The 72,089-nt window shown below is 41.0% G+C and overlaps 1 protein-coding gene across 2 annotated transcripts; it reads right to left on the bottom strand.

The window, feature by feature from the left end:
* Window positions 1-12,358: 12,358 nt before the first annotated feature.
* On the bottom strand, window positions 12,359-55,414 carry SI (sucrase-isomaltase). 2 transcript variants are annotated; one of them, XM_077785744.1, is made up of 48 exons: window positions 55,294-55,414; window positions 53,942-54,021; window positions 49,296-49,416; window positions 49,109-49,218; window positions 48,294-48,445; window positions 46,721-46,892; window positions 45,271-45,370; window positions 44,502-44,614; window positions 43,435-43,560; window positions 42,684-42,815; window positions 42,410-42,526; window positions 41,674-41,787; window positions 41,352-41,436; window positions 40,643-40,760; window positions 40,114-40,285; window positions 39,407-39,523; window positions 38,834-38,988; window positions 38,480-38,564; window positions 37,699-37,755; window positions 37,204-37,328; window positions 36,761-36,849; window positions 35,492-35,541; window positions 34,059-34,229; window positions 33,438-33,587; window positions 32,588-32,590; window positions 31,904-32,110; window positions 30,937-31,091; window positions 29,375-29,543; window positions 28,421-28,517; window positions 27,911-28,023; window positions 27,699-27,824; window positions 26,831-26,959; window positions 26,619-26,726; window positions 26,459-26,521; window positions 26,066-26,197; window positions 25,382-25,466; window positions 24,342-24,480; window positions 20,559-20,692; window positions 20,006-20,040; window positions 19,798-19,914; window positions 18,462-18,610; window positions 17,869-17,953; window positions 17,716-17,772; window positions 16,997-17,121; window positions 16,699-16,787; window positions 15,432-15,481; window positions 13,592-13,756; window positions 12,359-12,421 (listed from the first exon to the last, which is right to left on the bottom strand). In XM_077785744.1, exons 1-48 carry the CDS (start codon window positions 55,412-55,414, stop codon window positions 12,359-12,361), a joined length of 5,427 nt encoding a protein of 1,808 aa, XP_077641870.1. The 2 variants fall into 2 exon arrangements, with proteins under 2 accessions (XP_077641870.1, XP_021403920.2); XM_021548245.2 differs by lacking the exon at window positions 32,588-32,590.
* Between the last annotated feature and the right edge of the window lie 16,675 nt (window positions 55,415-72,089).

Here is a 72,089-nt window from a genome sequence, read left to right as displayed (position 1 = left end):
GGTAGAAATCTACCAGGATGGTAAAAAATTATTCCCCTTTGATGCTGCAATAAGTCAAACAGGCTTCAAAATTATTTTTAGTAGAATAAATAAAATTTTAGGGAAAAATAATCACTATATAGAGAAAATATTTTGATCTCTCCGTTAAATACTCAGTGTAGGAGTGATTGATTTTTGATTTTTTAAATTTGTTTTGAAGAACAACAAGTATAAATAAGGAACAAATATCTGTTCTGCAGCAGGAATTGCTGCACCCAAGGCTTTTGTGCACCCATTCAGAGGTACTTTGTGATCTGTATTGACACCTCCTCTGTAGTGCCTGGAAATTCCTGTACATCCAGCTCTAATTAAGGCTACACATGCCAGGATAAAAGACTCATTTGTATTTATGTATATGAAAGCAATTCTCTTCTTTCAAAGCAAGAGATTTGCTGGCTTTCTATTTTTCGTTTTATTTATTTTTCTTCTATTTTTAAGACTCTTTTTGGCTTTATGTAATGTGTGTATCTGACAAGAATCCCTGGCTGAGACTAATTTAGTGGGAAAGGCAGACATCTTTATTTTTAGAGACTTGATCTGAGTAAATGTTGAAAAATGTCTGGTAAGGCAAAGTTTTCTCTTGCAGCATTTCTATTCTTGTGCCCTTCCAGAAGGTTTTGCCTTCCCTTGCTCATTGTGAAGCCAACACACCTTGACACCTTGACAGCTGGCAGGGTTTTACTGTTCAGGGGGACACCAAATGACAAAAGTGCACACCTGGATGTACCCCCAGTCACTCCTGATGAGCTCACAATGAGTATTTTTAATCTGCCCTTGATTGCGTCGCGAGGTTTTGATCTGCGTGAATCAAAATTCCATATATTCTCTTCCACATATGCAAAACTCTGTCAGAATTCATCAGAGTAGCCCCAGCCGTGCAGAAGCAGATGTGGAAATGGTGACTTGAAGTGACAAAAGGCGAGGGATGCCAGCTCGGGCAGCTCCACATTTGCACATTGTGCAGCACATCTGTTTCTGCAGCATCACACCTTTCTGGCCTCACAACATCTGTCCTGAGCTGCAGGAGGAGAAGGTGGAGCCACAGCGTTGGGATGATTCCAAGGAACAGAGGTTTTGAACTTGAGACCACATCTTGCAACAGTTTTGAGGAGACACCATTTTTGGAATTGAACTGTATCCAAATGGTAGTTATTTAAAAAAAATAGTGAAAAATATTTTAAAATAGAGTTATTTTTAAAATATTTCCCTTAAAATATTTAATTTTACAGCTTTATTTATGTTTTCAGAGTCCTCAGCAAAGCCCATCCCATTTTTTCTGAATGTAGATATGGAGAGGACAGAGAGGGAGCATATTGTTCATATTATTAATTCTTTACTACGTGCAAGAAATTTATTTGATTTTTAAGGAGTGGACAAACATTTTGCTGCTTTATCCACTTTGGTGATTTTGGCAGTCATAGCCAATGTCTCCTTTTATTTTATTCTTTTACACAATTAATAATAGAAAATGAATTTTAAATTCATTTGGGAAATATCAGTGTGGGCTTCTCACAATTCAGTGCAAAAGTAAAGGGGAAGAGAATATATAGGAATCTTTGAGTTACTCCTTTCCCATGTGGGGTTTTTTATATAAATTTGTTCAGAATATTGTGAAAAGTGTAGAAAATTGCACCTGGGTTGGATCCATTCCATACCAGAGCTGCTGGAATGGGATGGATCGAGGGGATGGGGAGAAGAGCAGCCACCAGCAAGGAGAGGGGGGCTCTGTGTTGGGTTTAGGCACTGATTAGTTCTAGATTTTGAAATTCCAATCCTACATGCACACCCACACGTCTGTAAGATAATCCTCCTCCCTCTTGTTTACTTTCATTTGTACAGTTTTGGGTTACGTGAGTTAAATAACAATGTCACTTATTTAAATGACCTGTCAAATGCCAGTATTCAGCATCTCAAACCTGCTGCTTTAGGTTTTTAATTTCCTTGAAATGTCCTTTTTATTTTTTAGCTTTCTTTCCCTCCTAACAGCAAGAATGTGCTAAAAAGTTTATCAAGCCTTGCTCTTTTCCCTGAGAAACTCCAAGGATAATTACATCTCATAATTATCCACCGCTGCCTGGAAGAGCCGTGTTCACCCTCTGGACCTGTTGTTCTGTTGCTTGTTCTATCTCGTGCAGCAAAATTCTCCTCAGCTCCCTTCAACAACATTAATCCCATCAAAAGTGGCTCAGATAATGTCTTCAACTCTGGCACAGCGCTCTCAGAATGCCCTGCCTCTGCTGAGGTGTAATGTCCTCTTAAGTGTAATTAAATTATGTCAAGAGGATTTTCTTGGTGGGAATAGAAAGGGAACATTTAGGTACCAGATTGTTTCATTTCTGCCTGAGCCTCGGCTGCTGTTGGGTGATTGTTTATCTACACCAGGTTGTTGTGAGAGCTCACCCCTCTCCAGACTGAATCCCAAAATGGTTTGGGTTGGAAGGGATCTCAAGGATCCTCCAGTCCCACGGGCAGGGAAACCTTCCACGAGCCCAGGTTGCTCCAAGCCCCATCCAACCTGGCCTGGGACACTTGGAATAATGAATCTGCAAATTCTGGGCAACCCTTCTGCTTCCCTTCTCCTCCTGAGACACTTTCCTAAATCAGGAGAAATGATTATTGCTCTAATGCTCTAAATGCTCTAATTCTGGCTGAGTTCTTGCAGCTGGAGAAGCTGGGGAGCTTTGTTCAGCTGGAAGATGTGGGAGCAGCTAAAGGGAGGTGAGGGGAGCCCCAGAATGGGTTACTTCAACAGGAACACAGAATGGAATCACTGGATCACTGAGGCTGCTGTGGATCAGGACAGGGAGAAGTGTCTGGAACCTTCTCCTGGGGCTTGGAGCTGTGGAGGGACAAGGAATGCTCCCAAGGTGTCAGCATTCAGGAACACAAATAATCACAGGATAGGATTATCTGCAGGTGCTTTTATTGAGAGCTCTGGGAATCAGGGGTGCAGACCCAAATCTGACTCCGACACGGCTTTCTAGTTGAACGTATTTTATATTCTATCCTTATATAACTTATATATTAATCATTAAACTTATATTGTTCTATTGTATACATTGATATGAGTTTCTCGTGATCTTTCTTAGGGCCCTGACCACAGTTTCTTATGATTATTCTTACTATTAAACCATAATTATGTTTAATTACTAAACAATCATCACATCTAGCAATTACATAATTTATCAAGTAGCTACACAGGTGCAGTTCTAGCAAGGTACAATGTCTTTGTGTTCTTAGGGTATTTATTTTTCTTTTCAGGGCCTACTAAGCTTAATTTTCCTTTTAACCCTAAATCCCCATGATTTTAAAACCCTCTTACTATCCTTTAACCATCAAAGGCACCTGCTGTGGGAACAAGTGATGCACAATTCCTGAAGATGACCTCTCCCAATCCACAAAACGTAATTTTAACTGATATTTGGCTCCGCTATTTCAAAATTTGCTGCTGCCTTCCTCCTGGGAGTGACTCCCCTCAACTTCCCGGAGGAACATCACCAGCGGGGTGAGTAAAAGCGCCGGAATTCGGCCGTCTGTTAACTTTATTAGCACAGTAAATCCTGCTGCTCTGAGCTGTTATTTATGGAGCCCAGAGCGCAGTAACTGCTGGATCTATTGCCTCTGGTTGCTTCATTATCTATTTAAGATGCAAAGCAAACCATTATGTTTGTTGCATTATGTTCGTCAGACTTTATTGCTCTCGTCGCTGGCGAGAGCTGTAACTCTGCTCCGCCACGTCTGTCTGAGCAATAATTCTCCACAGGATTTTTCCAGCCATCTACTTCTTTTTTTGGAAGTGCTGTGGAAGCCTGATAGCAGCAATACTTGTACTCACTAAATCATTTATTTGATCTAAAATGTTATGGAAGGAATGGCTTCATTTTTAACGGAGCCGTTGTCTTTTTTTCTCCTGCAGTCAGCTCTTGTTTAAAAGCCTCCCAGGAAGGAAATGCACATTTCTGAGGAATTTGAGCTGTTTGAGCTTTGTTCTGGTTGCCTTTAGATGCATCCAAACAAGGAAAGAGCTGATGAGATCCAGAGGTGACCCAAGTTCCAGGTGGATCTGGAGGCTGAGTTCCTTCCTGCCCATATTATGCATGAGAAATCAGTCTGTGCCTGATGTGTTCACCTTCTCAAAGTCAATAATTTCTGCTAAAAGAGCAAAATTTTGAATTTGAAACAAAGACAAACAAGTTCCTGGTGAATGACAGGCTCTGCCCATCTCCTTTTTGAAAGACAGGATTTTATTCACCTCATTTATTGGAGATCTACGTGAACTTCTGTGGGTGGTGTTTCAAAACCATGTGCTCAGTCCTCAAGGCAGCTTTCATTCCTGTTCACTGCCTCCCACAGAACTTCAGAAATGGGTGAAAAAATGTCTGAAGTGCTCTGGTATTGAGAGAAATACAAAGATTGACAAGGTGCATTTGTACCTGGGGAGCCCCAGCATTCTTCCATCAGTCCTCTGTTGTGATTTTCAGAATTGGGACTCATTTTTTTACTGCCAGTGCAAAGTTTTCACCACCTCAGACACTCCATAATTCTTTCTTTTCAGAACAGTTTATTACAATGATGGAAAACAGTCAAACACTTCCCATCTTCTGATTCTGCATAAGGAAAAACTATTAATATTTGATGCTAATCTTTCTGCAGGAGACCAAACACAATTCTCTGCAAAGTGGAATAAAATACAGCACGGCTGGGCCTACAGAGGAAATGCCCAGAATTTGGTGTGCAATTGTCTTTATTTTTAATAATTTGCTAAATTGCATGATCACTATTCCAAATAACAAACCAGAATGCACCATACATTATTTTTTTGATGAAAAATATGATGTCTGCTGGCCTTTGACATAAAATTTCTCAAAATTCCCATGGTAAAATCATCCAAACTCCTCAGCCCAGCCTTCAGAGATTTAAAGATAAAAAGAAAGTGTCAACTTCCCCCTAAACAAGGCAGATTTTATTGTCCCTCTAACCAGGCCATGAGAGTGGGTTTTAGCATGCAACTCGGCACTAAAATCTCCATTTTCTTTTCTATTATTGGCCTCACTGGTGGTAAGTTCATGGAGGATTGGTTTTTATGTGAAACAGAAATAAAAATGTGGGGGGAAAAAAGCCACTGGAGCAGTGTTCTTGCATGTAAAGGTAGAATTTTAAGAGCCCTCTTGGTACAGATAGACATAGGATTATTGCTAAGTTAAAGGGAAAAAAAAGCAGCAGAGCATCTAATCTGGATGCTGTAGGATCTCTGATTATAATAAAATTATCTGATAAGAGACTGTTAAATCCTGAATTTATTTCCATGTGATTTCTAATCATTTCAGCTGAAATTTCCAGTGTAAGACCCAAGGATGGTTCCTGATTGCATAGAGAATGAATTTAAAAAGGGTTAATAAAATGCTCAATATTTTTCAGATTTTTTGCAAGAGAACTACTGATTGCTATAATAGTGGGATTTATGTATATAAATATATATAATACATAAAGAGGTCTACAGGAAGGATATCAAATAATTACTGATCTCAAAATACTGAAAAAATAAAAGAAAATCCCCATTTTTTAGGAGAAAATGTAACATTTATTACTAAAACCATTTAGGATTTATTTAAAACCATTGAGTCGGCAGAATCACAGAATCATGGGTTGGTTTGGGCTGGAAAGGGACCTTGAAGCTCCTCTGGTTCCACCCCTGCCATGGACAGGGACACTTTCCATAGCCCAGGTTGCTCAGAGCTCCATCCAACCTCGCCTTGAACACTTTGTCAGCCAAAAATTCTGGATTTTGCTCCAAACAGAACTCCTGGGTGTGTTTCACTGTCCTGAATTCAGACAGGCTGAGTGCTGCCTCCACCACCTCACCCACCCAAATTCCCACCTTGAAAATATTCCCCGCTTGATTGTAATAATACAACCCCACTAAGCTGTTAAAAAACAAACCTCAGAGCACTAAAAATACTGAAAATTCTGCCTCTTCAGCCTCCCTGGCTGCTCCTTGTGGGCCTTCAAACACACCTGGGCTGCCTCTTGCATCTCTTTGTGTCTCCAGCCCTGGCAGGCAGATCCTTCTGCTCCCGTCTCGGCTCAGATCAAACCCGAGCTGATTCCAGCTCCTGACAGGCTCCAGGCACCAGAGGAGCAGCAGAACATCTCTCTTTTTGTGGCTTTGTTTCCCCAAGTTGTCAATTAGCAGGAGGGAAAGTGTCACTCTCGCCAGCACCTTCAGTTCTGTGCCCAGATTTTTTTTTATTTTTTTTTAATTTTTTTTTTTTTTGGAGCGTCGTTTGTCAAAGTGTCGCTCGTGGAAGCTTGCTGGGGGTTTTTATGTCTCTGGAAATATGCTTAAAAGATGTTCTTTCATTATCTGGTGTTCGTTCAGACCAAGTGCTTTTGAAGTGATGTTGTTAGGCTTTGGAAATTTCTGAAGTTGACAACAATAAAGAAGGCTGGGAAGTTGAAATTCTTTGGTTTCAACAACAGTGTTCTCCTTTTTTTCCCCCCTCCTTGTTGTTAAAATCTGTGACTTAGCATTTAAAAAAGAAGAAAAGAAAAGACAGGAGAAGTTTTCCCAGTTTTTATGTTTTTCACATACTACAAGCAAACTTTTTCTTCCCTCGTTTGCAGCTCTTGGTGCTGCTGCCCTGCTCCCATCCTGCTGAGGAGCTGCAGGGATTTAGGGATGTTGGGATCCCTTGGCATTCAGGGATAGAGTCGAGAGCAGAGTTTGGGATTTTGGGAGGCTCCACCTGAGCTGTCCCTCCTTATGTCTCCTCTCATGCTGGAGCACATCCAGGGAAAAACTGGAGCTGGGAAGGGTTTGGAGCCCCAGGAGGGGCTGAGGGAGCTGGGAAGGGTTTGGGGAATCCTGAGGAGCTGGGAAGGGTTTGGAGAATCCTGAGGGAGCTGGGAAGGGTTTGGAGAATCCTGAGGGAGCTGGGAAGGGTTTGGAGCCCCAGGAGAATCCTGAGGGAGCTTGGAAGGGCTCAGCCTGGAGAAAAGGAGGATCAGGGGGGACCTTGTGGCTCTGCACAGCTCCTGCCAGGAGGGGACAACCGGGGGGATTTGGGATCTTATCCCAGGGAACAGGGACAGGAGGAGAGGGAACGGCCTCAGGCTGGGCCAGTGGAGGTCTGGGTGGATATTTGGAAAAATTCCTTCATGAAGGGCTGTAAAGCATTGGAAGAGCTGCTCAGGGAAGTGGTGCTGTCCCCATCCCTGGAATTGCCCAGTCCCCATCCCTGCTCTTTCTACACCAGAACAACAAAAAAATAAATTCTGATTTATTCCTCAGTGTGGAACTTTGAATGTTGGAAATATATAACCTGAAACTGGACATTTTCATTGTGCTGTCATTATTTTAAAAGCTTCTTTTAGTTTTGCTCCCCCTTTATTTAAGGGAAAAGAAAAATTCATTTTGTCCCATATATGCATTTGTATTCTCATAAATCTACCTTATGGCATGGTGGGGAGTGAATTCCCTGTCTGACATGTAGCAGAAATAAATGCAAAAATCTCACAGGAGTTATCACACAGGATGTGGAGAATTCCAGCTTTTGTTATTCCATTGTGAGGAAATACTGAATAAAAGGAAAATCTGAATTTCTTCTGCAGAGCTCTAATGGAAGACTCAAGAAGAAGTGCATTAAAATGCATTGTACGGGGCAAAAAACCTGACCCAAAATTATTCTTATAAGATATTAATGAGTGGCTTTATTTTCTAGGTCCTGAGTTATTAAATTCCATTTAAATAATGGAATTTCTGAAGTTGGAAGGGACTCAGAAAGGCTCTGGTGCATGGGACAGTGCCAGTGACAACCTGGTGGCAACACTCACTTCTTGAATGGCAGGAAAGCAGAAAAAAGGGGGAAGAAATAGCCAAAATTTCAGTTTGGGGAAAGTCATCACAAGAAAGGCTGAAGTGATGTCCAGGAATGGGAATGTTGGGCTGAATGAAGTTTTTGGGGTACAGAGGAGAAACAGCAAACTCTGAGGAACAATCAGGATAATCTCTTGCTGGAAAAGAAATGGAAATAATTCTCTCCTGGTAGATTAATCTGTGTAATTCCAGAGATTTCAGGGATGACCTGCCTGACAGAAATTCTGGGAAAATCCAGCTCCAAGGAATGCTGAGGAAACTCAGAGGTGCTGCCACTGCTCACTGGAGGATTTGCTTTTTGCTGGTCTTGCTAAAACCAGTTTTATTTCTCTGTGTCCCTAGGTAAGAAGATGATTACTTCCCATCTGGGATATGACAGTGAAAGAAGTGGGGTGGATTGAAAGGGTATTCCCAAAGAAAAAGAAAAAAAAAAAAGGGAAAACCATTTTTGGAGGTGCCCCAACCTGAGGGTGACACAGGATTGATAAATCACTTAGGTCTGGGTAGTTTGAAATTGCTTGGGGACAAGGGGATTGGTGAGAGTTTGTTTATCTGTGCAGAAATTCACTTCTCTCTTCAGAATTCATTTAGGAACAAATATCACTAAGGAAGATTTTTTTACCTGCATCACTCTGAAGCAACAAATCATTTAATGCAAGCACTTGAAACAAGTTAATTACATGATTTAGAACATTCTAAGTCATACGAAAAAAGGAAAATTCAGACCGTGACAAGATTTTTAATGGCAGTCTTTAAATTTATCCTGATTTTCAGTTTTTGTTTAATTTCTATTGTTTGTGCAACCACACATTCCCCAAGTGATAAATTAAATTTAAAACTGTACAAACATCTTCATTATTGTATTCCAGATCTCTGTGGTGCTTACATTAAAAAACAAAAGAACAAAGTGAAGCCATCCCTGTGAACAAAAATAAAAAGTTATTTCAGCAAAGAGAGAATTTTATTTTGATTTCTGAGGTTATGCAAGAGCTCCAGGAGAAGTGGGACAAGGATAACAAGGAGGGGATCGATATCCAGAGTTCAAAAGTAGGCAGCTGATCAAAGGTTAAATACAAGAAAAGAAATTATTCCATTCAAGTTAAATATAGGACATCGTAACCCAAATAGGTGCTTGGCTTCAATTAAAACTCTTGGAAAAGGCTTTTGTGCTGAGGGGAAGTTCTCAAAGTCAGGCAAACTTTGTTTTTCTCGCTTGGAAAGATGTGTGGGATTCAATTCCAGCTGCTGTGGCTGTGTCCTGATGAGGTGGTTTGGATTTTGGGATATTTTCTCTTTTACACAGACGATTCTTCCAGTTGTTCCCATGCAGGCAAAGAAACTCACAGGTCTGGAGGGATCCTCTTGATCAGATTCTTTGCTCCCTTCCAAGCCTGTGGTACTTTCAAGACTCAGTTAATAATGGTTTTAAGATGTACTTTTTGGACATTCTGCCTAAATGTAATTTTATTTGCCTTTCCTGTACTGGGAGCTCAGTGCAGATTTTATCCATTTTTAAAAAGAGCTGGGATATTTCAGTATATCAGCTGCTTTCTGGGCTGACCCCGAGTGTGGGGTTTATATCAAGGGGAGGAACTGGGGCTCTGCATCCACCTGAAAGGTCTCCTGAAGTGAGGAAAAGGGACCCACTGGTCAGAGAGCATTTCTGAATCTCTTATTCCATAATTATTATAATGTGCATAAAGCCTCATATGCATAAAACATTCAACTGAAATGACTCTGAATGTGAGAGCAACCATATAATAAAGGAAAAAAAAACCCTTTATTGTACATAATAGAATGTGAAATATTAATAATGTAAGTAATATACGTAGTGTATGTTTAAGTGTGTACACTTAACCATGCAATTATGAATTATATATGTAAATATTGCACACACCAAATGTGTATTTAAATACCTCAACTTTCCACATTTGAAGTGCGCTGTTAATTTTTAACATTTGACTTGGAAATAATCGTAATTCAAAAATTCGTATTACAATAAATTTGTATTGGTAACTGAAAACACCACCAAGCTTGACTGAATCCTTGGAACCACAGGAGATTGGTATTTCCAGGAAGTGTAAAAAGGAAATTCCAAATCTGCATCATTTGTCAAAATCTTCCTGGTTTAGCTGGGAGAAATCCAGAAGTTCCTCAGCTGAGAGGAAAAAAATGATTTTTTTGTGGGGAAGGGGAAAGGGAAAGGAAAAGGGAAAGGAAAAGGGAAAGGGAAAGAAGAGAAAGGAAAAAAAAGGGAAAAAGAAAAAAAAGGGAAAGGGAAAAAAAGGGAAAAAAGGGAAAGGGAAAAAAAAAGGGAAAGGAAAAAAAAAAAAGGAAAGGAAAAGGAATGGAAAAAGGAAAGGAAAAAGGAAAGTGGAAATCCCCAGAAGTGCCCAACCCTCTCTTTTCCCACAGCCCACCACGCTCCAGCTGTGCTGCCAGATGTTGCCATCCAGCTGCTCCTTCCAGCTCCAAGGAAAAATCCAATTACCTGTGCATTTCTGACAGCTTCATTAGAACAAGCACAGCCAAGTGTGACGTGGTTTTATCTTTTCCATGAGTGGAATTGTAATTCCAGGGCCATCCGTGGCTCTTTAGTGCAGCAATATCTCCTCCTGTTCTACCCCATCCAGTCTTTCCCAAAATTTGGATGCAGGAGGAGCCTTTTCCGTGCAGAGATCATTTGGGAACCCTTTGGAATGACACTGATGTGATTTTCCATCATTTCCTGCCCACATCAGTTAGTGGTGGTTTCCCTCTAAGCTGCCACAAGTGGGCATTTCTCTTCAGCTGCTCCCAAACCTCAAAAATTCCAACAAAATTCCAAGTTGAAGAAAACGAAGCTCAGAAAAAAGATTTGGAATGCAGAACTTTGTGGCTCTGAGGGAAGATTTTTTGCCTAGAGTGAGAGGATTTTCTGGTGGGATGTACAGCAGGACTGTGACAAACCTCTGGGGCTCCAAGTGCTGGAAAGTCGAACTCTGAGGAGAGGGAGAGTTAAAAAATCCCAGCCCAGCCCAAGCAGGATGTGGAATTCTGTTGGAAACTCCCCCACTGCTCCGGATGAGGAATTTTCACGGGATTTCCTGTGGTGGGACACATTGGGCTGGATCCAGGGTCTCTGTTGGGTCGGATTCAGTCGATGTGCTGGGACTCTGAGCACGATAAAACAGAAAATAATGAGGTTCCCCAAATAAATAAGGAAAAATCTTTCGATTTGGAAGGGTCTCAAAGCTCGAAAAACATCTAGTAACAAGGTTCTGAAGAAAAAATAAGGAAACATTGTGGTTTTGGAAGGGTCTCAAAGCTGAAAAAAAGCCAATAACAAGGTTTCCAAAATAAATAAAGAATTTTTTTTTTTTTAAGGGTTTAAAGCTGGAAAAAAGCGCCAATTCCCCAAATAAGTTAGAAAAAACTATTTTTTTGGGGAGCCTTTGGCTGTTCCTGATGTCTCCAATGTCAGATGAGAGGGTGCAATGGTGGGACAAAGTGGGAGGGAGAGGAATGAAGGTTCTGTACCCCCTCACCCCTCTCTGCACCAGCTCTGTGAGAAACAGGGAAGTTTTATTTGTCAAAATATAAAGGATAAAATGACTCCTAACTGAGCATTTTCTTTGCCAACTTCATTATCCTTTCACAGTGAAATTTCAATAATTTCACCCCTATAATTGCATTAATCCACCTATAAAATGTTAGTTATTGAGTTTTGTACCCCAGAATTTTAAAGCAAAGAGCAATCCTTGAAATGAATGCAAAGCACTGGAGATTGCCACTACCTCCCGCAGCATTTATTCCCATCAAATTTAATTGTAGATATGTTTTCCCAGTCTCTTTAGTTCATATGCTGCACTCCTGGGATAAAAAGAGGCTTCAATGTGAATTATTATTATGGTAAACACACAACAACAACATTTCCTTTAGTGAAATAAGCAGAGACCAACATTAATTAATTAACCTTATTTATTTTTACAACTTCAGGTTAAAACACAGGCAAACACAAATCTGGCTGAAGTCATACAACCCCCCCCAACTTTAAATTATTTTTTCATCCTACATCAGTCACCTGAAAGCCTTTCCTTCTACTTTATCTGGCCTTAAATTCTCCATAATAATGACCTGAATAGGTGTAATTAAAATTAGGATGGAAGTTAAATACAGGCAAAACTACAGCTTCAAATCCACTTTGGTAGCATCATCTGCATCTTCTTACAAAACTGGTCAGAGATGAAGTCAGAGAGGAATTCTACTCTGAAAAAACAGAGTTTTCCCCTTCAGTTCTCGCTTTGAAAGGTGAATTTATCCTGAAGTGGCACTGTTGGCTCCTGACTGCTGTGCTGGTGAGGGAAAAAGCATTCCAAGGCGACAAAAAAGCACTTGGAAAATTGAAAAATGGTTTTAAAAACAGGAGAAAATGCAGAGGTGTGGCCGATTTTCTTTTCCCTCCTAGCTCCACTGCAGGGTGTAGTTCTGGCCCAGTTTCAGCTGGAGACCGGTGATTTCCAGGAGCTGGCAATAAAAAACACAAAAAATGCACATTTAGTGACTGAGCCCCAAAGATCCACGGTGTTTTCTGTGTTCCAGGCTTCTCATTTTGAAGTGCAAGAGTTTATTCCTCTTTTTTCACTTTTATTATTCTACGTTTGAGTCTGTGTCACCACAAACACAGTTTAACCAGCGCAGATTTGGGGTTCTGACCATGACTCTCATCCCTCCCTTCACCCACGGGCTCTTCTAGAGCTGAGGTTCCTTTTGTTTTAAAAATAAAGGAATTTTTTTAAAGTAGAAAAACTTGGAATACATTGCAATTTAAAGGTGCATATGAGTTTTTTTCCATCAAAAATTCATCAGCAGAATCTCAGAAAATTTTTTTGTCCTGTCACATCTCCCAGGTTGCAAGGGAACAAAATTCACTGCCAGAAGTGGCATTAAATGGTATTAAAGAACCATTACCTGATGGCAGCTTGTGCTTCATTCTGAAATATGGTTTATTTTAAATATGGTAAATATATGTATATTTTAATATGGCAAATGTATGCATATATAAATATGCTAAATATTTTAAATGTACTGATATAAAAAATTCAAATATGCTAAATATATAGATATTTTAAATATGGTAAGCATACAATTATTTAAATATGGTCAGTATTTTAGATATAGTAAATATACAAGTATTTTAAATATGCCAAATATATAAATATTTTAAAATATGGTAAGTAAAATATTTGAAAAGTAGTAAATATATAAATATTTTAAATAGGCTTATATAAAAAATTTAAATATGCTAAATATATAATTATTTGAAATATGGTAAGTAAAATATTTAAAATATGGTAAATATATAAATAATTGAAAGAGGCAAATATAAAAAATTTAAATATGGTAAATATATATATTTAATATGATAAGTAAAATAGTTAAAATATGCTACATAAAGAAAATTTCAAAATATGTTAAATATATAGTTATTTAAAATATGGTAAATATAGAAATATTTTAAATATAATAAGTATAAAAACTATATACACTAAATATACAATTATTTTAAATGTGGTAAATATAGAAATATTTTAAATATACTAAATATAAAATAATTTTAAATATGGTATCACAGCTGAATCTCCACAGGTTTAAGAGCAGAAATGCAGGTTTTTAACCCTTGGAGCAGCACCTCACCTTGCTTGTATAGTTCATTTTGTGGTTTGATGGGATTGCCACCCCGTTCTGTGCCACTGTCACCCGAGCGACAGCGCTGGGCACCCCCAGGACTTTGATGTCAGTGAACATCAGGTTGTTGGGGTCCATGTAGTTCTGGTGTGCCACTGTGATCTCCAGAACGTTCTGGAAGGAAGAGGGAAAGGTCAGAGGCTGGAGTTGGCTGGAGCAGCTCGGAGCAGCCCTGGGTCCCTGCAGCAGCCTGGCACCTCCACCTGCGCTGCCTCGGCTGTGCAGCTTGATGTGATCCACAGGAGATGAAAAATTTGGGATTTTTTTCCTTAAGCCAGTATCTGAGTTCTATGTACAAAAAAGAATTTTTACAGGGCTTTCCTTCAGAACTAAATGATAATATTTCTCTAGACAGGTTAATTAGGTGTTGTTGCAGGAGTAACTATTGAGAGAAACCCTGAAATTGTGGCTCTGTAGAAGCCTGGCCTGAGCATGGGTGATGGCAGCTGAACCAGAGGGGCCAAGGAGTGAAACACAAACCTGTGATCAATGGAGGGAGTTTGAGCCTGGCACAGTGGAAGGTGTCCCTGCCATGGAACGAGGGGAATTCTGTGTCCCTCCCAACCCAAACCATTCTCTAATTCTGTCAAGTTCAATTTTCAATTGCTGTCCTCACTCCAAGTTTGTTTGATTGATTTATTCCTAATTTTTCTTTCCTAATACCAATATGTTCTTATTTATTTTTCAAATACTGAAAGCTTTTCTCCACTTTAACCTGGGCTCTGCTGTGCTTTAATTGCCACTCAGCCAAGTGATGTGAGGAGTGAAATAAAACACACAAAATGCACATTTAGTGACTGAGTCCTAAAGATCCACAGTGTTTTCTGTGTTTAGCATTTTTCATTTACTGTCCTCACTCCAGGTTTGTTTTATTGTGGATTTTTTCTTAATTTTTCTTTCCTAATACCAATATGTTCTTATTTATTTTTCAGATACTGAAAGCTTTTCTCCACTTTGTTAACCTGGGCTCTGCTGTGCTTAAATTGCCACTCAGCTGAGTGATGTGAGGAGTGAAGAACAAGAAATTCTCAACCCCTGGATGGGCCATGAGAACTGCTCCAGTGTCTTCTCCTGCTTTTTTTGCCCTCCCAGAACAGCTCCTGCCTCCCATCCCCTCTCTCAGCACTCACCCCTCATTCTGTTACTGTGATTTTAAGTAGGTTTTGGATTTCTTTAGGATATACCAAAAATGCTGTGACATAATTCCACATATTCAGTGCTCAGAGGGTGTTTCTCACTGTTGGTGGATTCAAAACCTCTTTAATTAGGCTTTTCCTTAGTAAGTTTTTGTAAGAGCAGGGAAAGGTGCTTTTATTTTATAATCTCCTTACAACTGCAAATATTGAGTGTTAGCAAAACAAACTCCCTTCCTTAGCAATTAACACCCTTTTATTTGACAAAGACAGAATTAGATGAGAAGAAAGAACAGCGTGGATAAAATTAGAAGACATTGTGGCACACTGGAAAATAATGAAATAAGAAAGTGTATTTTCTCCTACAATGGAACGAGCTTTTCTTTTAAGCCAAAAGTCCCTGTAATTAGAGCCTAATTTATTTTCAGATATTCCACTGGTTATAGAAATGAAATCTGACAATTGTACTTAACAATACCACTCCTAAATTCCTTCTTAACACAATTTAATCACATTTCTTGTAGCCTAATCATCTGTGAGCACAATTTAATGTAAGGTTGGGACACGTAGACATTAGGAAGACCCAAATCAAAATTTAAAAATATAAAACAGTCATTTGAAGTGACTATTAAATAAATATGAGCTACTGTGATTACCTGATTAGCAGTAAATGATGTCAGCAGGTAAACACCATCTTCATATGCATCTGTTAAAAAGAAAGAATGAAAGAAATTGAATTAAGTGTCTTTGCTAGCAACCTTATTTAACACGTTATCAAAATTTCTGCTCGAGGATTGTGTCCACAGACAGCTTACAAATCCAAGGGATGTATATATAAATAAATAAAGAGAAGCTGTGCATTTCCAGAAGATGAATGCTATTATACATAAAATACTTTCAGTGTATATAAAGCTGAAATAAGGCTGTAAGGAGAACATTTTAGGGGTAAGATATAAAAGCAGACAAAGGAACAGCACTAGGGAGAGCAGGCGACTTTAGATGAGGAGCAAAATATTTCTGATTCTCACTGAAGAGTCATTTCCCACATCTCCCTCCATTCCCAGGGGACACCTGATGGTGGTGGGGCTGCTGCTTCTCTGAAGTCCCTGCTGGTGTTTCCCCAGCTGTGGTCCAGCTGTCACTGCCCTCAGAGCAGTGCTGATCTCTGGGCATTGGGGTTCCTGTCCTGCCTTCCCACTTTCCTGGGGGTGTCACCCCAGGAGATGCTCCTTGTGATCCAACCAAATCCCCTTTATCATCAGCTTTCCCTAACTGTGGCCATCCCTTCTGGAGTCCAGGGCTGGCAGTGGGTGTGAAGCACCTCCAGATCCACCTCCAGCCTCCTGCAAACTCCCCCCAGGTAGGTCACAGTGCAAAGCACATTTCCTGCACTCTGGGTGGGGAGGAGAAATGACAGCTCAGGGTCTCTTACCTGCAGACAATTTAAATTGAGCCAATTTAAGTTGAGGAAATCAGTGCGAGCTCTCACATGATCTGTGTGTGGTTATGGTTCCCACAGGTTTGAGGAGGAATCTTTGTTACCTGCCTTTCCTCAGGCCCAGGGAACAATTTCATTTATAAAACATATTAGTTCTGTAAATCACAGCGTTGTGTGGCTTCAGTCAGGAGGAATCATGTTTCTGCAGGTCTGCAGGTTTCATTTCAGTTTTGCCTCTGAAGGTGAGTTCAGATCTGTCCCCCAGAAATGGCCTTGGCCAAGTCCATCCCTTCCCTCTGCTCCTCCTCAGACATCCCCAGAGTTTGTTCCATCTCTCCCCAGTTCACACCCTTGGGTTTGGTTTTGTCTGCTTGGATTTGGGCTTTGAATGTCCCCAGGGATGGAGCCTCACTTGGCAGTACCCAACCATTCTCACAGCAAAAAAAACAAAAGGATTTTAGGAAGGGAAGAAGCCCTGGACGTACCGATGCGAACCCCATCATCCCAATAAAGTTGTCCTTCTGCACTCAGACCATCATCCAGGGCCACCGTCAGTCCCATCGGGTTCTTCCGGCTGTGCAAAACACAATTTTCTCTCAATTTCCTCCCCTAATCACATTCCATATTCCCCAAATGGTGATTTCTTTCCAGAAAAGTCACGTACCACCCAACTGACCTCCCCCAGCCATCTTCCCATCCCATGCTGCTAAAGACCATTAGGAGAAAGAAACCAAAAAAACACCAAAAAGCCAAATTAAATTTAAAATTTTCACCTCTTCCCACCTGTAAGCTGTTGTATTAGCAGGTCTTTGCCAAGGAAGGATGTGTCCACCTCGGATGTGCAGGTTGATGTGGTCCAAAGGAGCTGATAAATTTTGGAATTTTTTCCTAAAGCCAGTATCTGAGTTCTATGTACAAAAAAAAATTAAAATAATTTTTACAGGGTTTTTCTTCAGAACTAAATGATAATATTTCTCTAGACAGGTTAATTAGGAGTTGTTACTGCAGGAGTAACTATTAAGAGAAACCCTGAAATTTTGGCTCTATAGAAGCCTGGCCTGAGCATGGGTGATGGCAGCTGAACCAAAGGGGCCAAGGAGTGAAACACAAACCTGTGATTAATGGAGGGAGTTTGATCCTGCTCTTCCTCTTTCCAAATCCTGTATTATTTTCTGGGAAAAATTATACAGCTAAACCTGTTTTTTTCTTTCTTTATTAGAGAATTCCATTACAAAACCTTCTGTGTATCATTTGAGGGTTACAAAAAGTGAAAAGAATTCTAAATTAAAGGTATTGCTTCACCTTTTCATTTATCATAATTCTGGTCATGTTATTATACATTATTATAAAGTAATTGAGGATTTTTATTATTTCTATGTTTCTAAGAACTTATATTAAATGCAAATTAGGCAGGAGAGTGTTCCCACCTCCCTGCCACACTCAGCACTGTGAAAAGACAGCAAATACAAGTTTTAAAATACAATTTTTTTAGGATGACTTACTGTGTGGTAATCATACCAGCGGGCATCGGGGAAATAAGCGACCACACTCCGATCATTCTGCAATGTAACACACAAATTTTAGGCACCTGAAAAATCAAAAAGCGAAGCTCGGTTACGCTGACTTTCAGTAATAAATAAGCTTTAAAAGCTCACCTCTTTCATCACAGGGCTGATGAGCAGGGCAGGACCCCAGAGGAACTGCTTGTCGATGTCCCACGTGGTCTTGTCGCCCACAAACCTGCCAGGGGGAGACAGCCAGAGCTGAGCTCTCCCCAAGAGCTCCTCCTGGAATCCCCTTCTACCACTCATTTCACCTACTCTTTCTACCAGCTGTTTGCTTGTTATAGCTGTCAGTAATTCAGAGATCAATTAGTGGTTGCACAAAGATCCTGATGTGACACGCGTTGGAGAAATGCAAGTTAGTGCTTTGCTTTAGGGGTTTGGGTCCAATTCTTTGCTTTTGCTTTTCAGTACATTGGGACAACAAAACTCTGAAGGCCTAATGCTTATTATTTACAATAATAAAGTCTTGGACAGGCTGGGACAGAGTTTTTGTTTTCTGAGCTTCTTTGTAAAAAGCAAATCACTACATGAAAAAAACTCTGTTTTTCCCAGCCAAGACTTGTTTTTTTTTTTAATTGAAGGGGGAAATGCTGCAACAAAGAGAGAGCTCTGTTGTTAGGGGGTCACAACTAGAGGAGTTTTCTGGGAATTCTTGGTGAGGAGAGCTGGGGAATTGCACTTACTCGTGAAGAATGGGGCGGACCACGGTGCTGCCGTGGGCGTGGGCTTCGTACAGCAAGGTGTAGAGATAAGGTAACAGGGTGTATCTTGTGTTCAGCACCTTCTTGGACATCTCTTTAAATTTGTCATCCCAGGAAGCCGGATCTTGCCTCTGAAAGAGAAGAGAGTGTTGTTAGAGAAGCTGGGTTGGACTGCATGAGAGAGCTAAAAAAACCAAATCCACGCAGAAAAACAAATCAAGAAAATTTCTCCTTTGAGGCAGAGCATCTTCATTTATTTATTCTTCACCCCAGGAGCAAGTGAAAACTGTGGCTGTCACTGTCAGCCCCAGGAGGGGAACTAGAAAGAGGAAAGCTGATAAAAGCCCAGGGGAAGCAGTAAAAATGTTTAATGCAAAGTGTCCCCAAGGCGTGACACCTCCCAGGGTACATCATCCATCAGCCCTCTGCTCACAGCGAGAGTCCGAGGCACCAAGGACTGGTGTCAGGAGAGCCTCAAGTCTTTATTAAATGTATGGAACAATACCTTGGCAAATTGGGAAGGACTGGAAGCCCCACGATAACCCTGAATCTGCATTTTGAAGGCTTTCAGGGCCCGTGAAGGTGTGTGCTGTGAGATAAAGCAGCCGGCTTTGAAAAGGAGACTTTAATCCATTAGATATTTGCCTTCTAAATAGCTCCACTCTGCTAGACCTGGAGCTTTCCCTGGAACACAAGGGCTGTTTCCCTTTTTTGCATTTTCCCACTTATCTTGTTTTACAGCTTTCTCCACTCCAGTCCTTAGCTTACATTTAGGCAATTATTTCCCTTTCCTTTCAGCAGAAATACAATATCTGATGGTGGCAAACATGCAGAGCACAGAAATTCCCGAGTCTCACTCCAGCATCTTATTACACTGCCCCATTTTCTCATTTGTTGTATAATTATGGGCAATTAGGGCTGAGAGCACCGAGGTCAGTTCTGTTTCTTGAGGTGTGCTTGCCACAAAATCTCCATTTTAGCCCTGCTGTAACTCATTGAAATCCAAATGGCACAGAGGGGAAAATATGTAGAGTTTGATTCAGTGAAAGCAAAGCTAGAAGGGGCTTCCTTCAAGTGTCCAAATGCCAGAGCAGCCCCTCTGGGGGCACAAAATCTCCCAGGTGATGGGGAGGCTCACAGCAGACCCAGCATAGAAATAATGACAGTTTTCATTTGATAAAGAGCCAAAAATGTTCTGTTCTTCTCCATTTTACTTGGAATTTTTTTTTTTTTTTTTTAGATAGGGCAATTGTGCATTGTTTTGCCTGTGTGTTGCAAAGGCGCAGCTGCTAAGAACTATTATAAAATTGCAACTCACCCGTGTTCCTTTCTCGTTGTGATTCCTCGAATATGGGTAAAATGAACCCAGCTGCATCCAGCGGATACACATCTCATACTGCGCGTCTTTGAAGAAGCCACAGATATCAGCTCCTGTCTGAAATTTTCAGAATAACCCAAATGGAAAACTGTATTATCATGTACAGCATCATGGTAATTAAATAGAAGTTAATAACTCATTAGCTTACATAAGATATTCCAAAGAGACTGAACTCCATCATGCCTGAAAAGAGAAATAAATTGGAGTTACTCGCTGGGTTTTTTATTTTATGGTTACATAGGCAGTGTTTATTACACTACTGAATCAGAAGAGAAAAAAGCAAATACAAGACCCACAGTTTCTCTAACATGCTGTAGAAGGAGATGGAATGTGGGTGGACAGGAGCAAAGAAAAAAAGAATGAGTAGCAGGACACAAGGCATGGAAGGGCCTGGTCCCAAGGGAATTAACAGAGTTCTCAGCACCTGCTGCAGAAGGAAGTAAGAAGAAAAAGTGAAAAGGGAATTGAATTCTGGTTGCTGACCCATTTTTTTTCAGCTGAAAACCACAGGAACACAAAAAGCAAGGAGGTGAAGGAGAAGCAAAGCCAGGTTGGATAATGCTCGGAGGAGCCTGGCGCGTGGACGGGGTCCCTGCCGTGGCAGAGGCAGAACTGGATTTCGGGTTTTAAGGTTCCTCCCAACCCAAACCATTCCATGACTGGATGATGCCAGGCGTGCAGCCCCTTTCCCTGGCACGTACCAATGATGGATTTGTGCAGCTGGTCCCAGGCTGCCGTGTTGTCCCCCAGCCAGTGGCCCACCCATCTCCCGCTGCTGGGGTAGGTGGAGCGGCTGATGATGACCCCGCGCTCCTTGGTGGCTCCTTGCAAAGCCCTGCGTTGGGAACAGGCACAGAAACGAGTTACAGGAGAAATATTGCATGAGAATTTACTGCAGCAGAGCCTCTGGAAAGAAATATTTGGGTTTGTGTTATCCTAGGGAAGGGCTACATCGTGCACATCCAGTCCGTTCTTGCTTTTGTGGCAATTCAGTATAATCCAGACACAATCCCAGCAAAGCTGGCCGACCTGCAGCTGCAAAGACAACTGGAAAATATGAGGGATTAAAAAGGAGATTTCCAGCTCAGGTTAACTCCTCTGTGGGAAAATAGGAATGTGGCAAAACTTTTCAAAGCCCATTTTATAAGGGCTCCACAATGTGTGCAAGGGCACGTCATTCCTTTCTTAAAGTGCCCAAAAAGTTGAAGGAATGGTTGGAAATAATTTAGCAAAAATCAAACCAAAAAGCTCACAAGAGTGAAAGCAAAGGTAGCAGGAATATTGGACCTCTCAGGATAAGTTTAGCTGACTAAAAGGTGCTGAAATAAAATTAAAAAAAAAAAGAGTCAGGGATTTTTAGTCACTTCTGAGAGATCAAGGTGACAGGATATCAATATGAATATTAGACAGAAAATAACCCTGATTAAATCCCACTGCTTTCCAATGTAAGATCCCCATAATTGCCTAAAATGCTGCTTCAGTAAGGCACTATTTGCTAATTTTTCTATAGGATTTTCAGCTTTAGTGACACCATAATTACAGCAAAGATACACAAGTCACTTAAATTACCACAGCAATTAAACCAGAATAACGTGCCACATTTATTTCCTCCAAGACAAACAGTAACTTTCTTAGGATCCTTTATTCCTTTGAAATATATTGTCCAACACTTTAATTCTCTGCTTGCTTTCCCTGTGTCAATAATGCTTTGGAAGTGGCAGCTAAAATTCCATAATGTCACGTGTAGAATTGCTCAGGGATGAGCAGGACCTGAGTGTTCTGTGCCTGGAGCCTCGGGCCTGCAGCTCTGTAGCTCCATCCGTGAGAAACAATTATTCAGGTCAGAAAGGCTGCATTTACCTCCAGACAGTTCCTGCATTCACTAATAAGGACTCTGGCTATGCAAAAACCTCATTAGAAAAGAACAGAATCAAGGCAATATCCCCAAGATCCTGTGTCTAATGGATGGAGGACTGAAATGGCACCAGGTTACATAAAATACTGATGCTCACTTTTCAGTTACAGTCTTTTGTGAGTTTTGTGTGCAAATAATCATTCTGTTTGGATGGTTTAGTATCAAAATAAATTATTGCATTTCTTCAGTTTCACAAGTACCCCTTCAGTTACTGCCAAAAAATGAATTTGGGACACAAATATATGTATATATTTTTTTTTTTGTAGATAAGATTTGCTATAAATTTCCAGAGTGAGAGTATCTGTGTGATCTGTTGAGATTTATTGTGGTGATTTCTGTTGCAGTTCCTTGCAAAAGAGAGGAGAATATTTCAGTTCATATTTAAAACACAGAAATGATGGTGATATTCCCTTTTCCTGTCAAATTCTTGTCTGTTCCACTGGGTGTGCACAGCAAGGTTTTGGCAGGAGTGGCTCCAAGTGAGAAACTTCTGGAGCTTCCTCGTTTCTGATGGAGCCAGGAGGGAGCTGCCCCTGGCTGAGCCCATCAACAGCGCTGAGTGACTTTGGGATAACAGGAATTAGAAAGGGAAAATGCAGCTCCCAACAGCAACTGGAGCTGGAGAGAGGGGTGGGAGCCCTGCAGACCCTCAGGGCACTGCAGAAGGGTCAGGAGATGCTCCAGGCTCTGGAGCTGGGGCTTCCCTGCAGCAGAGGGAGCTCCATGGGGGAGCACAGATCCTCCTGCAGCCCCTGGAGGAGCCCACACCTGAGCAGGGGGATGCCCAAAGGAAGTTGTGATCCCTTGGGATGCCTGTGCTGGAGCTGGATCCTGGCAGGAAGCTGTGGAGCCCTGGAGAGAGGAGGAGGGGAAGAGAGGGGGGAGGAAAGAGCAGCAGAGACAGCGTGTGATGGACCAACTGCTACCCCTGCTCTGTGTCCTCTGCCTCTGCTGGGGAGCAGGTAGAAAATAGGGAGTGAATTAGGAAAAAAGTGAAGAATTGGGGGAATTAAGATTTGGTTTTAATTGTCATTATCTTCTCTGATTTGATTGTGAGTTAAACTGATTTCCACAACTGAGCTGTTTTGCCTGTGACAGTAATGGGTGAGTGGCCTCTCCCTGTCCTTATCTCAATCCATGAATCTTTATACTTTCACTCCTCTTCCCAGCTGAGGAGGGGAGAGAGTTGGAGGGGCTTTGGTGGGCACCTGGAGCTCAGCCAGGGCCCAACCCACCACATTTTGTGATGCCCAAATGCCATCAGTTTGGGCTGACAGCACAGGGATCAGACATCCCCTCCTGTCCTGGCAGCAATTTCACCCCTGCCCTGATTTGTGAGCATCCCCTCACAAATCCAAACTGCCCTGATAGTTCCTCTCTTGATGGGAATATCAAAGTTCCCAAGGGCTTTAAGGTCATTAAGAGCTGTGCAGAAAATCAGTGCTGAGCTGTAAATGAAAGATCCAGCTCCGTTATCAGATCGGGCGTTATCTAAATCAGGCTGGGGACAATTCAGAGGGACAGATAAAGATCTTGGCCTTGGAGCTGGGAAAAGAAATACTTCAAAGTAAAGCTTTGCCCTCACACTTTGTATTTTGAAACAACTCCCCCTTTTCACTTCATTTTAGAGAACAGAATCAAGCCCTTCTGAAATTAATATGATTGAAAAACTCTTCATTTTGCCTCACTGGATGGGAAGTGTGAGGAAAAGCAGAATAAACCAGACAAGCCCAGCAACAATAAGTACGTGATGCTTTAATTACAGTAATTATGTGCAGAAGGGATTTATTGCGTGGAAGCATGGGAGCACAGCCTCAGCTCATCCCTGCACAGACCCCCCCTCACCTTCTTCTGCAGCTCTGCTCCCACCACCCCTCCTGCACCACAGGGAACATCCCTGACTGGAATAACTCCAGCAGCTGCCCAGCCCTTGGAGCATCCAACTCCTCTTGGAGCTGGATTGAAAAACCAGATTGGTCAGAGTGAAGAGAAAGATCGCTCAGGCATCTTAAATTAACCAGTGGAAGTTTTGGCCATAGGAATGTAGAGATGGAATCTCCATTTGGAATGATACCTTCGGTTTTAAGTTTTTCTGTTCTGCTTTGGTGGGCAGCTTTTGAAGCAGCTTTAGCTTTGTATTAAGTGTCACTAGGATCTTTTCACAGGGTGCTGAAAACAAAACAATCCTATTCTAGCTGGAGGCTCAAGGGCAATCTCTTCAAACTTCAGGCCCAAAGAATGAACAATGTAAGAAGAAGAGGGTGGGCAAGCAAGCAAGATGGATGAAGCTTCATCATCTGAAGCTATTAATTGGACAGTTAAATCCCATATGCAAATGGACTAAAACTTATAAAAATGTCAGATCTCGTGACCAAACTCTTTTTGCTCCCACCTTGGAGCCATCTGGGCAGAGCCAGGGCTGTGGATCTGCTCCTGCCAGGGTACAACCTTTGAAGGCACTTCAATAAATACCCACTTTATTCCTCTTAACTCTATCGAGCCTCTGCTCCAGCTCCTTAAGGCATCAGAACATATCCTGGAAGCAACATGGAACACACAAAGCACTTACTCCAGGCTGGGTCTGGCTTGGGACCATCCGTAAAGGCTGTGGACATCGTAGTGCCTGGCTGGGGTCCCATCTGGGAGGTAGTGCAGACCTTCCATGCACGGAGTTTTGTGGATTAATCCTGTTGACCTATATCCCAAATCTTGTGGAAAGGGAAGAAATATTGTTATTCATAATCGTGTATCAATCATTTGAGTTACTTTTTCTTAATTTTCATCATCTGTTAGGCATTTGGTCTCTTTACAATGTCACTTATTTATTTATAATTATAAAAATACACTTTCCAAAATGGAATATTTTCAATATTCCTGTGCAGGTATCTGAGCCTGTGAATGTTTTAATTAAGTTACAGATGCTCTTACTACAGAGGCTCGAAGAATAAACAGAGTATATCAGAAAATATTTCAAATCTTTTTGAACATGGTCACACTAATCACATAAACAGAAAAACAGATGTGGTGGGGGTATGATCTGTGTATCTGAATATTCAGTTCCTGGAAATTCCTGAGAAACCACTCATGAAACATGAATACAACAGTAAGCAGTGAGAGTATGCTAATAAACCATTAATAAATAATTCCTAATTAGTACTACTTTACACCAGTACTTCAGGAAAGCCGAGCTAAGAAAGCGAAGCATTCCAAGCATTTGACAACTCACATAAATGGTAATGAGAGAAGACACATGGATATTTTCTAAATATTTAATTGATTGCATTATTCATCTGAGAAAAGTGCAAAACAGAGAGCTCAATTCTCTGCCATGCCTCAAGCAAAGCACTTCAACACAAAATAGGGACCAAAACCCATATGCAGTGAGGAGCTGGAAAGAATTTTATTTTTACAAAGTGCTGCACTGCTCCTGCTGAAATATCTGGGTTTTCCAGTGTGCCCATAATCTCAGGAATAAAGGGCCACATTCAGGGAGGATCTGTGGGTTTATAAACCCATCTTCATTTCAGCTTTTATGTCTCATATACCAGACAAGAATTTGTGTAGGAAGCAGAAAAACCTAGAACTTTTTTAAGGAGGAATCAGACTTACGAGGCATGTAGGGGGGATAATTTAGGAGGTTGTTCTTACAGCCACCCATGGCGCCATTCATAAAAGCTGCTGGTTCATTCATGTCCTAAAAACACAGAGTAAAACCTCTTAGTTTGCTACAGAACACCATAAATTCGGAATTACACACAAGCAGTGCTGCAGGGTTCCTCAGGAGCCTCAGCTGGACATCCCATGTTCTGTGAAGGGGCTGACAAAAAGGCAGGAAAAGGACTTTCCATGAAGGCATGGAGTGACAGAAAAAGGGGGATGGCTTTGAGCTGAAGGAAGGCAAGATTAGATGAGGCATTGGGAAGGAATTGTTCCCTGTGAGGGTGGGCAGGCCCCGAGGAGTCTGTGGCTGTCCCTGGATCCCTGGAAGTGCCCAAGGCCAGGCTGGACATTGGGGCTTGGAGCAAGCTGGGACAGTGAAAGATGTCCCTGCCATGGCAGGGAATGGGAATGGAAGATCTTTAAGATCTCTTCCAACCCAGACTATTCTGTGATTCTGCAATTCTTTGTTTCAAGGGAACAACCTCCAAGATCATCAAGTCCAGCATTTCCTTAATGGGAATTTAACACGGGATACTTCTGACAGAGCAGTGAAGATACTGGGAACTGGGGCCCTCTCCACCAGTGTCTGGCAGAGAAAAACAACCCTGATATCAGATACATTTCCACACTTACAGTCCACAGGCCATCAAACTTGAGGCTTAATGAGGTGTTGGGATTGTTGTAGACCTCCAGGATTTCCCTCTTATACCATTCCACTGTGGAATTGCGGAAGAAGTCTGGGAAAGCACAATGTGATACATATTTCTATAAAAACAGAAGGAAAACACAACAGATGAGGAGACTGAAGGTATTCCATAGTTAAAATTCTGGAATTAAAAGAATTAAAAAAAAAAAAAAGACAACAGAAAATAATTGCTTGTTCACTAAATTGGCTTGCTTTTAGGAAGGCTTAACCAGTTTCTGCAACTTATTATTCCTACCATGAGATTTATCAATGATTTTGCCGCTATTTTAATTAATTAATCTCTATATTTGAGTCTAGAACCAAACCATGTCAGTATTTACCTCTACTAGTTCTTCATGAGGCAGTGACTCGTTGATTTGGACATTGGGAAGAAACGACCAGACCTAATGGGACAAAGAATATTTAAAACAATCAAATCACACTAAATACAAACTGAGCATCAATAACACACAGGTTTAAATACTCATCCCTGGACAGTACCTTGGAATATAAAATTTCTTTGGTATCAGGCCACTGTACGAAGATGTTATCAGCCACACCTCTGGTGAAGGCAGGATAATTGGTTTCATTCCCAGAAATTGCTGGATCCTACAATTAGAAACACATTTACCCTTATGCTCTAAACTCATGGAGAATATATTCTCCATTTTGTGATGCTGTATTGGAATTTAAAAGCAATATTCCAAACTGACCAGGATAATGATAAATCTCATTCCTTCTGATTTGATTTTGTTGATTAGAGCTGGTAATCCAGCAAAACGTGGGGAAAGGGTGAAGTCCAGGTTCCTATCCATGTAGTCAATATCTACATATTGGACATCCTGCAGTTAAAAAAAAAAAAAAACACATTAATTTTAAATAATTTTCTCCCCTTTTTCTGCCAAATATTGAAAATTGGCCAAAATAAGTAAAATACGGAACTTTCAATTTGTAAAATTTGAAGCAGTGGTAACATCAGGCTGAAGATGTTAAATGAATATTACACAATCTATGAGCAGGTCAAAACAAAAATAAACATTTCACTGCTGCATCTAAAGTGAGGGGAGGAATTGATACAAAATAAAGAAAAAAATGGATTTGTCTGTATATATATACACAAAAACTGCACTTATATTTCCGTAACTGTAAGGAAACAATGGGAATAGCTGTTCTCTATTGAAAAGTTGATATTATTATATTTTAAATGAATCCACATTGAATTGATAGCATAATTTTGTTAGGTCTAGATGCTATTCCTACTATGCCAACAACAACCTGGCTATTGTTGGGATAGCAGGAATCCCACAGCTGACTTGACACAGAGCATTATGGCAATGAAATTATGCTGCTTCATTTTTCTCCCTGCTGGTTTTTCTTAAAACATTACTCCTTCCTGTCATTCTTCAGTGTGAATAATTAAAAAAATTAAGCATCTCTTAACACAGCCCTGAATCTGTGACACAAAACCTGCTCTTCTCTACCGCAGTGGGGTTTTTTTGGTTGGTTACTGCTTTAGTGTTTAAATGGATTTAGCCAATGCTACGAAGCCAAAAGCTCAAATGTTATTTGCTCCCAACGTACGTGGGGAATCTGAGCCGCCTTCATATCCTCCACGACCTCGGCGACATCCGAGTCGTTGCCGTAGCCGTAGCGGCACAGCTGGAATCCCAAGGACCAGTAGGGGGGCATGAATGGGCGCCCAATCAGCTGAAAAGAGGAAAGGATGCTCGTGGTGAGGAGGGGAAGAGAAACCAAACCAACCCACCAAAGCCCAGCAGCAGCCAGGCTCCTACTTGGGTGTATTCCTGAACCACGAGTTCGGGAGTCGGGCCCAAAACCATGTAGAAGTCGAGGATTCCTCCGATGGTGCGGTAGGTCAGGGCAGGGGTGGGCTGGAAAGTCACATCTGGAAGTGGAGGGAAGGAATTGAGAAAAGGATGCCTGGATTTGCCACCACTGCAAAAGACTGACTGTAAAAACAGAACAGGCGGAGGAGGATGGAGAGAGACAACTTGTAAAAGTCTAAGAGGGACCAAGCAAGGGGGAATGGCTTCAAACTGCCTGAGATGGGATATTGGGAAGAAATGGTTCCCTGGGAGGGGGGTGAGGCCCTGAGGTTGCCCAGAGCAGCTGTGGCTGCCTCTTGATCCCTGGAAGTGTCCAAGGCCAGGCTGGACGTGGTTTGGAACAGCCTGGGATAGTGGGAGGTGTCACTGCAATGGGGTAGAACAGGATGAGCTTTAATGGCCCTTCCAACCCAGACCATTCCATGATTTTATGAGATAAAGTGGAAGTTTTCTTACCCATTGCATTGCTGTTAAGCAAGAGAACTCCGTGGGCATTGCCATCTTCTTCAAGAGCCATATAAAACGGATGAACACCATAGGAATTCAACTTGTACTGCAAATAAAACAAAATACATTTTACTGGGGAAACATTGCAAACATTTTCTTATTAACATTTAGTAATAAATTTAATAAAATATGATAAAATTGCCAAACATGGCAAATAAACTTTAAATTTATGCACCTAAACCCTACCTAACCACAAAACAGGCCTGAAGAAGGTAACATGGAGCTTCGCAGTTTGTCAGGCTTGTCAAGACTGCTCAGGCAGGAAGGAAAGCAACGGTATTGCTGCACTTAAATTTCACTAATGAGAAGGCATTTCCTCAGGACAAAACTTTCCCTTCTTTGCAAACAGAATCGGCTGTCTGTGTGCTCAGGAGGTGCTGGTGACATTATATTTCATTTTCTCAAAATGTGTTCCAGCCTGAACTGGAAGTTAGAGCTATAATTAGCTGCTGCTATTTCATTGGCCATTCCCTGATAATTGTAAATTTGCTATCTTGTAAGAAATAAGACAAATAAACAGAGATAAGATTTCTGCTTTACCTGTGTAAGTACTAAATTAAATCCCCAAGCAACAGGAATTGTTCTGACTCATGTCTAATTTTCAAGACAATGAGCAGAGAAGAATTAAAAAAAAGGAGGAACGTGCTGTTACTCCTAAGCCATCTGTCACCTTCCAACATCTGACTGAGAGCCTGAGCTCTTCACATTGTTCTTGCAGGTCACAAATAATGGGTTTATAGAAGACCTTTGCCATGGAGACACCATCTAAATTGTAAACTATGATAAACATGGTCAGAGCCAATGCCCAGTACCAGTAGAAATCCACTAAATTTTAAAGTCATGCTGAACAGTTTTGCCCTCATTGGTTCAGAAATCACATTTTCTTCTTCTTTGCCTACTTACAGTGGGAGGCTGGTCCCTGGTGAACATTCCCCAGGTGTGCCAGCTCATGTTGTGTCGGAACGTGGGGTGCTCCGCTTCTCCGAACCCGTAGATGTACTGGGACGCCAAGCGGGTGGAAATCTGAATGAACATGTCACTGAAGGTGAAGGTGGGCAGGCCTGAATTCCAGCTGAAGTGGGAAGAGGAAAGGGAAAATTAGAATAGAGCATCCTCGGGGACGTGTTTCTGGCAGACACTTCTTTCTGAGCCACTCTTCTTCTCTGGAAATCTCACTTTTCAGTAAAAATGGACTAAAACTGTTGTGGTTATCAAGGAAACTTAAAGGACATGAAATGAGGATGTCTAAGGATTGAAGAGTTTAGGGACACCAAGTTCCCTGTGTCTCTCAAAGAGGAATAGCAGGCATCATGCCCTGCAAGTTGTGTCTTATTTTGGCAATTTAGTGAGAAAATGCATTTCAGGACACTGCAATCCTATTTTCCTCCCAGACTGAGCACTGGAGCCACATGGAATAATAGTAAACAAAGTGCTTTTTACAGTCCACTGAGCTTTCCGTGCAGATTACACTGAAATTGCATTCACAGGTCACATTTATTATAAGTCATCTTTCCAGTTAGAAATCAAACTGCAGCCTGGTGGGCTCTGCCAGCAAATTTCATTGTTCCAGGAGCTTCAGTTGCAGGTTGAATTATTATTCTGGTTGGCAAAGGGAACTCAACTTGCAATTAAGTTTTGAGTACTTAAAAACTTAAATAGAATTGTTTCTTTGAATAAAAAAAAAATTATACACTCAATTGTTCTCTCTAACTGTGACTTAATCAAGGAAAAATGAAACTCCTGCCAGACTCATCTGTCATGTTACCAAAACCCATCTCCAGTTAATTGGGACACCACTTCCTCACATTTTTTCCCCTAACCATTCCCCAAAACTAACCCAAATGGCCAACCCTTAATGACCAGTGCTGTGGTCACCTAAGGAATGTTTTAGGAACTGTAGAAAATCCTTTTGCCTTCCAGAAACTTGGAGAATGCACAAGGAGCAACCTTCAGAGCCGCCAGCGCTCTTCACTCCAGAACGTGCACAGAGAGGGGGTTTGGAGTGGAAAAAAACCACCAAAAATGTCTGACATAAAATAACAAAGGGTGGCAATGGCTTACTTCACTTAATGAGCAGTGCTGTCTCCAAAGGAATGTTTTAGGAACTGTGGAAAATCCTTTTGCCTCCCAAAAACTTGGGGAGCACACAAGGAACAGCCTTCAGAGCTGCCAGTGCTCTTCACTCCAGCATAGAGAGAGAGATTGGCAAGGAAAAAAGCCACCAAAAACTGACATAAAATAAAGGGTGGCAGTGGCTTACTTGATTTAATGAGCAGTGTTGTCACCTAAGAAATGTTTTAGGAACTGCAGAAAATCCTTTTGCCTCTCAGAAGCTTGGGGAGCACACAAGGAACAGCCTTCAGAGCCGCCAGTGCTCTTCACTCCAGCACAGAGAGAGGGTTTGGAGTGGAAAAAAGCCACCAAAAGCATGTGACATAAAATAAGAAAGGGTGGCAGTGGCTTACATGACCGTCCCCGTGCTTCTGCGGCGCACTTGGATGCCGAAGGGTTTGATCTGGACCGAGACGTCGTAGAGCCGCTCATTGCTCGAGCTCATGGGGGAGCTGGGGAGGTTCAGGGGCACGGGGACCTCGTATCGTGGGTTTTGATAATCATAGATCTGGGGAGAAAAAGTCAGTTTATTGCAGCGAGTCAAGTTGTTCGAGATCTCGATCTGATACAAATTGTAAAACACCTGCTGTGGTGAGTATTTTCTTTCAAATACATATTCTTGATCTTTCACAGGATTTTGTTGTGGTGGGGGGAAGAATGCCAACCAACAAAATTTAAAGATTTGTTTTGGATCAGGAATGGCTTATATAATTATCTACATATATCTAAAGAATATACTTATATTTTGAATATAAGTGTATATACTTTGCATATAAGACCATATACTTTGCAAGTGTGATAAATAACTTTCTAGTTCATCTTTTACTCAACTTTTAGAATTCTTCTTCAGGTTTTCTGTATTTTGAAAGCTGATAGAAGTTAGTTTTTGATGTCTGACCACTTAGCTCAATATTGTTAAACACATTGCAATAAGAAGAAATAAAATTACAGTTAAACAACAGTGCACAGACAATTTTGGAATTGAAGTGCAATGGATGGGATGTAAAAATAAACTGTAGAGTCATGAGAGCACTTAGAGATAAATTTAACTGCATATTAACAAAATACTTTCAAAGTTCCTGGCTGACATTACGCACATACACTGGCATTATACCTTTGATTCATGTAATTTCTTTGTAAAATTGACTGCTAGGATTCTAGGACAAGAAAAAAGATGCAGGCTAAGAGAAATAATAATTGGTTAGAAGGAGAAACACATTTACACAAGGCTGCTTCTGTCTGTGAAATATAAATGTGGCCGTAAAGAGCCCTTTGAGTTCCTGTAAATGAAACACTTGAGGAATTCTGGGCTGGCGTTACCTTAAACTGCAGCATGTTGTTGAGGTGATATTTCACCTCCAGGCGCAGGGTGCTGATTGGGGCAGTGTAAGCCTCGTTAGCTCTGACCCTGGAGTTGTCCAAGCTGAGGGTGGCCACGACTCCAGTGGAGGAATAATCAATGTTCTTTACGAGGTAAGGATTGCTGGAGCTGTAGTAGCAGGAAGGAACGTCTGGATTTGGTGTCTCCTGGTGCAAACAGAGAGGAGTTTCAGGTTAGCGAGTCAGTTGGATTGTTTATTGGTTATCAGCATGGAATCCTGTTTTAATCAGATCTGTATCAAATGTAGAACTGGCGGGTGGAATTAATAGAATCCTTTAATCAATGGAATATAAAGAAATAATAAATAATAATAAAACAATAAATACATGGAATATAAAGAAACAACACAGAATAATCTCTACGCTGACTCAGGTGCAATAAAGCCATCCAGGGAAGGCTGTACAAACAGTTCAGAGTCAGGAAACTGAATCCTCATGCAATTAAGAAGGATTTGATTTCTGCATCTCTGTGATCTTCAAATCAATCCCTCAACATGGTTTAATCTTGGCTTGTGGAAATTCCTAAACTTCGTCCCTTTTAATCCCATTTCTCTCCGGCTTACTTCAAGGAGATGTGCCCGAAACCCATTTCATACTCAGGGAGCATCAGAGCAGATCTTTCACTGGCTTTATTCACACAAATTATCGTTAATAAAACCAGTGAAAATTATGTCCTACTCATCTGAGATCTCTCCTGACATTTCCAAATGTCCAAAATTACAAAAAATCCTTTTAGTAGAGCAACAAACCCAGAGCAGCTCATCAACGGCTTCAGCAGGTGCTGGTGCAGGAGCAGCCAGCACTGAATTTTGGATTTCATTCCTATAGGAAAGGCCCAAAATGGGTATTCTAGATTTATAAGAACAGACAATAATTTAATTGGAGGCACCCTCTGAAGTTCAACCTTGCCAGGCCATATTACTCTCCCCCATGTTTATTAATAATTAATAATATTGATACATAAAACCATGAGTTTAAGAACTTCACATTGGATATGAAGCTTTGGAAGTAGCTCCTTGATTCAGACATAAAAAAGTTTACAAATGAATCAAGATTTTTGTGGAATTCAAAGATTTCCTCTCAAACTGAGATCCAGAGGAATTAATTTGACTTAGAATGTGCCTGTGTGACCATGGAGTGACACAAAGGGGCTGAGCCCTGCAGGCCTCGGTGCCGCTGAGGCAGAAGGGGCAGCTGAAGATGCTCTTCTACATTTTCATAACTCTAATATTATTTCAGTTCGTCTTTCAAAAAAATACCTCATTTTTCCTCAACTGCTGATACAATGTGGTCAAAGTTAAATGGGTGTCAGCTACTGAGGCGAATAAAATCCATCAGTACAGGCCAGTTGAGGCCCATTTTATTTAAACCTGACAGATTTCCCAGACCACTTTTATTCTGTAACAACCACAAAGAAAAACCTTTTATTCTAGATTTTTTTGAGTCTATTTAGTTTAGAAAAATAATTACTTACTTCCCAAGTACAGCCAAGTTGTTCACATTTTACTTTTGTTGCATCAGGGCCAGGATGACAATTAAATCTTTCATTGATATTTGTATTTTGAGTCCATTTGATTGTGTAAGATTTTCCCAGGTCAAGCTGAAGTCCTTTTATAACAGCAACCTTAAAATATGAAACAATAAACAGCTATTAAATATCACATCCCATCAAGCTTTCCTTTAGTCAGAAAAGGTGCTGGTCCTTAAAAATAATATACTTAAAAATTGAAAATTCACAAAATCCCACCCTTTAATATTTGATAGAGTCTCACTTTTACAAAGGCACACAACTGATACTTTTACAGATAAAATCTGGGGAATTAAGACTCTAAAAATATGGAGTTAATCCCACAGCTTCCTTGGAAGCAAACAGGAATAAATACAAGAAATAAGCTGTCTGCTGCACCAGGAGCATAGCTTAGATGCACTTTCATGCAGCAGAGTTGAACGCAATTGTACTTTTATTCTGTAATAAAATTCATGTGGTATTTCATTGAAACAACATTGGCACTGGGTACTGTCCTTTGCAATATATAAAATAAAGCTGATGCAATTTTAAATATGTTTACTTTCCATTTTTCTGTTATTGCTTTACCTTTGTTGAAGGATCATAGGTGGTATCAGAGATATAATTTTGCTGAACATTGTTCTGAAACACAGAAACTGATCCTATTGCCTTGGACAATCCCAATATCTTGATTTCCTCAAATTTCAGTTTGTTTGGATCAGCGTAATTGCTGTGCGTAGCAGTCATTTGTAGAGCATTCTGAAAAATAATACAGTGGTCATTTTCTCCTTTTAAAAATTTGCCAAAAGTCCTCCAGATTTAACATTTCTTTTCCTATGAAGATTTTCACACTGTAGCATAAATATACCAATATCCTTTTCCACAAATATTAATTATTGCTCTGCGTGTTGTTATCACTATAAAGCTTTTCTACCATGTCTAAAATACTCTTCAGAGTTGTGTTTCAGCTTTTTATCCTTGCTTGGGAAATAAAGAAAGGCTGGGGTGGGTCTGTGACAGGGCAGATAAATTCCAGACTCGCTGGGTTCCAACAACCAATGGTTCTCACTTCTCTTGATATAAAACCACCACTTCCTACTCTGTGTCATTAATTATTTTTAGATTAAGAGTCCAAGCAGAGGAAATGCACCGTGGCTGTCACACGTGTCTAGAACTTCCTTATTGTCCTCCATGGGAACATTGAGGTTAATTGTTAATTCAAATGTCATGGCAGTCGAGTCATGATTTGGCTACTGGGGTTTCAAACTCCAACAGCAACGGGGCGTCTTATCTACAAATGATTTTTTGATTAATTGTGACTTAAAATATTAACAATTCATGTGCTTCATTCATGTTCCTCTGCATTCTCTCACTCAGTTTATGCTCTTTCATTGTGGCAAAGGAATGAATACCTGATATTAATATTATTGTACAGATAATGCTTTTTGCAATCCTTTTTTTATGATAGTTACTGTCAATATTAGATAGAAACATTATCAGGACTCCATCCAGATGTCAATGAACCCTGCAAAAGCACTTGCAGCTTGAAATAACACAATAAAACTTAATCCTGATGTAATTTCTGAGGGTTCAGGCAAGCTGTGGGTATTCCTCACTCTTTGGAGACATTCAGCTGTATTTTCACAGTATAAAAATATATATTTTTTACAGTGCCACTATTTTGAGAATCACAAACACCCTATGCTTCTCCTTTTTGACTCTGTTTTAAATGCCTCTTATGCTTTAGAGTTCTCTTGTTCAGTGAATATTGCTGCTGAGCAATATTCAATTCAATATTTATTATGTGGAAGAAAATAGGAATTATTGAGATATTTGTATTAACTAGGAGAAAAAAACCACAACAGATTTCATCCCAGTTAAATGGGAGTATTTTGAATATGATTCCTCTTGGCTTTGGCAAATATTTTGTTTTCCAGCAAATCTTAAAGGAAAATAAAGAGAGAAAAGAATGCTCTTAAAAGATACTGAATAAAAATCAGAACATAAAATCAAATACTTACATTGGAAACTTTAAATTCATAGTAAATGTAGGTTTTCTTGTCAATTGTACCTAAAAGGTAAAGAGAGAAGTTACACTTGGAGCGCAGCAAAGGATAAATTAAAGTAGGGCTCTGCCACTGCTAGAGATCAATAAACTGTTAATTATCAGGACAGCACTCAAAGCTGCACTAAGCAACTCAAATATTTACTAATCTTTGAGGAACTGAAATGTCCCTTTTTCTTTTTTCTTTGGCCATTCTCCCAGACTCAGAAGATCTATTTTTTTCCACAAAAATTCATCTAAATCAGCTCTTCTAAAATATAGTGATTTTTTTATTGCACTGTTATTTCTTCTTAGTTTGTCTTAAAATAAAAGTTTTGATGAAAGCTGATCCTTTAACATAACCTAAATAAATATTCTTCATACAAAAATAACAGTGATGATAATAATAATAATAATAATAATAAATGCCATTAAACCATAAGAGAGGAAATAACACATGACCAGGAAAAAGAAATACAAAACGTGGTCAATCTGACTTTTCCTTTTTTTTTTTTTTTCCACATACGAAAAGACAAATCATGCCATCACAAGCAAATTGTAAATGGTTCCCCTGTAAAACTGCAACCTGTAAGATTTGGGCAGGCCATAAAAGGATGAAATGTTTTATTGCTTTGTTTGGCAGCAGCAGTGGGGGCAGTAATGGCTTTGTTATTTTAGGCCAGAGGAGCACATGGAGCTGTCCCCACCACGCACAGCAGCCACCCAAGGCCTGCTGGATTGATGGCAGCAATAATCAGCTGAACCACTGCTCTATTTCTGAAAAGAAGCTCCATTTTTCAGTAAATTCCAAAAAGCAGAGGCTTGAGAGTTTTCCTGGGAGATACGATTGGTATAAGTCGCAAGAAAAAGGAGTTGTGCAAGTGGAATGTATAAAATTTTCCAATATTGATATTCAGACACCTCCCTGGATGGGCAGTGGTTTGCCTAAATCCCATGGGAAAATCCCATCCTATCACCTCCTGACAATCTAAAGATTCCTCCTGAAAACCAGAGGTTTGACCTTAGAGTAGAACCTTGTGTCTTTTTTCTTTACTTGTGTGGAATTAAATCGTGACTTCAATCTTACATAAATAACAGTTTTCTACTTAAAAGTGATAAAAACCATTTGATTTACAAGCAAGTATCAGCAGTGTGTTACAATGTCTTCTTTTCAGCAGGAACATTGAAATTTGAGCGCATTAGATCTTTGTTAATCATATTTATTTCACTGTTGGTGGCTGCTCACCTGTAGATTCTCCATCATCCCAGAACAAATCCCCAGAAGCTTCATTGTTGATATCCAGGGCAATTATGAGTCCCATTGGATTCTTGCGGCTGCGGAAAGAGATTTATGTGTATAACAAACATCTAAACATTCTTGGTGCATCCTCCACGTTCATGCAAGAGTGAAACACTCAACAGGGTCACACTCCTTGGAGAATTGCCTTAATTAAATCTAATCCTTTAATTTTCATGCAAATGTATTAAAATACCTGGCGAGTTTACAAATTTCTATGCAAATAATTCATCACTAAAGGTGTGGAAGTGACGCTTGGATCACAGCTGTTCCCACACTTCAAGGTGAAAATCCTAAATACAATGGGCTGCTATAATTTGTAGCCTAGAAGTCCTCAGCCCCATTATGGGGGAAAAAAATAAATGTTAGAAGTGTTCTGTTTGGGATCCTACCTTGCCACTGTGGTGGTGCTTGGTTTCTGAGTAGGGAAGATGTATCCACCTCTCAGGTGCAGCCCCATTTTGTCTCCAGGGGTTGGTATATTTTGCCACACTTTCTTCAGTTGCATTGATAAACCCTTATGGACATGGATTGAAAAGAGAACAGGAATTTTTGTATTATCCACTGCTGGCAGCGTTTTCTTAAGTCCTGAGTTTCATCAAATTGTGCCTTATAAAAAAGCTTAAGTTATGTAAATATCTATGGGCTAACGGGCACATAAAATAAAATAATTGCATATCACTCTGATTTAATGCCATAATCTGAGCCCTTTCTTGAGACCACAGTTCTTGTGCTTATCCCACCACCCCTCATCCCTTGTCTCCCAAGTAACCCCAAAGTCTTTCCTTCAGGTCTCTGTCCCCAAAGCAGGGCTGACAATCCTATTTCATCACATTCCCATTTAGAAAACGATGTAATATCCCATAATATCCCCTGCATGTCCTTACCGTGTCATACTCGTACCACTCTGCATCAGGAAAGTACACACGAGTGGACTCCACACCCTAAAAGTGAATAAAGAAACAACTTTCATATTTCAACTCAATCAGATAAACTCAATTTTCCAATGAAGCTGAAGTTCACTGTGAGAAAATCCATGAATTTCCTACGCTTTGCTGTTTCCTGGTGTTTAGGATGGTGTCCAGAAGGGGGGAAGAGCAATCCCAGCAGATTTCTGCAAAGCTGCTGGGGTGTAACTGAATTGCTGCTCTGCAAAGTGGCAGCTCATTGAAAGCCACCCAAAGCCACAACGCTTCAAGCCCAGTGAACCAGATCCTAGCCACGAGTATCTCTCTATCTTTATTTCCATTTATTTTGAGGCTAGCACCTTTCAGATTCTTGCTTTCCCTTTCTGCCTTTAACAAATATTTTATGTTTCTCCATGGCAAATTTGTTGCTGGCAGGTGAAATCATTATTTACAGAATAAACCACAACTTTTTTTTTCTTGTTGTACCACAGAGAAGCTGAAATTCAGCAAGAAAAGCTGACTCCAAAGGAAATTCAGAGATGATGTGCAGATGAGGTAAAGCAGAATATCAGACCAGATATCCTCGACTCCATAGAAGACTGGAAAACAGGAGTAGGATTGAACTGCAAGATTTTCTGTTTCAGCAGGGGTAGAAATGTGCTGTGGGCTCTCTCACTGGAAACAATAAATGAAGGAGAGGGAGGTGGTGACTCAACGTGGCCCATGGGCACCAGAGAGATCCCAAACCAGCCAAACCTACCGGCTCAAGAACAGGGGAAATCAGCAGCCCAGGGCCCCACAGGAACTGCCTGTCGATGTCCCATGTTATTTCATCAGAGTAGAACCTGAATAAACGTGAAGGATAGATCAGAAATTGGTTTTTTTTTTTTAATGTATATCAGCAGCAACCCCAAGGTTTCAGGGTACTGATTGTCCACAACCATGGCTAAAGGATGCCAAATAAAAACCACGTCCTGATTAGGCCAAAATGAGGTTTCACCAATTGGGAAGTCACCTACAGATATCCCAATGTGCATTTTCACAGGACAGAGGTTTAGAAAGTCCCCTGGCAGTATGAAATGTGCCACATTTCCCTACTGGTGTGCAAACTCACTCGTGGAGCAGTGGCCTCACGACCGTGTCTCCTTGGGTGTGAGCTTTGTAGTGCAGCGTGTACAGGTAGGGCAGCAAAGTGTAGCGAATGTTCAGGTAATGCTTGGAGCTGTTCACCAGCAAGGAGTTGGGTCCAAACACAGCTGGATCTTGATGCTGGAAACAAATACCCACTGTTATTATTGCCAGGTTCTCAGAAGCACTTTGCCAAACGTGCGAAAAGCTGTTTCAGAGGGCTGTTCCAGCACTGCCCATCCCTCCTCGTCCATCAGGGTGATTCCAGAATTCATCCTGGCACTCAGGTTCATGCCAAGGAGCTCCAGGGCTTGGCCTGGTGGCTCTCACAGATTTTGGTGTTCCTTGGTTATAGCAGCAACTAATATTCATAATATTCATTGCCAAAAAACTATATTCTCAAACTTTATAAAACCAAAACTCTCCCATCTATAATTTCATAAAGACAGCTTAAGGTTCTGTTTTCAAGGTGCTCAGTGATAGTGGGGATTAGAAGTGATATTAAAGAAAAGGTGGTCGTGTAACACAAAGCAGTTTTTTTACAGAAAACACAACTTACTATGACATATTCAGCATTGTGGTTCCTGGAAAATGGGTAAAATGCTCCCACTTGCATCCATCGTCTGCAAAGTTCTTCTGTGGTGTTCTCAGTGAAACCACAAATATCTGCTCCAACCTTTAAAAATATAAAATTTTAAAAAATCAGAATGCATTGGATCTATATTGCACCTCAAAATGTACAACATATTTGTAACTTTCCTCTCCCAAATCCAGCTATGCTGTCCAAAAAATTAAACTGACCCCTCATTAACACTGCCCATCATTCTGCTTCTTCCAAATTTTACCTTCCTGTTTGGTGATCATATGCAGAGAATGAGAAAAAAGCTTCAAAGCCATTCAAATTTAAACTATAAAAAGGATTCTGGCTACTTCCCTTCTATGTGGATTTCTCTAATTTGAAATAATAAGAAAACCAGGAATTGTTTCACATCCCTCACTGGTGTTTAAAAATTACTAAAATAAGAGGTTGATTGGGATATATGAGATAATAACTTTGTTACCCACTTCTATGTCAGCACAGCCACAAAAGTCAAACAGCCTGTATCAAAAATCTATAATTGAAATGTTTAAAGGAGATTCTTAAAAAGGGTTAATTTTGCCATGCCAATTTAAGTGGTTATTTGAGAGTGCTTGCTTAGATAACGTGTTCTCTGTTTTGGAAGGGTGTTCTCTGTTTTGGAAGGGTGGCATGAACTGATGTCCTACATAAGGAATTCCAAAGAGGTTAAACTCCAGCATTCCAGGGATTGCCCATCTCAGCTGGTCCCACGTGGCTGCATTGTCCCCCAGCCAGTGTCCCCCGTGCTTTCCTGATCCTGCAAAAGTGGACCTCGAGATCAGGAAGCTTCTGTTTCCTGGAAACACCGTCTCGATGGCTCTGGAAAGGAATGAGGTTGGAATTACACAGAGGAAAAGACAACTCGGGCATTGATAATCCTGAACAAAGAAGATTTACACCAATTATTCATCCCAAGGATGGGGGCTCCTTTGCAGATGTGTTTTAACAAAGCTCAAGATTTTCATTTGAAATAATCTCTTTGCACAGCTCAGGCAATTTGTGGCTTTTCCTGCCAGCTCCAGGCTGTGGATTTTGCCTTGGCTAAATTGTCTCAAACATAACAGCATTTTCCAGGAATCTCCCTCCTTTAGCAGTCATGTCTCATGGTGCTTTGGAAAACCCAGGTCATGGACTGTTCTGAAACCTTTCTGCAGGATTTTAGGATGCATTCCTTACTTCCTAGTGGATAGGGTCATGGAATATCCATAAAGGTTGTGGACATCATATTGCTTGCCCCAGCTCTGCACTGCATCCAGGCAAAGTGTCTTGGAGTACATGACTTTGTCGAGAATCCCTTGAAGGAAGGATACAAATAGCACTGGTAAGATACATTATTATTATTATTAACATTTCCAATCTTTAATGCTCATTTATGATATCTAAGCCCTTTTTCCTCTTTATTCTTCCACTCAGGCAGTTTAATTGCTCCAAAACCAAAACGCTGCTCTTGGCTGTTGGTTTGCTCTGTGGTATTTCCACTCCTGAGCTTTGCACCCATCCAAGGAACTGGGAACTCTGCTCTAAATTCCTGAATCACCATCTAACAGCACACTGGCAAAGGTTACTTAAATCTACTATTAATACAAACTATGAACTTCATTTTAGTTCTGCAAATATCTGAAAAACTCCTGATAGTGCAAGAGGATCATTGCATTATCCAACATAATTAAGGCAATGACAATATCCAGTATTTATTTGACAAGATAAAAGAGGCAGTTCTAGAAACCACAACTGAAGTATACAAATACAAGCACATAAATATTTTCTGTCAATAGGATGTGCAAACCCCACCCGTAGGAACTACACTAAAATCACACTGTATCCTTAAAGGCAATTAACATTTTATTTGGTATTTTATTATTCTGATTAAAGTAACTGAACTTACTGGGAGTGTAAGGAGGGTAGTTTAACTTATTCTCTGCACAACCTTTTTTTGAGCCTTGAACAAAGTTGCACACTTCATTCATATCCTGGAAAGGAAAGATGCAGGATGTAATAAAATTGTCTTAAGTACATTTCCCTAAAAAAAGTCTTCCACTCTATTCTGTCATTAATATCTATTTAAGGAATAATTAAGGAATCATTAGTAGCTATTCTTGAACATCTCCTTCCTGATCATAAAAATACCTTTCAATCCAATAAAAATTCAATGTAATAAACATCAGTTATCACCTTTATTTTAAAAATAAAAATCCTGAATTACTCACAATCCATATTCCATCATAAGGCACTGTGTCATAGAACATTTTGCACTCGTTCACCCACCAGTTCGTGGCCTCGAGGCTGGTGTAGTCTGGGAACACAGTTTCCCCTGGCCACACCTGGAATAGTCAAAGGAAAATAATTAATGAAACTTTAAAGGAGATGAAAAAACTGTCATAGGATCACAGACCTGCTCAGGTTGGATGGGAGGTTGAATAACACAAAGAGTATGAATTTCTTAACTTTGAATTTTTCAATTGCGTTTCTTGTGAGTCCTACAAGGAGCAATACACAGGTGAGAAAATTCTCAATAGAAGTTAAGATTATAAATCAAAAGGATAATGTGGGATGTGGCTCTTCAGTTGCTACTGGAAATAAATAGGGGCTGGTTGATGAAATGTCCCTTGAGCCTTCAAACTACCCTTTAATGTAAAAAATGTTAGTATTAATGTAAAAAAAAAAAAAAAAAGGTTAATGTGAGCAAATATAATTTTAATTGCTATTTTAGTTCTATTTTTACTTTAAAATTAAATTTTTTAAAAATATCCATTTTGATGTAGAATGAAGGAAAAATACCTTTTTAATGGAAACAATTGAAAAAAAGCTAAGAAAGGTTGAAAGTAATCACAGTCTACAAGAGACCTTACAAACTTGGCTCTTCCTGATAGATAAATCCCCTGAGCTGAAGTAAATCCCAGCAGTGGGAGCAGATCAAATTCAAATGTGTAAAACCACAATTACCTCCCCAACCAGCGCTGTTCCATCTGACTCGTTAACCCAGACATTTCTCTCCGACCCCCTGACGTAGCTTCCATAGGGACTTTGATCAGCCATCTTTTGGGTACTAATAGCAGGATCCTAAAGAAATTACAAAACAACAAAGAAAAGAAGAAATCAGGCTATTCCATCCATTATTACAGGCTGTAAATGAAGTAATTACAGAGAATAATAATGACAATAAATAACTGTAATGAAAGTGTACACAAGGGGAAAAAAGGAGTAATTAAGCGCTTACCAATATGATAATATATTTTTGTCCATGTTCATGCAAATAAGCTGCAAATTGAGGGAGGTCTTTGAATTTCACTTTGTCATAAGTGAAATCTTTCCTGTTCTCCATATAATCAATATCAATGACTTGGATATCCTGAAAGAGAAGGGAGTTCAGCTTTTCCATAAGAAGTGATAGGTAATGATTTTTATTAGTCGGCTTTCTTCCCAAATATTAGCTGAATATTAGGGTATTTTTATTTTATTGAAGACACCAGGTTTATGGCCCTTGAAGTCTAATTTTAGAAGTTAATTGTACTTTGCCTTTGACTGTCAATTAAGAATAATATATGGTCCCATAAAAAAATGTTTCAAGAGAAGAAAAATGGACAGAGTTGGAAAGAATAAATGAAAAAATTTTACAAGGTAGTGTTTGAATAAATCTAACTGCAGTTAACCCATCCCCCATCCAACATTCTGATAATGGGTCTAGCACCAAAATGCACCAAAACCTCTGACACCACACGTTTGCTAATCCCAGCTCATGGAAAATGAGCCAGTTGTAGGATCTCAGGGTGCTTCCCAAAGCCCATACTCATGTGGGGCAGCCCAACATCAGTTGTAGGATCTCGGGGTGCTTCCCAAAGCCCATACTCATGTGGGGCAGCCCAACATCAGTTGTAGAATCTCGGGGTGCTTCCCAAAGCCCATACTCACGTGGGGCAGCCCAACATCAGTTGTAGAATCTCGGGGTGCTTCCCAAAGCCCATACTCACGTGGGGCAACCCAACAGCTCTGTTCCTCTCCACGACTGCCTTCACCTCCTCCAGGGAGGTGTATCCGTAGCGGCAGAGCTGGAATCCCAGGTTCCAGTAGGCGGGCAGTGCTGGAAGTCCCACAAGCTGCGAGGGGAAAACAAACACCCCACGTGCTGCTGGACACCCTGTGCCACCTCATCCCCTTTCCCTGCATCCACTGATGCCTCAGGATCTGAGCTTTTCTATTTTCCATCTCTCTAACCCTGCAGTTCTTTGGTGTGGAACTCTGAACTCCACACCCAGTGCCAGCTGCTGCTGTCCCAATTTTGGGCAAACACAGCAATTCCTCTCCAGGCCTGGCAATCAAGGACCCCTCAGTGCCTCAGGGCAGAGATGGAAACAAAAGTGAGCTGGGGGAGCAAACTGGGGGTCAATGACTTCATCACCTGAAGCTGGAATTGGAGGATTAACCCCCAATATGCAAATGGACCAAACTTAAAGTGTGCAAACTCATCACTCATGGTCCAGTTTTGGGCTTGGTCTGCCCTGAATGTACCTGAAGGCCCTTCAATAAACATTTATTCTCTTAATTTTGTCTGGCCTCTGTTTTAGGTAGCCCTGACACGGCATCACCACATGTCTCAAATCTACTCCAATAGCCCACTCCTAAATACAGTATTTTTCCCTACTATTTATTTATTTTAAAAAAACACTGATATTCTGGGACAATGCCCAGTTTTTAAGGTGTCACTGGAGCTGAGGCAGATCTCGAGAAGTGCAAAGGACACTCAGTGATATTTTGTGATCATAAAATCCAGACATCCTGTAAACACATTCTCTATCCCCTAATATTGCATATGAACAGGAATTTGTCCTCAGGATAAGAGCAAGGAAATATAAATTATTCTAGAGACCATCTCCAGCTCTAATGGCCATGGTGTAAATTACAGATTTATGAATTCTGGAGCTCTTGGGCCTCGAGCATGCATCCTCTCCAGCACCCAGAGAAAAAGAATATTACAAAATAAATTCCAAGCACTTTGAAAAAAATCTGTCCAATGCATAATCCCTGTAGGTAAAGGTACCTGCAGGTACTCCTGGACTACTTGCTCTGGAGTGTTCCCCAGGAAGATGTAGAAATCCAGGATGCCTCCAATGGTTCTGTAGGTCACTGCTGGAGCAGGCTGCACCACAAACTCTGCCAGACAAGAGTGCACAAAAACAGTTCTGAAGGAAACTCTAAAATAACTTTTCCAATTGATGATTAGAGAATTTACTGAAGTAAAAAAACCAAAATGCTTAAAGAACCCTAAATCATTAATTGAACCTGCAAATAAGGGGAAATCAGACAACTCTTTATGTGTCTCTGTTTCCATTCCTTGCACCCTATTTGCTATCCCAAATGCAAATCCTTGCATTTCAATTCCTTGCAGAAAAGAGAATCGGAGGAAATCCAATGGTTCAACCTTTTATCTCTGAATTTTTAGTAAAACTTTCCAGCCCAAAGATGTGCAGAGCTCAGTAAATGTAAATACACTTATCTGAAGGGATTAAAGGACATTTATTTCCAATGTTGTTCACTTCAAATTTTGTCTTTTATTCCACTGCAGACCTCTACAGCCTTTGGAGAAGTTCCTGACACTCAGATTTCCATCGAAATCCTCCGCTTAACTGGGAGCTACTCACTATTTGTATTTGAATTATTATTAGACGTGGGGTAATGACTGTCCTCAGATGTTGGGGGTGTTTTTAAGAAGGGACACTTACATCAGCTCAGCTTTTACTGCAATCCCAAAGATCATTTCAAAGGAAATTCAACTGCACTGCTCAGAGCCCCAGGGAAAGGTTTCTTACCCATGGCATTGCTGTTCATCAGGAAGACACCAAAGGAGGCTCCAGTGTTGTCTTCCAGACACAAGAAGAAAGTGTGGGCTCCATATAAGTTATCCATTGCCTAAAATAATACAGGAAACAGGCAAGCTGATTAACATCTAATAACAGGATCTGTTCTGGAATATTTCAAAATATATCGTGGGTAGAACTCAAAATGTCTCAAATAGGAGAAAACAGCAGAAATTTAAATCCTGACAATTCCCTGTTTTATATGTTCTGCTTTTCCTGGTGTTATTGTCCTTTATTTTCCATTAAAACAAGAATTTATCCAATAAATAGATAACAGATCTGATGGATCTCCAGGAAAGCTGGCAGATATTGCAGCTCTATTTCTGGGGAATAAATGTGCTCATCAAGAACTTGAGAGGTACTTCCACCCCCTTTCATCACTGATCATGTTTTACATCTAATCTATATTTCTATTCATTCTACCAGGCAATAATTTTGATGCCTAATCTATGGAAATAGGAGAGTGCCTTGCTGGTTTTTCATTTCCTATCTAATTATTTTTTTTATTTCTGCTGGTATTATTAGCAACATAACCCCTGAGAGACATTAACAATTGTTGCAATAGTTGTGCTTTTTCTCCTAAAAAAGCAAATTCAGTTAAAATGAACAAGAAACAGAACCTGAGCAATTCAAAATCAGCCCAACTTGGTGCTGTTCAATGTTATTTTAGATTAATGAGTCTACACTCAGTGGAGTCATTCAGTTAAGAATATCTTCAATCCAGAGCAAAGAGTGAGGAGGAATCTCAAGGCAATGGGTACAAATTCCAGATTATTAATTAACTACATACAGCCATCTCACCCTCAGATTTCAATCCATTTATCTCCTATTGCAAGAGAACAAAAGTTCTCTCTAAAAGCAGGGAGTTGCTTTATGAAGCTGAGAGAATGGTGAAAATAGTCTTACAATTATCAAAAACTGGGTGTCACAGAAATTGTTTCATAAAGGCACAGCTAGAGAACTCTAGAAACAAATAACAGCTGACAGACATATTTCATCTTGGAAAGAAACGGCTGTTAAGGATAATTTTTCCATAATTTGAGCTCCAAGGATGTTGCTGAAGCAGCCTGGGCCATCTGAACTGAATGCTGCCCTCAGCAATGCCTAGTGTTATTTATTAGTATGTTATTTATTCTGATTATCAGTAGAAGCTGAAGACTCATCTATTAAGGTTTATCCACTGGTTTTCCACTGCACACCAACATAAAAATCAGGGAACACCCATCAGTACCACAGAGCTTTTAGTAACAACATAAAAATCAGGGAACACCCACCAGTACCATGGAGCGCCCGAAAAATCTTCAGGGGAAACTCAGTGGATTCATGAATTTTTTATCTCACAGCCCAAGAGGTTTGGGTGACAGAACTGCCAAAATTGAGGGGAAAAAAAACCCAAACTCACTGCAGAGGGGGCAGTGTCCCTGGCGAAAATAGGCCAGGTTTTCCAGTTGACGTCGTGCCTGTACTGCTTGTGCACGTGCTCCCCCACACCGTAGATGTTGCTGCTGGGCAGTTTGATGGAGAGCTGCAGGAACTGGTCAGCGTACTGCAGGGGCCCAATGGTCGTGTCAAACCTGGTGGAAAAGTGCAAAAAAAGAGAGGAAAAAAGGAAGATTTTTACCAAGAGCTGTTGCAGGAACTGTTTCTGCTCGTTGCAGCTGGAGCTGGGTGGCACGGTCAGGTCTCCACCCAGATCTTTCAGGTTTTCTTCTGACTGTTGATGGAATCAGAACTCTCTCTTTGGGTCTCAAGTGGAACAAAAGTTGGTGGGAGGTTTCAGACTTTATCAGAATAATCAGGATTTTGGTAATGAACTGTTGTGACATATTGTCCTTCTATAAAAAGGCCTCTCTTTTGTTGGGCTGTTTAAGAGTGGGGGAAAATCCATGCAAATCTTGTGCAAAGAAATTTATTGAGGATTTATTCTCTGCCCTTATCCCACAGTACTCTTATCCCAACAGCTTCCTTTCAGATCCTCAACCTCAGAGTCCAACATCACTGTCATTTTTTCTTTAGAGACCCAAATGCAAACACTTTCATGAAATTAAAGAAGGCCTAAGGAAATTTAGACAATATTCCAGAATTTTGTTTCAGTGTGGTCCCTCAGGTGCCTCATCCCCCTCCCTGTACCTGTTTAATCAGTCAGGCACGGCTGACTGCCAGGTCCATCTTCTGTGTCCTCTCTAATTGCAAATCAATCATTGCAGAGGATTCCAAGCAAGAAAACAATACTAATAAGAGCAAAAAGCAACCCTTAATTAATTCAACTCGAAGCCTTGCTAATCCAAGTGGCCCGGCCCTGTGACAGGTAATCATTCCTGGCTGATTTAATGAACACCTTCATCCTGGCACTTCCCTGCTCTCAGGGCACTTGGACACCTGTGGGTTGGTGGGTTTGGTTTCATTCACTCATTTTTAGAACATAAATGGGATGAGACAATTAAATGCTGAAGTTCATTAAATATTTTACACACAGCGTTACATAACCAGCTATGCTTGGATATCACAGGTGTAAAGGGCAACCTGATTTTGGTGGTTCAGGGCCTCAGCACAAGTGTAGTAAAGAAGATAAAAGGTAAAGGAAGGTAAAAAAAAGGTTAAAAGGTAAAGAAGATAAAAGGCAATCAGGAGATTTCCCACATGATTTGAATTTATATCAGCAAAGAGTCTGGCAAAGAGGACTGGCAAAGAGTCCCTCAGGTAATAAAAATTGCCCATATTGAGATTTCCCCAGCACTGGGAGAACGTGATCAGAGAGCCACACCTGAAACCCTTCAGCCAGAGCTTCCCACCTCAGACTTTGTTCCCAAAGTCATCCCAAGAGTCCTTGAGGGACATCCACCAGTCAAGAAGAGGGAAGATGTAGAGTCTGTGTCTATGAGGACACCTCATAGGTGGCATCTGGTGTGGCATCACCATCTCTCGGGGAGCCCCAGTGACACCTGGGTCACCGAGGGAGGCCCACCAGGACTTACAGCACTCTGCCATTGCTGGCTCTGGTCACCACGAGGCCGAAGGGGTTCTGCTTCAGCTCCACCCTGTAGCTGGGGCTGGAGGCCGCGGATCCCTTGAACGGCTTCACGTGCTCGTGAGGGACCTCGAACCTTTGAGCGTTTGGGTCAGTGATCTGCACACATGGACACAACACAGCACTGGGCTTTAATTAATCCCCAATACAGACATTTGCCAGCATTTTCCACAGTTCTGACTCAGCGTATTTCCAGCCTTATCCCAGTCTTCTCTGTTTTCATTGTTATTCACATACAAGTTTAATTACTCATTTTCAGCCTTTTTCTTCAGAATATTTGACTCTGTGTTTCCCTGACTCAGCAGGAACCCATCACAGGACAAATTCTCCCACAGAAGATTCACGATCCCACAAGCCACTGGTATCCCCACATCCATGGCACAGCCTCTTGAGCTCTCCACAGAAAACACAAACCATTGGAAAAGCTAATATTGTCTGTCAAAATGATTGAGGGATGTGATTGCGCCATAAACAAAAAGTAAGTAAATACATTTATCCCCCCAGATCTTCCTGTGATGAGGACAAATGGCGGATAGGAGAAAATCTGAGCTTTCCAAAGGTCTCAGTGATTTTTCATGCAGAATTCCCACCGTGCCAAGTCCCCGTTAACCTGAGGCATTGCAACAGCAGGGAGGACAATGAAAGAACTTCAGTGGGAATCACCAGAGTGCTCCAGAGCCATCAATCCCACACCCCCTGCACGGGCAACCCCACACCTTGCAGAGAAACCAGGACTTGGAGCAGGAGAGGACAAATCCTGACCTTGAATCGGAAGCGGTTGTTTGTCTGATACTCCGCCGTGAGCAGCACGGTCTGGATGTCGTTCCCGAAGAGGGAAGGGGCTGGCAGCCTCTCCAGCGTGGCCTCAAACCCTGGGGGGGACAAACACGAGGTGTTGTAGGGAATGGGACAGCAGGGGCTGGCAGCCGGGGGCCAGCCCAGAGCTTACCTGCCTGGGTGGACCTCTGGGAGCCCTGCACTTGGTAGCCATGGTTGGGTGAGAAGAAGCACCAGGGCACGCTGGCGTCGCTCTGGGGGCTCCAGCAGCAGCCACGGAGGGAGCAGGTGCTCTGAGCAAGGACAAGAGGGGCACAAATCAGCTGGGGTTACACAAATAAACCCATACCAAAACAGTTAAAGTGCACATTTCACCCCAAATGGAACATTTGAAGGAGATGGGGTTGTTCAGCCTGGAGAAGAGGAGGTTCAGAGATGTGGCAAGCACATTTCTCTCCCTCTCAGGATTTTTCATAGAGGTGCACAGAGAGAAATGAAAGAGAAAACAATTTCTCTTTCTGCTCCTTGTTTTTCCCATGTGGAATGTGTTTAGAAAATTGTTTACCTGGTGTGAGTGCTTGGTTGGATTCTGGTGAGGATTGTTTGAGCTTGGTGGCCAATCCAACCCACCTGGGGCTGGGCTCTCAGAGAGGGTCACGAGTTGTGTGAGAGTCAGAGAAAGTAGTATGTAGTTTTAGTATCCTCCTTTTATATAGTATATTAATGTATTTTAGCATAGTTGCAATAAAGAAGTAACTCAGCCTTCTGAATTGAGTCAGACATTGTCATTTCTCCCCATTGGGTTCACCTGCCTTTACAATACTGGAGGTGACAATGTTTTTCTCTACAGCTTCCTGAAGGGAGGTTGTAGACAGGTGGGGTCAGTCTCTTCCACCGGGCAGCAACTTGGACACAGTCTCAAGCTACATCAGGGAAGGTTTAGGTTGGATATTAGGAAAAAAAATCACCGAAAGAATAATAAAGTACTGGAATTTTCTTCCCAGGGAGGTGATGGAATCACCATCTCTGGATGTGTTTAAAAAAAGACTGGACATGGTGCTATAGTTTAGTTGAGGTGTTAGGGCATGGGTTGGACTTGATCTCAGAGGTCTCTTCCAACCTCATTATTTTGTGATTCTGTGAAACACCAGAAACCTTAATTATTTCTGCACTCGGGTCAAGCCCTCCCTTGAAAAACTCTATGTAGTGAACTCAGTGGTGGCACAGAAAGCACCAAAGAAGGCTTTTAATGGATTCAGAGTAAATTGCTTATTGGAGATGCATTCTTTCTTAAGATCACAAGATCCACAGGTAAAATAAATATTTAAAAAGAATTATTGAAACATTTGAGCTGTGACAGATACAGCAGGGTGTGACCAAAAGTCAAACTCTGGAGAGGGGGTGAAAATTATCGTGGGATTAACACCTAATAAACATCTATATATGCATAATATCTACATCTTAATGTAATTTTCCAGTATCAGAAATATTCAGACTGCTTCTGCATAACCTCAAATTGAGAAAAATATTTTTAATAAACCAATTTTTTCAAGCCTCTGTCTCAGTGTAGTGGCTTTACACGCACATTCACTAAAAAGCTGAAATTCCTTTGCTTTGCTGTTAGAAATGAACTTGTCCATGTGCTCTGTGTGTGAGGTTTATGTTTGGAGATAAGATTGGGGCAATTAATCATTAAGTCTCCACTCATTTTCTCTCCTTAAACCCCCATTCATTACTTAGGGCAAAGGACAGTGGCAGAACAGCTCTCACTGAGGGTGAAGGGCGATTCCATCAGTGATCTCGGAACACAAATCCAAAAGGGACACCTTCCAAACCTCACTTGCACCTCTCCACTACCAGCAGCTCTTTCTGCCTTCATCTGATTGTGCCCTAATGCTTTTGGTGTTTGTAACATATATTTAAAACTTTCTGCAGCTTGAAATAGGTGGACAAGACCCCAAACCTTCATTGCTGCTCTCCTTGTTTTGGGGTTGGAGAGCCCAAACTGGGCAGTGCAGGTCAGATTATTTTCAGAAGCTCTGGACAGATAAAAGATAAGGCAGCTCCAGCCCAGCAACCAGGCAGGTGCTGAAGGAAGCACTGAGGGAGCTCACAAAGCCACTGGTTTGGGAAGCCTCTGGGCATTTATTTCATAGTGGTTTTACAGAGCACAAAAACAACTCAAAAACACCCAAAATAAACCCCAGATTCACAAAACAGGTGAATGTTTTTCCTCTCTGTCTTAGGTTCATCCCATCACAAAACATTTACTGTCATTTCCATCAGGTTCCAAGCCAAAAATAAGGGCTGGAGAAGGGCTGGAGTAGGGGCTCCTTTTCCCTGCTTTGACACACAAAGCCCTTTGTGAGGCTGTGAAAAACCCAGGCTCACTTCCCACCCCTCCAGATGCCACCTGAGAATTCCCCATTTCCCATTCATAAAATATTGCAGGGCAAAGGAGAGGAAGCACCCAGCCCTCCCAGACTGCAGAGATCTCAGCTTGATCCCCTTACATCATTTCCTTCATATACAGGGGAATATCCTAAATATGAGAACAGATTTGCTACTTCCATCCTCTTCTCCCTTCCCAGACCACTAACCATCCCATAAAAAACAGAATAAACTGATTTTCCTAAAACCTGCTGTTCAAGCATCCACATTCCCAGCTTCCTAAGCAACATTTTTCTCTTCCCCAGCTATTTCTCCTAAATACTCCTCAACTATTTTCAGCAGTTCCTTCACAGTCCAGTGATTTTTTTTTTTTTTTTTTTTTTTTTTTTTTTTTGGTGGCATATCGAGCTTTCTGCACAAGGAAGTAAACACAGGAGCTGAGGACTGGCTGTGCCTGGCACAGGGGAAGGAGCAGAGTTCACCAGAGACATTGGGGAGCCTGTTGTAAAAGCAATCATCTGCTATAAATAAAGATGTGATCCCAGGCTGGGGGCTGTAAAAGCAGCACAATAGATACCAGCACCCAAAGCTTAATTAGGAATTACCCTGGATACGAGGAAGCTGTTTGCACTGGGGGACAGCATGAACTGAGCACCAAGAGCCTGGCCACGTGCTGAACCAAGGTGTGCTGCTCTGTGCATCCACACAGGCCTCACCAGCAGGGGATTTTGGGAAGAAAAGCCCAGAAACCAAGCCCCAAAGCAACAATTCCTCCTTCCCTGAGCTTTCAGAGGTGCCAGCCTGGCCTACACGAGCTCTGCTCAGTGGAATTCTTGTTTTACTGCTGTGTTCTGCTTGTCTGATCAGACCTCCTGGCAATCTTCCACTGCAGATCCTAAATATCTTCCTTCTTCAAGCAACTCTATCTTCACCAACCACATGGTCAAATAAAAGATATCTATTTATTTTCTTTTGTTATTTTCTTCATTTCCTTCTTATTCTTTTATGCATTTCTTCCTTCCTTCTCTCATTTTTCTTTTCTTCCATTCTTCCCTCATTTTTCTTTCCTTCTTTTCTTCCTTCCTCTTCTCTTTTCTTAATTTCTTCCTGCCTTCCTCTTCTTTTCCCCTTCTTTCCTCCTTCCATTTTCTTTCTTCTATTTACTCCTCATTTCTGCAGTCCTACTGATTTTCTGGCTCCATCCTGGACATCTTCAGTGACCAAGGAGCTCAAGGCAGACACTGACCCTTGCAGCTTAGCCAAACCATTCTTCCCAGCTGCTGTTTATTCTGAAAACCCCTCACACAAACCACTGCAGAAGAGTGATGCAGGACCTGCAGTTTCACAGATTCCTGCATTAGTGCAGCCTGACACAACCAAATCACCTCCAGGGCAAAATGTGCACAGCAGTGAATGGGATCACTGGGATGGGATTCTTGTTTTCCTCGTGGAGAGAAGGTGATATTTATCTCTAACTCTGTCAAATCTGCTGCCTGCTCTTCACTAATATTCAGAAATCATTTCTTTTACCTCTAATTCCAGATCAGGCACCCTCAACACTGTGATCTGCATCTACTTTTCTGCTGGGTGCTGTGATTTGATTGTTTTTAATACTCTCCCACCACCAGCCTTGCAACCAGAGCACCACTGCTCATCCCCCTGCTTGAGGAGTGCAGCCCTGCATGTGGGGTGACTGGGTCAAAGGCTGTATGAAAAATAATAATTTGATAGTAAGTCATTCAAAAGTAACTATTACAGAAAGGTTCTCAATGTGAAAGCACTGAAAAATAAAGGGCATCATAAAATCATGGAAGGGTTTGGGTTGGAAGGGACCTCAAAGCTCCTCTCATTCCAACTCCTTCCATGGGCAGGGAAGTTTCCACCATGCCAGGCTGCTCCAAGCCTCACCCAGCCTGAGATGATGCTTTTCACTGGGAATTTTATCTCTGAGATTCTTAAGCCAAAATGTTTTTTCCATACTCTGCTCTCTCAGACAACCCAGCCAAACTGGGATCCAAAGTGGGTCTGAAAGGAAACTGCAGAAAGGAAACTCTGACCACAGCTTGTCCACTGTAAAACTACATGTCTCATTTCTGAATTATTATACATGCCAGTTTTTGACCATCACACCAAATGAAACAGTTCCGAAAAAGTTGTTAAAAACTAAGGGTGACTCTTATAACTGTTTGATGTCTGACCAATATTTCTGCCACCTCTCCCCAAAACAAAGAAATCAGAGTTCCAATCAATGGGCTGAAATAATTGTGCAGGAGTGAAACCCCCCACTGCAAACACTGTGAAAATCACAGATTTAAACAGGTTAAGGAAATACCTGATCAGGTAGAGACAAATGACATTTTTACAAATAAACAGGAGGTTTTATGGGATGAAATCTCTTTTCTAGTATTTTCCAGAACATTACCAGACCTGTGTTGCTAATTGATCCGGGATGCAGTCAATTCTCTGTGCTACTGGTGTATTTGGACATTGTGGGTGAAATTCCGAGTCTGTCAGGGAAATAAAGGAATGGGTTAATACCAGGATCTCTAAATTGCAGGAATAGCTTGATTCCCTCTGAACTCAGCACTGGTTCTGCTCCCTGCTTCCCTAACGACAACAAAGATCCAAACCACTATCAACCATTGCTTCTGTCACTCATTTTTACCTCTGGAAAATGGCACACAATTATTCCAGATATGAAAACTTCACTGTAAACTTTTGAGCATGTTGGTAATTTTGATAGTTTTATTTCATTAGTCCACTTTCCAGTGAATTCTGTCAATGTGCTCTGCTTCATTGAAAATACTTGCAAAACTAAAAATTGGAAGAATTTTTCTCTTCTTAAACTGGGCTGCCATGGCGCTCCTCTTCCCCTGAGCCAGAGTTTTCCACAGGAGCTGGAATTGGAGCATCGGGAAAAGCACCTCCATTAAAATGCTCCTTTAGATTTCAGGTTTGTGGGACTGAATTTAAGGTGGGCAGCTTTAGGTGATTAAAGGGAGCACTGAAGGTTACTGTATGTATTTGGGAGCTGTTTGTGTTTGGAATAAGGACTATGAAGTGCAGGGATGTGCCCTGGGCTGAGATGGACGCACACCCCCAGATTTGCCTCTTTGCATCAGCTGCACTTGTGCTTTTTGCTCAGGGAAACTCCTGCTCTTGACAGAAAGAGGAAAAAAAAAATGCAGATATTAGTCTGCATGGGCAGTTTTACTAAAACACCAAGGTTTTGCCTTGTATGAGCAATAATTGTTATTTTTCTGCCACTTTCACCTCCAAGCTGTGTGCTCCAGCCGCTGTGTGTGAATGGAATTACACAAAATGGGACTGGAAGTAAAGCAGATGCTCTGCATCACATCCCTGGAACACAAGGCCTTCCTGATTTATCAGTGCATCAGCAAGAAACACTGTGGGATTTTAGGATTATGATAACATTCCATGCAATTTGGCCGCTCCCACATAGGGATCAGGCAGATTTTTTTTTTCAGAGTTTTTTTTAATATTCCTAAAATTGAAATTATCCAAGCTCTGTGTCCCTAAAGAAAGTCCAATCAGTGGAGGGAGAGATAAAAGATTTTTCACTACAATAAACCCTGACTCATGCCATTTATTGCATCCGTATCTGGTAACTCCGATTGTATCACCCACAGGAAGGACTGGCCACGATTCACCTCTGGGTAACAATAAGATAATGATATCATTTGGATAATGAGAAAGGAAGCCCTGAGCCAGGTGCCACTTGGGTTTTGGCTCCTCCAGCAGCCATGGGAAGCTCTCACCTGAGGATTTGACCCCGGAGTGCCCCGTGGCCAGCAGCCCAATGAGGACACAGGCGATGACTGTCACCACGGTGAAGAGGGCAATCAGAGTGAGCTCCAGCCCACTGAACTTCCTGCCCATCTAGGAACCCAGAGAAACTCCATCAGTCAAAGTAAAACACGAGGAACAGCTGTAGATTACATTCCCACTTTATTAAATTAGCAGCATTTAAATTGGTCTGGTTTTAAGCCGTGTCACCTAATCTTGAGGCTTAAATAAAACTCTCCTTAAAGTCTAAGTGCAATAAATCTCCAGTTCAGGATAATTCACCCAGTGCAGATTATGATATTACACTGAGAAATGTATTTTCGTCCCTGCAAATCACTTAACACAGAAAAATTTACTTCTAAATTTAACCATGGAGTTTCCCACAGGTTATTAAAATTCCTGGAAGAGAAACCAAATAAATTCTTCTTCCCCTTTTTTCCTTTTCTAAGCTTTTTTTTCAAGGTTATTCATTGAAAAAGGAGGAAGTTGATTTGTTAAAAATATAGCAAAGCTGGAATAAACTCTGCGGGCATGTCCAGGACACGTGGGGAAGGCAAGACAGAGATAAATTTCTTTTTTGTGCAGTGGCAGAACAGACTGTGTACAAGCACATGGCACAGTGGCTGCTGCTGGAATCACAACTGAAATATGGGAAATAAAGGAGTCAGTGCCTTAAAAAGCTGTGGAAACACAAAGTTTTCCCAAACTCCTTTTTTATATCTTTGGTGAGAAAGGTGTGCTGAGCCAAGGGTGCTGTGCTGGCTCAGAGAACAACCCAGACTCATCAACATTGAACTGTGCACCAGCAATTAAAATTATTTAAATTAATTGAAACTAATTAAAACTAATCTCAGCAGCCAGATCAATACACACGGGCAGCTACCACTGCATTTAGCTTGTGGTTAAGGGCATTTAACCTCATAAAACAGAGTTAAATACAGAGAAAATGGTTCTTTTTAGTTAAGGAAGTGTGGGAACACACATGCATTGTACTGGCACATCAGAACACTTTTACATGTTTTAGTGATGATCTGAAGAAGTGAAATATACTTTAGAATAAACTATTTTGTACGTGAAATAACAATTTAATTGTTGTATGCACCTGCTGCCATTTTTAACCCATCACCCTCCCTCCATTACAACATAAAATCCCCTCTTGCTGTGTTGTCCCAGATGATATCATCTTAAAACTTAACTTAAAAAACTAATGTTCATTTTTATGAAAAGCATAATTTTTTTAAGTTCTTGTCATTTAAGCCTCCTATCTCGTTGAATTCCAGTTCTTTCTTCTCCTGGTCTCCCTCCAAACCCTAAACCATTGGAAATAAATCATAATGAATTATAAGTTCTGCTGTGTGATCAGCATTCATCCAAAACTCTCCAGAACCTTGGAATAAATTATATAATGCATATTTAAATAACAAAATCCTTACCTTAAGGTTCCTGTGGTTCCTTCATTGGCTGCTCCTGGCCATGAAGCTCAACACCAAAGCTGGGGCTTTATGAGCTGCTGTTATCAGTTCTCAGCTGTGTTTGCAAAGCCCTGGGCCAATGGCAGGCACAGCCAGGATCGGGCAGATTACAGACACTCTTTGGACTAAACACTCTTTGGACTTCAACATGAAGCATCAGGTTCTGCAGAGGGGTGAAAAGCAGCTCTGAAACGCCAGACAGCTCGTCCAGTTTCACAGCTGGGGTTTTTAATCTCTTCTTTTTCCATATCTTTGTTACTTTAACCTTCGTGGAGCCCTCATGTTCCTCATGTATTATGTTGGTTTAATCACCACAAGAAATTGCTAAACATTCCCAAGTCAGGGAAAGAGCTGTTGAACACATTGCAGGGGAGAATCACATTTATGACCATTAAAATCTGTATTGGAATTAACTATAAAATATTAATCTTGACACAATAAAAACAGATTTCTCAGGGAATAGTACTAATAAATGTCAAAAGCAGATGAATAAGAAAAAAGATTAATACAGAAATGTTATCATTTTATAGAAAAGGGGTTTCAATCATAATCTTAATATGAATCCTTCACATCTAACTGGTTTTATTCTTTTTCTTGCAAATTATAGGTGGGATTCTAACATTAAATCTGTATTTTCCAAAGGAAAGTGTTCTAGTTCATATTATTAAAGAATTTTCAAGTGATTTTTCAATAACAAAAAAATGGCTGAGAAGTGCCACTTGTATTTTTTTTTCTGCTTATGAATTTATTCCAATTCTTACATCCCTCAGCTCTGCCTATGGAGCCCCAGGAATGAGACATTTAGACTATTTCCTGATGAACCACAGAAGGGATGGAGCACTTAAAGGAAGGAAATTCAACGGCACACACAGAGCAAAGGGGCTCCTTCCTTCCTTCCTTCCTTCCTTCCTTCCTTCCTTCCTTCCTTCCTTCCTTCCTTCCTTCCTTCCTTCCTCCATCCATCCATCCATCCATCCATCCATCCATCCATCCATCCATCCATCCATCATCCATCCATCCATCATCCATCCATCCATCCATCCATCCATCCATCCATCCATCCATCCATCCATCCATCATCCACCCATCCATCCATCCATCCATCCATCCATCCATCCATCATCCATCCATCCATCCATCCATCCATCCATCCATCCATCCATTCATCATCCATCATCCATTCATCATCCATCATCCATCCATCCATCCATCCATCCATCCATCCATCCATCCATCATCCATCCATCCATCCATCCATTCATCATCCATCCATCCATCATCCATTCATCATCCATCATCCATCATCCATCATCCATCATCCATCATCCATCCATCCATCATACATCCATCATCCATCCATCCATCCATCCATCCATCCATCCATCCATCCATTCATCCATCCATCCATCCATCCATCCATCCATCCATCTCTCCATCCCTCCCTCCATCTCCCCTCGGATCAATGCCACCACTCCCAGGGACTCAGGTGAACACCAGGCAGAGTTTCCAAACAAACCTCACCCCTCCTTTCCATGGGAACAACTCCCAAGTCCAAGAAAATGCTGGAAACATTGCTAAAATTGCTAAACATGCTGCTTTGTGAGTGTCTAGTAAAAATCCAAAATTGTTTTGTGTGGGTTATGAGGATGACAGCGGCTGGGGTAGCCTGAGGGGTTTATTTGATGGATATTTGTTTTCAAAAGTTGATTTATTTCCTTTGAATGTTCCAGGAAAGCCCTGGGCCCAGCACAGCATATTCCACAGGTTCCATTTAACAATCTCCTGCCATCAATAAAACCATTTGCTTAAGTGCTTCCCCGAACTGGCAGTGCCACAAACCTGTTATCCATCAGCCAGGGAACGCTTCCCTGCTGTCCAGAGTGCAGAACCAGGGAGCACTGAGCTCTCCAGGGAGGCTTTCCCAGCAGCTTTCCCAGCTGAGAGCCTTTTCGTTCCTCACCAAAGAACATCAGGGAGATCAAACTCCAACAGGGAGGAACAGGGAAGGCTCCTCAGCCAGGGACACTGAGAGGCCATAAAAACAATGAGAACTCCATTAAGTGAGGAGCTGGAGCAGCTCCTGCTTTGGTTTCCAGGAATTCAGAAATTCAGAGCTCATTCCTTTTGACAAAAAGCTGGGAAGAAGAATTCTTGGAAACCCAGGGGTACAGGCTGGGCTGGAAAGAATGGCACAGGAAAGCAATCTAGGAAATGTGGGACTGTTTAAAATGCAGTAATTTAAAATGACACATTTATCTCTTTGCTTTGAACAGGTCCATTTTTAATTAAATCACACACAAACGTGCAAAGCTCGTTAGCTGGGCAGGGCGAGCTCCCTGACATTTCTTCAGTCAGCAGGGCTAAAAATTGGGGTTTCAGCTACAGGACCATGCTAGGAAACAGAAATGGCTTACGTTTTTTCTGCAGTTTACTAAGATTTGTTTTTTCACTGTTTTGGTGTCAAATATTTCATATAAGTTAGAGTTACAGCCCTTAATTTCTGTAAGAATCTGTTGGCACGCTTCCAGTCCAGCCAGGAACATAATTGTTATTGTGAAAGGATGTCTGGCACAGATCCAGCAGGAGCAGACTCCTGTCATTCCCACATTCCTCCCTGCAATCCCACTTCTCCAAAGTGGGAGCTCTCCAGGCCAGCTCTGGCCACATCCAAGCAAGGAAAGAGGCTGATCTGTTTTTAGAGGCCTGGGATCTCCTCCAGACATTCAGCTGAGCAAGGCAAGGAGCTGCGAAGCCTCTTCAAGGCATTGGAAACAGATTTTCCCCCAAAGAGACTCTGGAGAGAACGCATTTGGATTCATCCCATGTTGTGTCATTTTCCCAAAGCACATCACAATTCAAGATCAGATGCTGTGAGCTCCGACTCAGACAAAAGCAGTTTTCATTTTATAGTAATTGACAACCAAAATATTTTGATTTTGTTTACCAAACAGACGGAGAAATATTATCAACTGAGTCATTTAGTTGTTGTGGAAAAACAGAACATATTTGAAGTTCATTTTCGAAGTATGTGCAGTTCTTCTCAAAGAAATGCAAATAGACATTGTATAGAAATTGTTTTTCTAGATAAATATGTTTCTTTATGTCTCAACAATGGATCTTTATTCCCATTCCAAAACCACTTTTGATCCAATGAAGTATGGCAGAGGTGATGAACATTAAAATTTTATGCCAGTGTTCTTTATGAATTTTTATGAGGTCAACCAGTGATAATTAGAGATCAGTGATCAAGATAATGATGACAAAGGTAAGAATTCCAATGGATCTATGGTGCATAGAAAGAGAAATACACTTTGCAGTTCTCAGTGCAAATGAGGAAATTACTTGCTGGGAGTCTCTAAAACACAAAAATAATGACTGGAAGTCAGAGCAGAACACACTGCTCAGGTGATGACTCAGTGGGTAAGACCTGAAATCAGAGGACAAATGTTATAACAATACTCCTAAAAAAACCCAAACCCTCTCATTCTTATTTTAATTGCTGCTGAACACAAAAAGCACGAAGTGAGAAGGTGTCAGATGTAGCAGGAACAAGTGTCAGGATGGTTTGAACCATAATCATGAATATAAATCACTTGATTATGTCTGAAAATTAATAACTGCTGCTGCTCAAGATAGCAAAGGGTAGCTCTTAGTAGAGCCAAGTCTTATGTATTGCCAATATTTATTATCTACCTTCTCAACTGACAAAGAAATTACAAGATTGCACGAGAAAAAATAAAAAGAATATTTTTCTTTTGGCCATTCATGCATAAATATGTGAAAATATCAAAATGTGCTTGACATTATTACTTGATTGAAATTTATCATCTGCTTTTGATTTTTTTTTTTTTTAAGCTGCAATAGAAGATCAGGGATATTCCAGAATGGAAATATCCTACAAACAAGAGATTTGAATCTGGTATTTGTAGCTGACAATGTTCACTCCAGGATAGAGCTCACTGCCTGTAAATGAAGGGGAAAAGGACAATTAATACTGGTTTCCAGCTAATTGCTGGCTCCAGATAATGCACCAAGCTGAAAGTGACTCTCAGCTGCATCCCCCCAGCTCTGCTTTGGGCAAAATGGAGAGAAAAGAATTCTTCATTTGCAGTTGGATGAAAACACCAAGCACAGAAAAGCTGAAAAAAAATCCCAAACAAGCAGAAAGAAACCTAATAAATTAGTAATTATCCTTCCTCCTCAAATATCTGAATTTTCAATTTGTTGATTTTTCAGACCAAACCTGCTGTTGGGTGCTGGTTTTGGGGTCCTTTCACTGGGAACAACTGTCAGGTTTAATTTCAAATTGTCCTTTTCTCAGCTTCTTCAGCTTTATGTGATTTTTTTTTTTCCATGTTCCTTCCTACCTGGAATGTACCAGCAGAAAGGAATTTTCAGTCCTGCTGGCAGACCTAGAAACAGCAGAGATGTTTTCTGCATGGGGATATATCAAGGTTAATATTCAAGTTAAATTTGAATAAAGTTTTGAATAAAAAAATGGGTATTGTTTCCTATGAAACCTAAGTTGAAGAACTGGTTAAGAAAGGATGCATCATGTCTTAAATCCCTTTAAAAATGTCCTTCTTTCTCCTTTGATTCCTTAAAAACAGGGGAAATTCTTAAACCTCTCAAGGCACATCATTAATTTTGTACCTTCTAGAAATGCATAAATGCAAATGTGATGAGCTTAAGTAAAGCAGATACTGTTCAATAATTCAAATATAGACAAATGAGAGTCTTGGATTCAAGAGCCCAAATCACCCTCTGTATTTAGGCTGTCCAAGGACTCACTAACATAAAATAAATATTGACACAAGCATCTCCTTGTGCCAGTCTGGAGACACATATGCACAGACCACCAGGACACCCAAGAGTCTGCCAGCTCCAAAGATCCTTGAGTCATACATCAGGCAGGTCCAAAATAGCCTTGGATGGATTTTGTAATGCTAGTTAAGAAAAAAAAAAAAAAAACACAATAAATTGGGGACTCTTAATTTCTTGGTTTGTAAATATGCAAATTTTTATGACCAGAAATTTTAGTTGTTTTTTTAATTAAGGTTACTATATAGGTTAATAATTAAAATAATAATAATAATAATAATAATAATAATAATAATAATAATAATTAAAATAAAGCTTTTTAAGGTGAAATTATGGATCTGCAATAACGACAACAACATAAAAGGAATAAAAACCTCCAGTTAGTAAATAACACTCAAAATAAATCTTATAAAGACCTAACTTCATTATCCACCATTCCTACCCTATTCCATTGAGTTTTTTCATGTTTTTAATGAACAAAAGCTGAAATGACAGATTATGCCCCAGCTTTTGGAGAGAGAAAAAGATAATTCTGAAAGGAGCTGCTTAATGAAATCAGGGCTTTGACCCTTTTCAGTTTTTTTTTTTTTTGTCAGAGCTTTTCTGCTGCTCCCATGACTTTCCCTGTCCTTGCTGCAGATGGTCCAACAGCCAATTCCTGAGTTCCTTGCTGCTCCTGAGCAGGAAACAAAGCAAAGCCACCGTTTTTATTTCTTGATTCCTCGCCAGCTTTTTGCTTATTTAGACATGATACTGCTGGATATTATTCAGCTTCGCATTTCTTACCAGTAAAAAAAGACTAGATGGCTATTGTAGGAAAACAAAAGGATTAAAGGCTTAGGAGCTTTGGGTGCATGTTTAATATTCAGATATTTGTAATAACAACTGAGAGATGCAAACAACATCAGTGCCAAGAAAGTGATTTCCTTACACCTGTTTTTGTGTGGTAATTCAGGGAGCACTGCCCAGGAGGGCTGGGCTGGGATGCTGCTGAGGCAGAACCCAGCAGCTCATCCCAACACCATCCAAGATGTGGGAAAACAAAGTTCACAGCTTTGACCTTCATTGCCACTGTCATCTCCATGGAATTTCAGCTCCTCATTGTTGAGTCTTCTTTTTGCCAAGGTCGGGATTAAATCATGAGATGGGATTTCTTGTTTGGACTCAGGTGTTTGTCAGTTCTTATCCATGTCACAGTCTCACAAACCCGGAGTTCTGCAGCACTTCATTCCAACAAACTAAAAATGGAGCCCCATCTCTCTCTCTACAAAGCATTTTAAGGATCAACTGTCCCATTGAGAAATGACACCTGAATTATTTTTACTTTTAACCCAATAACCAACCACCCATGGCCCGCAATGAGGACTTTTTAATCCAATTCCACAAAATCACTCAAACCCATGGAGAAGGAGAAGGAGAAGGAGAAGGAGAAGGAGAAGGAGAAGGAGAAGGAGAAGGAGAAGGAGAAGGAGAAGGAGGATAAGAAGGACCAACCTTCACCCCAAAACCTTCACCTTGCTGTAGATATATCACTATATTCTAAACCCTCAAACTCTTAGTTTTCACCCTGTGATATCGCACACTTCTATCCAAACTCCACCCCCACAATCCCAGTTCCATCATTCCATTTTGGAAGCTTCTCCACGGCCCCAGGTCAATGCAGAGTTCTGCTGGGGGTCAGTGCCTGGCAGCACAAAAAGTCTGGAATTCTCAGTAACCAGGGTTCCAACACCTAGTGACCTCTAAACTTGCACCCAGGGGTAATTTTTGTATCCCTGTGATGAAGGATTCCAATCCTCCATGAAAAAATGCAACCATGCCATTAGATACCACAAAATCTTACAGATTCTGATCAGAGTGGTTCCAAAATTTTCTCTCCAAACACAAGAGCTGGAAGATGCATTTCTTTGGGGGTTTTTAATTATATTTTTACAGTCTCTTGTAATTCAAATGGGAGTGGGAATGAAAGCATCAAACAGTTTCAGACTTTGAACAAAGCTTGGGGACCAGTGAGGCTGGGGTTGTTGTTCATCCCACCTTGGCAGTTCTGCTCCTAACTGGAAGATTCTCCACAGGAGTGACACCTCCTCAATATTTGCACACATTTATTCATATAAACACACTTATATACATTTATTTCAGCTGCCTTTAGGAATCCTTGATCACGGAGATGCCCTGGTCAGGCTCAAACCATGAGGATGGAAATCCATGCAGAGATTTAGAGCTGAGACTACCGAAATGTCACTTGGACAAATTATTTTAACACCTCCATTTATTTATTCTTTGATCATGGAGCGAGCAACACTAAAAACAACAAGCAGGGAACTAAAAAGGGGAAAAACTGATAAAAACTCTGGGGAAATCCTGGGAAAAAAAAAATGTTTAATGCAAAGTGTCCCCAAGGCGTGACACCTCCCAGGGTACATCATCCATCAGCCCTCTGCTCACAGCGAGAGTCCGAGGCACCAAGGACTGGTGTCAGGAGAGCCTCAAGTCTTTATTAAATGTATGGAACAATACCTTGGCAAATTGGGAAGGACTGGAAGCCCCACGATAACCCTGAATCTGCATTTTGAAGGCTTTCAGGGCCCGTGAAGGTGTGTGCTGTGAGATAAAGCAGCCGGCTTTGAAAAGGAGACTTTAATCCATTAGATATTTGCCTTCTAAATAGCTCCACTCTGCTAGACCTGGAGCTTTCCCTGGAACACAAGGGCTGTTTCCCTTTTTTGCATTTTCCCACTTATCTTGTTTTACAGCTTTCTCCACTCCAGTCCTTAGCTTACATTTAGGCAATTATTTCCCTTTCCTTTCAGCAGAAATACAATATCTGATGGTGGCAAACATGCAGAGCACAGAAATTCCCAAGTCTCACTCCAGCATCTTATTACACTGCCCCATTTTCTCATTTGTTGTATAATTATGGGCAATTAGGGCTGAGAGCAGCGAGGTCAGTTCTGTTTCTTGAGGTGTGCTTGCCACAAAATCTCCATTTTAGCCCTGCTGTAGCTCATTGAAATCCAAATGGCACAGAGGGGAAAATATGTAGAGTTTGACTCAGTGAAAGCAAAGTTAGAAGGGGCTTCCTTCAAGTGTCCAAATTCCAGGGCAGCCCCTCTGGGGGCACAAAATCATGATTGCAACTCACTCTTGTTCCTTTCTGGTTGTGACTCCTGGAATATGGGTAAAATACATCCAGGGAAGGTACAGCTCATACTCTGAGTCTTTGAAGAAGCCACTTATACCAACTGCTCTCTGAAAGTTAAAAAATTATCTGATAGAGATAAAATAATGTACAGAATCAAGGGAAATCAGTGGAAGGTAATAACTCATTAGCTCATAAGCTACTCCAGAGAGCCTGAACTCCCTCACACCTAGAAGGAAAAAGAATTCCTTACGTTTTCTCTTTCTTTGGTGTGCTGATAGTCACATAGATAGTGCACATACAACAATTAACTCCATTTCTGAAATTATTATATATATTGTTCAAATCATGGTTGTTTATGCTCCTTAGTTGCTCCAACAGGGATGCAAACACCATTCTCTGACAGGTGTGGATGAACTTCTGCTCAACTTCCTTGGAAAAATCCCTTTGCACCCTGAATCACTGCAGCAAAAACCAAACACAAAACGTGTCAGAAACTTGCCCTGACTAAATCCCACTGCTCTCCAACGAGAACCCCATAATTGCCTAAACTGCTGCTTTAATAAAGCACTATTTGCTAATTTTTCTATAGGATTTGCAGCTTTAGTGACACCATAATTACAGCAAAGTCGCTTAAATTACTACAGCAATTAAACCAGACTAATGTGCCACAATTATTTCCTCCAAGATAAACAGTAACTTTCTTAGGATCCTTTATTTCTTTGTTTGATGCTATCCAACATTTCCAGCCTCTTCTTGCTTTCCCTGTGTCAATGATGTTTTGGAAGTGGCAGCTAAAATTCCAAAAGTGAAGACAGTGAATGTCATGTGTAGAATTGCTCAGGGATGAGCACACCTCAAGAGTTTTGCTGTTGAGGTGGCAGATCTCTGCTCTAGCATTGAACCAAAATATCCATGGAAAGCAATTATTTGTGTTAAAAAGCTTGAATTTTCCTCCAGAAGGTTCCTGTATTCAGAATTATGCAGAAACTTCATTACAAAAGAACAGCATCAAGGCAGGATCCCCAAGTTTCTGTGCCTAATGGATGGAGAAATGAAGTGACACCGGGTTATATAAAATATTGATGCTCACTTTTCAGCTACAGGGTTTTATGTGTTGTGCATGCAAAAGGTCTTCCTGCTTGGAAGGTTTATTACCAGAATAAATTATTATTACAATGTGTCTTCGTTTGCACAAGTGCTTCTTCAGCTGGCAGCAAAGAATAACTTGGGAGCTGATGTACAGACATTTTTTTTTAAACACACATTTTTCTCAAAAGTTTAAGTGCAAGGATATCTGCACAAGCTGTGTAATTTATCACAGTGATTTCTCTTAGGGTACCTGTGCACACAGGAGGTTTTTCACTGCAGTTTGATTCACACGTAACACACAGCAAAGATGGCAATATTCCTCTTAGTGTTTTATTATTTCCCACTCGAAATGCCCAAATGCCACCAGACTGGGCTGGCACAGGGATCAGACATCCCCTCCTGTCCTGGCAGCAATTTTGCCCCTGCCTTGATTTGTGAGCATCCCCTCACAAATCCAAACTGCCCTGATAGTTCCTCTCTTGATGGGAATATCAAAGTTCCCAAGGGCTTTAAGGTCATTAAGATCTGTGCAGAAAATCTGCTCCTTGCTCAGTGGCTGAACTGTAAATGAAAGATCCAGCTCTGTTACCTAAAGCAGGCTGGGGACAATTCAGAGGGACAGATAACCATGTTGGCCTTGGAGATGGGAAAAGAAATGCCTCAAAATAAAGCTTTGCCCTCACACTTTAAAGTCTTCAAACCTGTTAAGATGAGGTAGTTTATAGGAGGCATATTTAGTAAAGTCAGGAAATAAATGTGATTATTTCTATAACAGACCTTGTTTATCGTGAGAAAAATGTGAGCTAATTCAACATTTAGTCCTGAAAACTAAATTAACTTCATGATGTTTCGCTGGGCCACATCATGCTCTGCATTGCCTTCTTTAGTAATTATATCCTGACAGTGCATAATTAGTGTCTCAAGTCAAACTCCCCCCACAGCCATCAAGTTTGCAGAGAAAATAAAAACTAAAGCAAGGCACAGGTAGAAGGCTCAGAGACACGAGGAGCAGCAGGGGGGTGTGTGGGATGTGTGTGTTTAGTGCAGTCACACGCAGGCCTAATTTAGAACCACACTTCTCCTGTCTCCAGCTGGATCTAGACAAGAACCAGGAGGCTCAGATCCTGTGGAGAGTCCAGCAGCAGAGCCAGGAATATCCATTTGCCAGAGGAGGAGGCTGAGCACAGCAGTTTTTATCCTATTCCTGCTATTCCTGCACTGACCTTCTTCTGTGAGCCCTCCTTGCCACTCTGGGGGGACAAAGAGGCACCAAAACACAGGAGGGACACCTTAAAGAGCCATAAACCCCCACGGCTCACCAGCAGAAGTGTCCACCCACACGTTTCATGCTTAATTCATTAACAGGTTAGCTGCTAATGATGTTCACTCCATATATAACCAGAGTTCTTGCCAGGGAGCTCCATCAGGGCTCACACCACATCAACCCAGTGAGAAAAACCTCTCATTAAAAAAAAAAAAATCCCAGAAAATGTGTCTGGGGGTAATAGGCACAAATTCCAAATTTTTTATTACACCCAGAGCTCTGAGCAGGCTGAGACCATCCAGAAATAATCTGTTCCATCAGATTTTGCCTCCTGGGGAAAAGGAACAAGACCTAGTTTGAGTCCATCTCCTCAGGAGGAGAGAAACTGTGGCTGAGTGGCAGCTCTGGAGTAAACCAAGCTTAGAACTCCGATTTAAGCAATAATGTGATCCTTAACATGGTGCAGGTTCCATTTGAAGGCTGCCACATTTCCTGGGGCAAGTTCTGCATAAAGCAGCAGCTAAATTTCCAAGGAATGGGAAGCTGGAGTTGAAAACTGATTCAGAGATGAGTGCATTTATCTGTACAAGATAAATCAACAAGAACAGATCAATATTCCTCTTTCCAGCTGTTAGCAAAACACACAGCAAAAGTCAATTCCATTAGTAACATTCCTTATGTTAATTTAATTTTGCACCTTTTACCTTTCCTGTTCATTAGAGACAAAAAATTCCTCTTCTAAATAAAGATTATGAGGATTTTAAATATTTAAGCCAAGCTTAATTTCACTTCTTTTTTTTTTTTTTTTTTTCTATGGGAAGCACTGGGAAAGCTGTGACAGAGAAGCAGACTCTGGGATGGCTTGGCCAGGAAAAATTTCAGGTGTGACTCCTCCTGTGGTCCCTGATGGTGCCAAAAATGCTTCCCTGGGCATCTCCTCCTGATGGGTGTTGGGAAACATCCACAGGGATGGAGATGAGGCAGAGATTAATATTTCCAAAATGAACAAATATACATATATTATATAACTATATATTAATAAACTATCTGCAGTTACAGCACCTGAAGTGATAAACACCCTTAAAATTAATGTCTGTTTGTGTAAAGTTGGGAAAAAGTTGTGCTATTCTCCCTGTGTGAGTATCATGTCTGCTAAATGGCACAAGTATCACACAAAAATATGGAAAAAAAAAAGAGTTTCTACTTAAAACTCCATTGAGTGAGTGGATAAAATGCTATTCCTTTGAAACTGTGGGTGGTGTTTATAAACACAGAGGAATTCTGGCATCTCAAAGTAAGCAATTTTCTCTGCTTCCAGAGCAAGGCTGGGTTCCTGCAGATCCCTGTAAGCTCTGGGTTTAATGAAGCTGAAAATAACCTTCAAATCTGAGGATCAGCCTCATTGCAGTTTCTCCCTGCTTTAAATCTGCTTTAACTCACAATTGCATCCTATTTAGGATTGTTTCATTTTAAAAGTGATGGCTGGTGGAAACTCAAGCCACTTCCTGATGCATTTGCCAAGTAGAAATGTTCAAAATCTAAGAGGAAAATGAACATTATTAACCACAAAAGGGAAGCATTTTTGTCACCAGCACAGACCACAGGAGGAGTCACACCTGAAACTTTGCTGGCCAAGCCAGCCCAGAGTCTGCTTCTCTGTCACAGCTTTTTCTAAGAGATAAAAGAGTGAAATTAAGCTTGGCTTAAATATTTAAAACCACATAATCTTTATTTAGAAGAGGATTTCTTTGTCTCTCTTTTTATGTGACATTTATAACATTTAACAGGCATGATACTCACATATCAGTAGCACAACTTTTTCTCAACTTTACACAAACAGACATTAATTTTGAGGGTGTTCATCACCCTGAGATAGCTATTAATTATATAATTATATATGATTATTTGTTCATTATAGAAATATTAATCCCTACATCAACTCATCACTGCTGAATATTGATGCCTAAAGAGGTCCTTAAACAAATAAACACACAGAGAATTAAACTGAATCCCTTTTGGGGGCTGGAGTATGGAAGGCTTTCTAATTACCTGGATAATTAAGAGGTTTGGTGCACCATTGTAATTTTTTTTCTCTAGAGACCACAAAGTACTTTTCTGAAATTGAACAAAGGCCTAAGGAAAATTTTCCAGAGAATTGTTTCAGGTGCCTCATCCCCCTCCCTGTACCTGTTTAATCAGTCAGGCACTGCTGACTGCCAGGTCCATCTTCTGTGTCCTCTTTAATTGCAAATCAATCATTGCAGAGGATTCCAAGCAAGAAAACAATACTAATAAGAGCAAAAAGCAACCCTTAATTAATTCAACTCGAAGCCTTGCTAATCCAAGTGGCCCGGCCCTATGACAGGTAATCATTCCTGGCTGATTTAATGAACACCTTCATCCTGGCACTTCTCTGCTCTCAGGGCACCTGTGGGTTGGTGGGTTTGGTTTCATTCACTTATTTATTTTTTAGAACCTAAATTTGGAGAAAGAAGTCAGTGGATAAGTCCATGCAATATTTTACATACAGAGTCACTTGCAGTGATAATTTTTATGTATCTGGGGCTGTTCATGGCTGGATGAAGTGCAGGGATGTGCCCTGGGCTGAGATGGACACACACCCCCAGATTTGCCTCTTTGCATCAGCTGCACTTGTGCTTTTTGCTCAGGGAAACTCCTGCTCTTGACAGAAACAGGAAAAAAAAATATGCAGATATTAGTCTGCATGGGCAGTTTTACTAAAACACCAAGGTTTTGCCTTGTATGAGCAATAATTTTTATTTTTCTGCCACTTTCACCTCCAAGCTGTGTGCTCCAGCCCCTGTGTGTGAATGGAATTACACAAAATGGGACTGGAAGTAAAGCAGGTGCTCTGCATCACATCCCTGGCAGGCAGTGGTTTCTGAGCTAGCAGTAAACGTTTTTATGGTTATAAGTTTTTTTCCACAAGTTTTTCTGCTCCCACAGTCGCCTGATCCTCGATCAGGGGTGTGCTGATGCTAAAATCAAGGAGGACACATCCTGTGACTGTTGCCAGGCAGAAGAGGATGATCAGGGTGAACTCCAGCCCTCTGCATTGCCCATCCAGACCCAGAGAAACCCCACTGGCAAAAGGAAAACACAAGTGACAGCTCTGAAAGCTCCAAAAATTACATCACTAACTTATTCAATTATCAACACTTATAAATAATTCAGATTTTAAATCGTGCCCCCTAATCTCAGGGTTTAAATCAAACACTCTTTAAGGACTCTGTGAAATAAATCTCCAGTTCAGGACAATTCACCCAGCACAGATTACGGCATTATTACACCAGTGGGCAAGTACTGAGAAATGTTTTTTATTGCTTGAAAAACACTTTACACACAGAGAAAAATTTTCTCCTGAGATGAACTATGGAGTTTCCTACAGGTTACTAAAATTCCTGAAAAGGAAAAGAAACAAAATGAGGTGATGTTTGTTTTGTTTGTTGTTGTTGTTGTTGTTGTTGTTTTGCATGTTTTCACCTCTTTTAGAAGCAATGTCCAGCTGAGGCTGTTGATTTGTTAAAAGTGAATTTACCACAACCTCTAGGGAGCTCTCTAACATGCTCAGAACATGAAAAGGCAGGACAGAGGTAACAGGGTGAATCTCCTGTTGGTGCAGTGGGAGAACAGATCCTGAGAGTTCACCAGAGGTGCAGCTCAGTGAGAGCAGCAGGAGCTGTCACAAGAACTCCAGGGCTGGCTGCTGAAATCCCAGCTGAAATATGGGAGCATATTGAGATGGATTCCAGCCTTAAACTGCTGAAAATTTGGCTTTCCCAAATTCCCTTTTTCTTTAGTGGAGCAAGGAGTGCTAAGCCAAGGGGGCTGTGCTGGCTCAGGGAACAACCCAGACCCATCAACACTGAACTGTGCACCAGCAATCAAACCAATTAAAACTAATTAAAACTAATCCCAGCAGCCAGATCAATACACACAGGCAGCTACCACTGCATTTAGCTTGTGGTTAAGGGCATTTAACCTCATAAAACATAGTTAAATACAGAGAAGTTGGTTATTTTTAGTTAAGGAAGTGTGAGAATATCTGTGCCCAGAGGAGCTGTGGCTGCCCCTGCACCCCTGGAAGTGTCCAAGGCCAGGTTGGATGAGGCTTGGGGCAACCTGGGAAAGCGTTGAGGGCACAAAAAATGAGTTTTAAGGTTCTTTCCAACCCAAACTGTTCCATGATCTTTTAAAATAAGAAACAGGAGAAGGAAAATTAATATTTAGTTTGGCTACTTACTGAGTTGTTGGAAAAAAATACTGGGAATTAAAATACTCCATTCAAGGCAGCAACCAGGAGCTGCAGCCGCCTGGGCTGGAAATCTCATCACAAATGAGATTATTTCTTGGGCTCCTGTGCTTATATTTCCCCTCTTCCTGGGCAGATGATTAGCTAAGTGGTTCCTGTCACTGTGCTGTCACTTGTCCATGGTGCCCTTGCTCCTTGGATGCTTCATTTCTTGATCTCCAGGTATCTTGGGCTGTGTGTTCTGTCCCCATCTATCAGGGCTGGGGCAGTTCTCTGCTGTTCTTTGGGCACTTTTCTTTATCTCTCCCACAGCCAATCCTCCCTCCAGGAGATCTCTGCTGTTAATGGTCCATTAATTATTAATTATCTTCCCTTCATGGGCCATTAATTATTAATTATCTTATGTTCATGGCCACTGAGTGTCCCTGCACGGCTGAGAAAATTCCATCATCCCATGGGGAGATGCTCTGCCCAGGGGAGGAGCCAAACATTCCTACCTGGATCCAATCTGACCTGGGAACAGCACAGCAGCCTTTGCCCCCTGCATTCCCAGGGGAGCAGCTTCCTTCCCCTGCATTCCCAGAGGAACAGCTTTCTTCCCCCTGCATTCCCAGAGGAGCAGCTTTCTTCCCCCTGCATTCCCAGAGGAGCCCAGGCCCATCTCCCCCAGCCCTGGAGCTCCAAGGAAAACTCCCCCCTTGTGC

This window comes from Lonchura striata, chromosome 10 (genome assembly GCF_046129695.1).
Source record: "Lonchura striata isolate bLonStr1 chromosome 10, bLonStr1.mat, whole genome shotgun sequence".
NCBI lineage: Eukaryota > Metazoa > Chordata > Aves > Passeriformes > Estrildidae > Lonchura > Lonchura striata.
The sequence above is the reverse complement of the archived record's forward strand: the minus strand, read 5'-3'. Positions and strand labels throughout refer to the sequence as shown.

Excerpts from the sequence above, each read along its gene's own strand:
- SI (XM_077785744.1), bottom strand. The coding sequence starts at position 55,414 with ATGGGCAGGAAGTTCAGTGGGCTGGAGCTCACTCTGATTGCCCTCTTC. Across the intron at positions 49,417-53,941 it reads CGGATCAATTAGCAACACAG|AGCACCTGCTCCCTCCGTGG; the intron begins GTCTGGTAATGT and ends GTCCTTGCTCAG. Across the intron at positions 26,960-27,698 it reads AGGCGGCTCAGATTCCCCAC|GATGTCCAATATGTAGATAT; the intron begins GTACGTTGGGAG and ends TTTTAACTGCAG.